The sequence below is a fragment of the Theropithecus gelada genome, chromosome 19 (genome assembly GCF_003255815.1).
Source record: "Theropithecus gelada isolate Dixy chromosome 19, Tgel_1.0, whole genome shotgun sequence".
NCBI lineage: Eukaryota > Metazoa > Chordata > Mammalia > Primates > Cercopithecidae > Theropithecus > Theropithecus gelada.
In genome coordinates, this window is record NC_037687.1 from 21,686,022 (window position 1) to 21,756,915 (window position 70,894).

The following is a 70,894-nucleotide window of genomic DNA, read 5'->3' on the forward strand; positions in this document are numbered from 1 at the left end:
TCCATTTGTTAGTTTTTGTTGCTGTTTCTGTTGGTGTTCATTTATGTTATTGTTTCCATAACATCACCATGGGTCCTCACGTTTATTTGCCTTTCTCCTTTGATAAAGAAGTCATTTAAAGCTATCACCTTTCTATTTTATTCTGAGAACTGCTTTTTCTGTATCCCACAGGTTTGGGCATTAAGTGTTCTGATGTAGTACTTCCAAGGCGGTGTTAAAGTTCAGTTTTGATTTACTCTTTTAAAAAACTGGTTTAAGGAAAGCATTTCTTACCATCCAGGTATTGAAAACATTTTGGCACCTTTTATTTACAATTTTTCTGCAATAGGGTTAAATCTGGCCTATACAATCTCTATAAATTTTTCTATGGTATAGTTTGATTTTCGTGAATTTTACACAGCAAAAAATGTTTAGTCATAAAATGTTATGTATATATTCATGTGTCATATGTAACTAAAATCTAGTTATTGATCCTTTTTAACCCTAAACTTTAGGCCCAAGAGTTTAATTACAAATTTTTGGCCTGTTGATGCCCTATTTTTCATTCACCACTTTTTAATTATAATATCTTTTCTGCAAAGCAAAATTATTGAGCAAATGATAGAAATTACTCTGACATTTTTAATTATTGAAACTGTCTTGGCCACCATAAATCACCATCCACTTATCCCTCAGTATATTTGGGGAATTGGTGCCAGAACCCCCTGTACACCTAAATCCATGCATACTCAAGTCCCACAGTTGGCCCTGTGTAAGCATGTATATAAAAAGTTGGCCCTCCATAGGCCGGGTGCAGTGGCTCACGCCTATAATCCTAGCACTTTGGGAGGCCAAGGCAGGCAGATCATCTGAGGTTGGGAGTTCGAGACCAGCCTGACCATCATGGAGAAACCCCGTCTCTACTAAAAATACAAAATTAGCCAGGAATGGTGGCGCATGCCTGTAATCCCAGCTACTCGGGAGTCTGAAGCAGGAGAATTGCTTGAAACTGGAGGTGGAGACTGTGCTGAGCCGAGACCGTACCATTGCACTCCAGCCTGGGCAAGAAGAGTGAAACTCTGTCTCAAAAAAAAAAAAAAAAAAAAGTTGGCCCTTCATATACTTGAGTTTTGGATCCTGCAAAAACTGTATTTTTGATCAGTGTTTGATTGAAAACCAATCCCCATATAAGAGAATCCACACACTTCAAATACGTATTTGGTTTTATCTATAACTTGTATTTTATATTATAAATTATAGAAAATATAATTTGTATTATATATAACTATATATAATATATAAATTATAATTTATCTATACATCATAGGAAAGAAGCCAATATAGGTCCCTAGCCTATTAGGGCTTTTTACAATTTTATGTGCCCTTTCCAGGAGCCAATGTATGAATACTTGCTGTTCCCCTACATGCACATTCATGAACTGACTAGAAATTCTCCTGGGATCGGGAGGCAGTTTTCTAGACATCAGCAACTGTTTTTCCAGACCTGGCACTGCCAGGTGTGCAACAATCTCTGGATTAATCCTCATAGAGATGGCTCCACTTAGGGTCATCTCGTAGGGACAGAATTTTACTAAAGGTAACCCCATCAGTTACCCTTTAAGTTTTCCTTCCTGTCCCAAGGGTATCAACCTCTATTATCTGATCTCTCAGTTCAACTTTGAGCTTATTACCTTTCTGGGATCAGAGGCTTCAATATATGGTAATCCACAGGATTCAAGTTCATGATTCAGGGAAAAGGTCAGAAAGATATGTTAATCAAATCTTAAATATCAAAGAGTAACTAAAACCTTGCCTCATTAAAGCATTCTTGCAAGCATAATTTAGATGGTCAGCACTGAGTCAGGGAAGCACCCTTCTATTCAGAGTACTCTCACATCAGGGAACATACCCCAGAGGAAAGAGACAATACTACACGAGAAGAACAAAAACATGAAAACAGAGCTCCTTAATATTGCTTTGCATATATGAAAACAAGCCCACTTGCCCTCTATAGTTCCCACACATTCTCAATTCTTCATAGGAAACCATTTCTGGCCAAAATTTCTAGTTACCTATTTCCAGGGATCTATTTTATTTTCAGTGAGGAATGTTCCTAGGAATCTATGTCCTAAATAGTAATCTGCTCATGCTAATCCAAACATAAACCTCATTATCCTGAGGGATCTTTTGCTATTTGGTTGCTTAGTCTTTCCTAAATAGTCAAAGAAGGAAATCTTTGGATTTCATTTTTGTTTTTGAGTAAGTTTTACTCATATCATTTATCATAGCACAACAGCATATGTTCCAAAAAGGCCAAACATAAACCAAAAAACTGAATAGACATATCCATAATCCCTTTCTATTCTAATCCATACACAAATATTTTATCATAATGGTTATAGAAGTGAATATTATTTCTATATTATTTTTCCACATTTTTCACTACATATCGTAGACACATTCCTAAAATTTACAAAATCTTCACATGTAACAGCAAGTGCTGTAAGGAACAGATTACAAGCTATCTCATTGGAAGATCATGTAGTAAAATTAAGCACTAAAATATGGTTTTCCAGCCTAAGTTTAAATACTACAGCAACCTTTCAATCTTCTCAGTAAGTCCATTAGTGTTAGTATTCCATTTACTCTTTATGGAAAAAGGTCTAACACACTGGCAGCTGGCTTTGGCATATGATTTTCTCTGATTCAGGTCAGAGTGCTTTCTGCAAGGAAAAGTGCCAATATTTATTTTCATAGGAATATGTCATAAGAATCAAGTTTAATGTTGTATATGGAATTGCTAGGTTGAAAAGTCATTCATAGATTTTCCCCCTTTCTTTTCCAGAACAAATTTCAGACGCACAATTAACAGAGGACTGGAAGTTTTCCCACATATATTGTTTTTTACAGTAGTTCTTCCCACAACATGTACTACCTTAAAATAAACTTTTTAAAAGAATAAAAGGGAATAAATCCCAGCTGACTTAGAAACTAGTTACATTCATAGAGTTTCTCTTCAGTATGAGTTGCCTGATGCCTGATAAGTTTATAGCTATTAATGAAAGCTTTTCCACACTGAATACATGTAAAGGGTTTCTCTCCAGTGTGAGTTCTTTGATGCACAATAAGTCGAGCACTCAAGCTAAATGTTTTTCCACACTGATTACATTCAAACGGTTTCTCTCCAGTATGAGTCCTCTGATGTTGAGTAAGGCATGAACTCTGTCTGAAGGACTTCCCACATTGACTGCATTCATAGGGCTTTTCTCCAGTATGAGTTCTCTGATGTACAACAAGAACATAACTCTGGCTGAAGGATTTCCCACACTGATTACATTCATATGGTTTTTCCCCAGTGTGAATTCTCTGATGCATAACGAGGTGAGAACTGCGGTTAAAAGATTTTCCACATTCACTACATTCATACGGTTTCTCTCCAGTGTGAGTTCTTTGATGTGCAACAAGCTGAGAGCTCCAGCTGAAGGATTTCCCACACTGATTACATTCAAAGGGTTTTTCTCCTGTGTGAGTTCTCTGATGAGCAACAAGTTTATAACTTTGACTGAAGGATTTCCCACACTGATTGCATTCATAGGGCTTTTCTCCAGTATGAATTCTTTGATGTGCAATAAGTTTATAGCTCTGGATAAATGATTTCCCACACTGATTACATTCATAGGGCTTCTCTCCGGTATGTGTTCTTTGATGTGCAATAAGTTTATAGCTCTGCCTGAATGACTTTCCACATTGATTGCATTCATAAGGCTTCTCTCCAGTATGAGTTCTTTGATGCACAACAAGGACATAACTCTGGCTAAAGGATTTCCCACATTGATTACACCTGTAAGGCTTCTCTCCAGTATGAGTTCTCTGATGGGAAACAAGGTGTGAACTCCGGCCGAAGGATTTTCCACATTCACTACATTCATAAGGTTTCTCCCCTGTATGAGTTCTCTGATGTGCAACAAGATGAGAGCTCCAGCTGAAGGATTTCCCACACTGATTACATTCAAAAGGTTTCTCTTCAGAATTATTTCTCATGTTTTGAGTAACGGAGGAACTCTGAGAGGTTTTACTACACTTATATTGACTCTCTTCAAAAGGAATTCTCTGTTGTTCATTATGGGATATGTTGGGGTTCAAAACTTGCCCACATTCTTTAAAATCAAAGGTTTTTCCTCCTCCATGAATTTTTTCATGTATATGTAGGGGTGTACCATGGCAAAAAGATTGAATACTGTCACTAAATCCATAGGATTTGTCTTTTGTTTGAGTTCTTGTAAACTGAATAAGGTGAATGCTCTGAGGGGGTTTTCCACATTCATTATTTTCATATAGAGTCTCATTCTCATTAATCTTCTGATGACTGTTTACAGCAGAATTAAGATGCCATTTTTTAGCATGTGATACATGTTTATGAAAATGGTTTCTTATGGATATAACTGGGGACGAAAATAGACTGGAATTCAGACCACTCTTCTCCCCAGGTTCATCACTTTTGCAGACTCTCTCATGAATAACTGCATTCCTTTGAGTGAATGCCACTTCCTGCAAAAGTATCTCTTGTTTTTCCTGTTGCTTCTCCAACTGGTCTTTATAATCACCAACTTCTTCACATGAAGATAACCAAGGATCATCCCTTGTAAGCCTTTCTATCTTCACTCCATTAGCTGGTTCTTCATCAAAAATGCTCTGCTTTGAAGTTGGATCTTTTTTTCCAACTGCAGTTGTCAAGTCTGAAAGAAAGCAATATAAGATATCTTAGCCAAAAAATATCAGAGCTTGAAAAATGGAATAAAGCTAACAAGAAAGTATGAAAAATATATATGGATTTGTTTTCAAATACTGACCAATAACCTAGGTTGAAAAACCAAAAGGGTGAGATAAAGCATTAAGTACAGAACTACCACAGCCCAATATTACAATAGAGCATTAAAATGGAACATTGTAATCTTGGTTTAATCTTAGTCCAAATAAATAAGACTCTGGATGTCAAATACCTGCATATTCCAAAATAAGATCATCTACGTAGAACCTACAGAATTGCAACCCAGTTTTGCAATATGTAAAGAATAGAGTCTTTTCCACTCTTTAGTGCTACAGAGGTGGTCACTAAGAGATTAGTGTCTACCTATCTAGGAATTTCTGAAGGCATAAAACTTGCTAAATACTCTACTCTGTGTCAGTGAGACATGAGGACACTACGTTTGTGAACAAAAGAAAAGGAATGGGGCATTATTATCCAGTTCCCTAAATACCTTAGGAGCTAATATAGCCCCATGAATTTCTGTGATTCCAACTGAAAGAGACTAGAAGTTTGCTCCCAGTAGCCTGGGTGGCTACTAAGTCAAGCAATAGAGAGTATATATGGAAAAAGTGGTCATATATACAGTCCATCAGGAGGTAGGAAATGAAGAAAAATGTGGCATCTTCTATGGGGATTTTTTCAAATGAACCTTCTACACCTGTAATGACCCCTATGTGTCTGGTTCTCACTTGAACACATGTATTGGAAAATTCTTTTTATATTCTTTCCCTTGCTCCAACTAGGAGACTGTACCTGGTTCAAAAAGCTGATAAGGAAATATATAGGAATTTGAGTGTTCAAAACTGGGAACAAAAGAAAATTACTGCAGAATCTGGTCCCAGCCTTTGGTCTTTAGGAACATGAAGACTGAAAATCTCAAGCCCAAGAATCTGCACTGTTTCTACCCTACAAACTAAAATTAATCTTCACTGAGGAATAAAAAGCACAAACACAATCTATATGCAGCCAAAATCATTCTTGCTGCTGAATTTCACAGTTCTTAATCAATCAGAATGTGAAATCATTTCAGTATATGGATCTTCATTAAAGAGGAATGTATTCTTACCCCAAGAGACTAGGTCCCTGTGGTTCTCCAGGATCACATCTCTGTCCAGGGTCCTCTGAGCAGGGTTCCAAGTACCCTGTTCCTCCTGTGTGAAGTCCACAGTCACAATTTTGAAGTTCACTCCTTCCTAAAAAAGGACACAAATTCCCGCTCAGCTGAGCGTCATTTCCTTCCAAAGTTTATGGAGGAAGAAAAGTCTGACAGACGGAAAAAGGAAAATCTGGTGACCTGGGAGTTGTCCTGAGATTGTCAGTTAAGATTCCAGTTAAGATTCCAGTTAAGATGTACAGGTGCCTTCTGGGTGAGCTCTTTGGGTTTTGGATGCTGGACCTGTTTTTACAACTCCAAAGAGGAACACCAGATAAGAACTGATATAAACTATTTTATCTTGTCTGCCTTATAAAAAGATGCTTATTCTGACTTTTGCACGGTGAATATAGAATTCCCACTTAGGAATTCCCTCGAAATTCCCAAGAAACTAATGAAACAAGGGTGGTTAATTTTTTTTCTGTCAAAGGCCAGATAGTAAATATTACACTTTGCCAGTCACACAGTCTCTGTCACACTACTCAATTCTGCTGCTATAGCAAGAAATTAGCCACAGAAAATATATAAACAAATGGGTGTGGCTACATTACAATAGATCTTTATTTACAAAAACAGCCACAGGCTGTACTTTGCTAATGCATGAGACAGAAAATGAAATGTGGACCTTGATGAAAAGCAGTATGTATAGGTGAAGAACACTGGATGTAGAAGATAAAAAGACTTGGCTTTCTTACCTATAAAGGGCATATATCTGGCTTAAAAAATATATCTAACAATTTGTCTTTTTTTTTTTTCTTTTGAGACAGAGCCTCACTCTGTTGCCCAGGATGGAGTACAGTGGCATAATCATGGCCCACTGCAGCCTCCATCTTCTGGGTTCAAGTGATCCTCCCACCTACTCTCCCAAGTAGCTGGGACTACAGGTGTGTACCACCATGCCTGGCTAATTTTTAAATTTTTTGTAGAGACAGACCCTCATTATATTGCTTAGGCTGGTCTCAGACTCCTGTGTTCAAGGAATCCTCCCATCTCAGACTCCTACAGTGCTGGAATTACAGGAATCAGGGATGAGCCACCACACCTGACCCAATCTGTCTTTTAGTGGTGAGTTTATTCCCTTTCTATATATTAGGCCTAATAATACCTAACTCATTGGGTTGAATGAATAATTACAACGATCTATGAAAAGCCACTAGCAGGGTTTACTGATGAAACAACAAAGGCCAGCAATTACAGGATGAGTATCCCTTAGCCAAAATAATTACAACTAGAAGCATTTTAGAAGCATTTTGGATTTCAGAGTTTGAAATATTTGCATTTACATGATGAGATGCCTTGAAGATGGGATCCAAGTCTAAACACAAATTCATTTATGTTTCATATACACCTTAAACATATAGACTAAAGGTAATTGTATGCAATTTTTAAAAATTTTTGTGTATGAAACAAAGTTTTGACTGTGACTGGTCACATGAAGTTAGGTGTAGAATTTTCCACTTGTGGCATCATGTCGGGGCTCCAAAACCTTCAAATTTTGGACAATTTCAGATTTTTGGATTGGGGTGCTTAGCCTATACTGTTACACGAGTAGGTCTCAGGATCCTGAAAGATTGACTGAGAGTCAAGGTGACCTTTATTCTGAACGCTCAGCCTTCAAATAACAGTTCTTTTCTATCCATATCCAGCTGCATGGCAGAGCCTTTTAGGAGACATTCGCTGTTATTACTGCCATATAAATGGGGTCTCTTGGGCTGCCTCCTCTAAGCAGGAAAGGGCCTGTTCTTAAGATAACTGGGCAGGAATTTTAATCCAAAAAAGAAGTGCGAAGGGTGATCTGTCCTTATCCAGGAGCAGCAAAGGCAAGGGGAAGTTGAATGCCTCTTGCCACTAAAGGCTCTTTAAATAGACCAGGCATTCTTGAGCTGCAGTTCATGAATAGGATACAGGGTCCTGAATGTCATGAAAACACATGCAAAATACTGCTGTATATGCCTCTTTCTAAGTTTGAGCCTAAAAATTTCACTGAAACCTCAAATGTTTTCATGATTAGCCCAACGTGAAATTCAAAAAATAACTTGCCAACTGCCACCTGTATTTAACATTAATCTTTAAGGTGTTGTCTTTCAATCTGTAATGCATGCTTCTTTTTAATAAACACTCCCCCTTTCTGTTTAATATAGGTCTCTTTAGTATAAAGCTTGTTCAAATGTCAAACAGATAATACTCAACTAGATTAGCACCCCCACTCCACTCCCAACTATATACTCTCAAAGCTCCATGGACTTCTATCATCACACTTTCCTATTTGCATAATAGTCATCTCTGTCACTAGGCCATGATCCATGAAGGCAGAGACAAGGTATTTACAGCTTGCAAATGTAACTCCAATGCTTAACATAGTATTTATATATAGTAGATATTACATTTATATTTAGTAAATTATTTCAGTAAGTGAATCAACAGTATCAATAAACCTTCTAATATATTAAAATAACCCTCACCCAGATTGATTTAACTCATCCTCCCTCACCTGAATCTCACAAGCTATACCACATACCCATTTGAAAAGGCTCCTCAATGTGCAGATACTAGCTTTTCTGGACTTCTATCCCACTTATTTTATTCTTTTCACTTGTCCCAAACTCCCCATGCCTGAAAACTCCTTCCTAAAACCTTCAACCGTGCCCTCGAAACTCATCTTTTGTAACAATAAAATAGGCCAGGTGTGGTGGCTCATGCCCATAATCCCAGCACTTTGGGAGACCAAGGTGGGTGGATCATTTCAGCCCAGGAATTCAAGACCAGCGTGGGCAACATGGTGAAACCCAGTCTCTACTAAAAACACAAAAACTTAGCTTGGTGTGCTGGTGCGTGCCTATAGTCCCAACTACTCAGCAGGCTGAGGTTTGGAGAATCACCTGAGCCTGGGAAGTCAAGGCTGCAGTGAGCCATGATCACACCACTGCACTCCAGCCTGCAGTTTCAATATCCTTCACCAAACATTCCCTATACATCCCTGTGTTAATGGAGACTTATACTTCCCACTGACAACTTCCCTCCTCCTCAGTCCTCAGAGGCTAAGAATGCTCATACTCTCCAATCCTAGGGATTTCAGCATCGAAGAAGGAGTGCATGCCCTCCCAGTTACTCTGAAACTCAAGCCATTTACCTCACTTCTTGGAGCTGTGTGCTACCCACCTCCTGAACACCACCCCCACCCCCATTCACTGAAGATTCATACTTGGGATTTACCCTCTACTATAAGAACTTGTACTGTCTTGTCTCATATTGTCTATAGCATCCACTTGTACACTCAGCTGATGAGAATATAAAAATAACTGACTTTAATGAGTTTGCATGAAGCACCACCACAGTGTCAGGCATTGTGCTAACATGTCGCATAGATTATCATTCATTTAATTCTCATAGGGCTCCTGTGAGAAAACACTATTAGCAGTACTACTTTTTTCTTATGAAGACCAAGGGAGTCAGAGAAATTAAGACATATGCCTAAGGTTAGTAGTTGGGATGTAACCTCAAGCTTGTACATTTCAGAGACCGTGTTCTCAGTCATCAATTCATACGGCTAACCCAAGTCTCATATCCTGAAGCCGCTCTTCATCAGCTCACTCTTAGGGGGACACCCCAGACCTTGAAATTATCATAAAACACTCCACCTTTTGAGTCACAAATACAAAACTGCCCATGTTTCACTACAATGTCAGATTGCTCCACTGTATTGGCTCAACTGTCTCCCTTTACTCTTGTTCCTTGATGGTTTAGGGCCATTACGCTACTGAAATGTCTACTATTACCACTACCAGCCTATATTCTTGTCATTTCTACTTAGTGGACTCTTTATCACTTCCATATTAATTACTCAATTTAAGGTCCATGGATCATTCTTTTTAATCTTTCTACTTGAGATATTTTTAAATTCCCTTTCAAATATTCCCTTGATCTTTGGAGTGTCCACTCCATAGGAAGTGGACCTGGCAAATTACAAAAACTAAATTAATTTGAATGTCAATCTGCTGTCTGTGGAAAGTGGGCTACAAATTGCCACTGCAGGGAAAAAATCCACAAAAGCAGCAGGATAGAGTATTATAAATTAATGGCCAATATCTCTGAATGAATCTTTCAGATTGACCAGCAATCCTATTACATTTACTGGAGCAGCCTGTTTCCTCTCATAATCCAAAATTGCTATTTTAAGCCTTCTCTACCTTGTCATACATCTCTCCATTCCAGTTCCCACCATCATGCTCATCTGATTTTTCACAGTGAAAGATCAAGCTTTCAAATAATTCCCTCAACCTCACTGTTCCTATATAAATCCTTCTCCTCATATACAGCTAATTTATTCAAGATGTTCTGAATTAGTTTCTCTGATGCTAACCAAGGACTCTGCTTTACAGTTGCTCTCTTGTCTCCTCATCAATAACTTTTTTTCCTCTACTAACTCCTTCCTGTAATCATTTAAACTGAATTCAATCTTTTCAATCCCTTTAAAAAGAAAAAACCCTCAATCTCAAAAGTCCTTGAAGTTTTCACTTTCTTCTACCTTTCACACAATAACCAAACTTCTTGAAAAAGTTGTCCACTCTTATCTTCATTTCCTCACTTTCTACTCACTTCCCAGCCATGCACGTTTCTCAGTGCAAAGACAGAGGCCTTGCCCAACCTACCTGAGATGGGATGGTCAGTGACCCAGTGTCTTCTCCCTCGACTTTGAGGATAATCTCTTGAGGAAGGAAAGAATCCTGAGAAGGCAAAACAGATGAGAAAAAGGAAGACAATCAGGGAGCTAAGTGGCAGCTCAAATCTCCTCCTGTCAGTGGGCTAAGATTTGACATACCACCTACTTTAACACCTCCCTCCCACCATATTTCTGCTCCCTCCTCCCAGTGGTAAGCTCAGCTAACCATGTGGAGAGAGACAGGAGATACCTGGAGGAGCATCAAGGCCTACAGAGACTTGGGCATGAGGTTTTTCTGGGTCTTCTGGCCCAGCCCAGTTGCAGCTAAATGCAGCTGACTGAGTGATCCAAGACACTAAGGAGCAAAGAGCTGTCCAGCGGGCCCTGCCAAAATTCCTGGGTCACAAAATTATAAGCAAGTAAAATGGAATACAGCATGACCAATGCCAGAATCATAAAGAAAAAGATCAACAAATTAATTTCATAAGATGTTTAGCAGGCCAGGTGTGGTGGCTCACACCTGTAATCCCAACACTTTGGAAGGCTGAGGCAGGCAGATCACTTGAGGTCAGGAGTTTGAGACCAGCCTGGCCAACATGGTGAAACCCCATCTCTACTAAAAATACAAAAACTAGCCAGGCATGGTGATGTGCACCTGTAGTCCCAGCTACTTGGGAGGCTGAGGCAGGACAATCACCTGAACACAGGAGGCGGAGGTGGCAGTGAGCCAACATCACACCAATGTACTCTAGCCTAGGCAACAGAGCAAGACTCTATCTCAAAAAAAAAAAAAAAAAAAAAAGTGTTTAGCATAAAGTGCCACATGATCAGTTAGAATCTATACTATTAAGACTTTTTCCAAATCAGTAAAAGGTAGCCTCAACAGAGAAACAGACAAAGAAAAATGCACACGCAACCTTGAAGAAACTGCCGTGAATATACAAACAGATGCTCACCTCTTTACGTCAAAATCAAACATCTATTTCTGTATCTGTATACATTAGAGACCATAAACTCACTGGGATACCTCCAATTACAATTCAATAACACATTTTGTTCTATCTAGCTTTTCTCCTTTCTTTATGTATACCTTCTTTCTCTCACTCCCATTTTCCTCTTTATATTTACTTATTTGCTTAAGCCCTGTACATAACCACCATCCTGACCACATAGGGTGTTTTTGTGACAGTCACAGTCATTAGTCTGTTGCTAACGACTCCAGCTCTGGCGATCCACTGGCCAAGAGCTTCATATATTCTTAGAAGAAGTATAAATTGACAGAACCATCCTGTATTGGCTATATATTAAATATTTGTATTTATAAATAATGCTTTATTTTGAAAATCCTTAAAGATTCACAAGAAGTGGCAAAAATAGAGCCACACTCAGCTTTCCCTGGTAATATCATATATAACCACAGTACATTGTCAAAACCGGGAAATTGACATTTTGGTCCGATATTATTAATTCATATACAGAGTTGATTCCATTTTTATATACATTCTTTTATTTTTTTTTAAAAGGCAATATTTTTTAAAGTATAATGTAACATCCAGTAAGTCTACTTGTAAGTACTTATCCTTAGGAAATAACATAAAGTACATCAGGATGCATGTACAAGAAATCTCACTAGCAAGTTATATTATCATAGCAAGCTGGGAAGGGAGATTAAATGTCCATTAGGAAGTGCCTGGTTAAATAAATTATGCTTTATTCAGATGACTGAATACTATTTAGCAGCCAAGAGAAGAAGACATAAATTTGCACGTACTAACACACACAAATAATAGAAAGATGTAATATATTGAGTGAAAAAATTAAGAACATTATACAGAAGATGAACAGATTTCTATAAAATATAAATATGCACGGAAAAGTCTGGAAGGATGTTCTTAGAAGCATTAAAAGGAGTTATTCTTTGAAGGGGTAGAACTGAGGAGCAGGTTCACTGTCTCTCTTTTTATACTGCATCTATGTTTTTCAAAAGCGCTTATTTTAATTAAATATTTGGAAACCAGAAAAGGTGTTTCCCTCTTTAAAAACAACACAATTCCTTTGTAGTGTCCTCAGGTTTTTTCCTACAGGATACAATAATTCAGTCTGTTAAATGAGAGTCCATTCAAGTACACTTTGCTCCTTCTCAAATCAAACACTGAAAAGCAACTACTGCTAATTTTTGATAACTCATTTATTTAGAAGCCATTGGATCAAAAACTAAAAGAAAATAAAAGTGGCCAGGTGCAGCAGCTCATACCTGTAACCACAGTGCTTTGGGAGGCTGAGGTGGGAGGATCACTTGAGCCCAGGAGTTTGAGACCAGCCTCGGCAACATAGCGAGGCTCCCCTGTCTATATAAAATAGGCCGAGCATGATGGCTCACATCTGTAATTCTAGCACTTTGGGAGGCCGAGGTGGGCAGATTGCCTGAGATCAGGAGTTCGAGACCAGCCTGGTCATGACGAAACCCCACCTCAACTAAAAATACAACTAAAAATACAAAAAAAAAAAAAAAAATTAGTTAGGTGTGGTGGCACACACCTGCAGTCCCAGCTACTAGGGAGGCTAAGGCATGCGAATCACCTGAATCTGGGAGTTGGAGTTTGCAGTGAGCTAAGACTACGCCATTTAACTGGGCGACAGAGTGAGACTCCATCTCAAAAAATAATAATAATGAATCAATCAATAAATAAATAACCTAGGCATGGTGGTACGTGCCTACAGTCCCAGCTACTTGGGAGGCAAAGGTGGGAGGATCACTTGATGCTGAGTGTGTCCATTTTTTCTTCTTATCTATCTAGAAAATATTTTACTATTACAGTAGGAATGGTTTTAAAAATGGCTAGCATTAATGTATTTAAAGGTAGGAAAGGATTCTCCAAACCTAAAAACACCACTGTATATTTACTGGGTAGGTTGTGAGGGTCACAAGAAGTATCAAAGAGCCAGAGCTACCGCAATGTAAAGAAGGCCCAATGTGAAAGCCAAGAGGTGGTGTTGCTTGCATCACTACCACACATACTACAACAGTTAAACTGCCTTTTTATTTTTTGTAGAAGACAGGGTCTCATCATATTGCCCAGACTGGTCTCAAACTGCTGGTATCAGCGCCATGACAGTTTACAAATGCCATGGCAATGTCAGGAAGTTACCCTATGTGGTCTAAAAAGGGGAGGAACCCTCAGTTCTGGGAATTGTCCACCCCATTCCTGGAAAACTCATGAATAATCCACCCCTTGTTTAGCATAAAATCAAGAAATAACCATGAAAATGGGCAACCAGAAGCCCTTGGGGCTTGCTCTGCCTATGGAGTAGCCATTCCTTATTCCTTTATTTTTTTGTTTGTTTTTGTTTTTGTTTTGAGACGGAGTCTAGCTCTGTCCCCAGGCTGGAGTGCAGTGACGCGTTCTCACCTCACTGCAACCTACACCTCCTGGGTTCAAGTGACTCTCCTACCTCAGCCTCCTGAGTAGCTGGGACTACAGGCACACGCTACCACGCCCAGCTAATTTTTGTATTTTTAGCAGAGATGGGGTTTCACCATGTTGGCCAGGATGTCTTGATCTCTTGACCTCATGATCTGCCCACCTTGGCCTCCCAAAATGCTGAGATTACAGGCATGAGCTACTGCGCCCGGCCTACTTTTTAAAAGAAACTTGCCTGAAAGAAAAGAAAAGAAAACAAAAGAGAGAAGAACAAGAAGGGAAGGGGAGGAAAGGGGAGGGGAGGGAAGGTAAGGGAAAGGGAGAGACAAGAAAGAGAAAAAAAGAAAGAAAGAAAGAAAGAAAGAAAGAAAGAAAGAAAGAAAGAAAGAAAGAAAGAAAGAAAGAAAGAAAGAGAGAGAGAGAGAGAAAGGAAGGAAGGAAGGAAGGAAAGAAAGAAAGAGGAAGAAAAGAAAAGAAAGAAAGAAAAAGGAAGGAAGGAGAGAGGAGGACAGACAGGAAAGAAAGAGGGGAAAGAAAGAACAGAAAAGAAAAAGAAAGAAAAGAAAGAGAGAAAGAAAGAAAGAGAAGGACAGACAGGAAAGAAAGAGGGAAAAGAAAGAACAGGAAAGAAAGGAAAGGAAAAGAAGAGAAAGACAGGAAAGAAAGAGGGAAAGGAAGGGAAAGAAAGAGGGAAGGGAAAGAAAGAGGGAAGGAAAGGGAAGGGAAAAAGGAAAGAAAGAGGAGAAGGAAGGAAGGAGGGAAGGAAGGAAGGAAGGAAGGAAAAAGAGAAAACAAAGAGAAAAGAAAAAACAATACAAAAAAACTACTGGTCTTAAGCGATCCTCTGGCCTCAGCCTCCCAAAGTGGGATTACAGGCATGAGCCACCACAACTGGCCTAAACTGCCTTGAAATTGCTGCATGAACATTACAAAATAGCCCCAAATGCCAGAAAACAAAAATAAAACTCACAACGCCAAAAAATAGCCACAACCAAACTACAGACGGTACAAGGGAGCCACAAGTTTTGACCCCAAACTGTTAATGGATTCAATCTTATCTGGTCTGAAAGAAAAATTCCATTCCTGATACACACCCGTGACAAACACATCTTTTCTTGAAAAATGCCTGGGAAATGAGAAAAACTACTCAAGAAAGGAAAATTTGTAAACATTAACCTGTATTTTAAGTTATTACAGACTCCTTCAGATAACATCACACTCTGTCAGTTAATTAAAAAAAAAAAAACAACTAGTATCAGTTAAGAAATAATACCAAGAATGGGACAACTTAATGTTTTTCTCAGCAGGTACTTGGCAGAAACAAAATTCCAAAATGTTACTATCTGCCATAACTGCTAAAACTATTTTACTTGGAGAATATGGTTATACCTCCTCTTGAATGAAAACTGTTTTCAGCACCTTTTTGTTTAAAAAGTTTTCACAAGACAACAAAAGAAAGCTCATCTTTCCTCAAGGCAGACTCTGGATGAAATGTCCTTCCTTGCCCCAACCCCAGCAGTCAACTCCATCATTTCACCCTGCTTTCACATCTTCACATCACATATATTCTTCTACCTTTGGCTTTTCATTTAACTCTGCCACTAGAGGGAGCTTCATAAGAGCTGAGATCTTGTCTGTCCTGTTTACCGTGGCTCCACTGTGCTTAGATCGCTACTGACACACAGTAGGCTCTTCATAAATGTGTGCTGACTATAAACAGCCACTAGGAGAAGGGACATGGAATGTGCTACCTGTACCTTTGCATTTGTCCCTGGGGTCCCTGGAGGCACTAAAGCAGAGCTGAGCTCAAACCCCTCCCTTGGTTAGAGGAAACCTGTGTTGGGTGCCCTTTCTTCTCAGAAAATTCCAAGTGTCAGCATCCAGAACCTGCTCCCAAGTTACCCTTACAAACTAAATGCTCAGAAATAAGCTTGTGACAAATGCACGTGAGCCCATGAATGCATGCACACCCACACACCCTCACTTTTTCCCTAGGTTCTACTCACTTTGGATTACTGACCATTTTAGGAATATCTCCTGAATTTACATCTTAGCTTTCTCAGTTTCCTTCAGATAACGTCAATGTAGTCTATCATTTGCCTAGTATTTTTAGTAATACATAGAGTACTTCAACTCAGAATTTCCATCTCACAAAATCATCTAAACTTTTTTTTTTTTTAAGAGCTAGGGTCTCATTTGGTTGCCCAGGCTGGAGTGCAGCGGCACCATCATAGCCTACTATAGTCTTGAACTCCTGGGCTCAAGCTATCCTACTGCCTCAGCCTTCCAAGCAGCTGGGACTACAGAGGCACGCCACCACAGCTGGCTAATTTTTTTCTTTTTATTTTTTGTAGAGGTGGGAGTCTCACTATGTTGCTCAGGCTGGTCTTGAACTCCTGGCCTCAAGTGATCCTCCCACGTTGGCCTCCCAAAGTGCTGGGATTACAGGTGTGAGCCACTTTAATCAGCCTAAACTTTTTTGAAGGAAAGAGTAATATGTCTATTTCACCAATGCAGACATTAATGGTAATAAAGTTTAGTAAGCTCATTTAAGTCCACTGATTGCCTGACACGAACTCTTCTGCTTTCCATTGTCTTACCAAGGTCTGTCTAATCACCCAAGTCCCAGATCAAATGCTACCTCCTCCATGAAGCATTCCCAGATAGCGGAAAGCTGCATCTCTTCTTCTCTCAGGACTTCTTAGCTTTGCTGGCCCTTTACTATAGCAGTAAAATTATTCTTTTCATATGACTTCCATTTCTATATACCTCTCCCCTGGGTCCTGGGTTCTATATTAGAAAGCACTGTATATTTTTTCTTTACATCTCCTCAGTATTGAGTAGGAGCACAATAAAAGCTCTCTGCATTTGACAAGACTGGAGACACGTGCAGAGTTTGGCACATAGGAATAGAATTGAAAACCTTTACTTTCTGTATGCTCTGGAGCATTTTTAAATTATCTTCTTGCTCAACGGCCACCTTTCTAGGTCATAAAGGAGCATTTCCCTTTTTCTTTGCAGACTTTACAAAATGGGAACAGGAATTAGGCTGTTGACTTCCACAGAGAAAAGGGTTGTGGGCAGGAGATAATAACTGTTCCTTCTGTAACGTAGGTGGGACCCCAATGGACCCAAAGCAGGGGAAAAGAGACAAGCAGAGCTATCACGGAGTGACCTGTCCACTTCATAGTGACACAGTGGTCAAGTCAGACCTAGGGCTAGGGCTGCTTGCTCACCTATAAATAGAGACGACCAAATATTCCTTTCCCAATGTGAGGCATTCTTGGGGCAATAAATGAAGTTTCTAATCAAATCACAGAAGTATTACTGGACTCAATTCTCAGAGCTCTGCTTTGGGGATGTACTGGCAGGAAACCTTCTCTATCTGTGAGGACATTTAGAAAACACAGGCGTCGGCCGGGCGCGGTGGCTCAAGCCTGTAATCCCAGCACTTTGGGAGGCCGAGGCGGGTGGATCACGAGGTCAGGAGATCGAGACTATCCTGGCTAACATGCTGAAACCCCGTCTCTACTAAAAATACAAAAAAAAAAAAAAAAAAAGAAAACACAGGTGCCACACAGGCAGACTTCTTGGTATGTTTCCATCTCTTCCTGCCCTGGGAGCTGGAAGATGGAGCTCACATTTCAGCTCAAGGGATGTGGCATCCACAGAGCCCATGTGGCAGGTCCTGAGGTTTCTTAATCACCAAGTCTAGAAGGCATAAAACCAACCTTCGCAAACTACAGCACTGGAAAGAAGGTTCCCCTCTCTGATTTTCTCAGAAATCATCCTGACAAGAGGATCCCTTCAGTCCTTATGCACAAGAAAATTCCCTCTCTGGCCCCACCTTATCATCCATGAATAATTCTCACTGTCCTCAAATATACAGAATAGACCATCCACATGGGGCCACCAACAACCTGCACGACTTCGAATGTTGAGAATGACAGTGGATGGGTGAGATTCCACCACCTACTTGGCAGCAGTTTTGGTCTCAGTCCCTGAAGGCAGGTAGGGCTCAGAGTTGGCTCAAGGCCTTCCCTGGACCAGCTGCTACTTCCCCGTGTATAAGCCACTAAAATCTCTACGGTGATGCTCCAATATCCAGATGGTTTCTTCCTAGATCGGCTCACTGGACTCATGGCCTTCATTCAAAGCAAAGGCTTGGGTTACCTTGATTTTTCTCTCCTTTCCAGGGTTCTAATATTCTTCAGGTCCAAATCAAGTACTTGTTCATCTTCTGATAATAATTAAAATTAACTAGAGGACATTCAGAGTTGAGAAGTGTGGTAGCCAGACTCTGAGATGGCTCCCAAAGACCCTTACTACCTAGTATTCATGCCTTTGTGTAGTCCTTGTCCAATGGTACCAAGGTGGGTCTGTGTGACCAACAGAATATGGAAGAAGTGATGGTGTGTCACTTCTGAAATCAGATGATAAAAGACATTGTGGCTTCATCTTGATTGTGTGCAACTAACTGTTCTTGCTCTCTCTTGCTCTCTGTCTCTCTCTCTCTCTCTCACTGGGATAATTTGCTCTGGCAGAAATCCACTGCTACGCTGTGAACAGTCCTGGAGAGAGGCCTCTCTGGTGTAGAGCACCTCTTACCAAGAGCCATCTAGTGAGTTTGCAACAATATCCTCCCACCCAGTCAAGCCTTCAGAAGTCAGCAACCCAGACAACAACTTGCCTGCAACCTCATCAGGGACCCTGAACACCAGAAATAACCAGTTAAGCTGACCTGGATTCCTGACCCTCAGAAATTGTGTGACAAAATAAACATTGGCTATTTTAAGCTGCAAAATTTTGGGGTACGTAATAACAGAAAACTAATACAAGAAAGAGGATGTTTCTGCTTTTCCTATGTAGCCTTGGAAAGTATAAGAAGCACATTTCTGGTTGTGAGAACTACATCATGCAGAGCAGTGTTGTCTGCCTCATCTTTCCCCACAGTGCTTCGCACTGGGCCTTACACTGGCTAGGCAGTCAATAAATATGTGACGAAAGTCATATAATGAACAGACTTCTAACTCAGCTCACAAAAAAGAAAATGGCAAAAGGACCATTACGAGTCCCAGAAAACACCTAGTGCCTCACTTAAATTAGAACACCAATGGCCACATCAAAACACATTCTACCAGCCAGGCACTGAGGCTCACCCTGTAATCCCGGCACTTTGGAAGGCCAAGGTGGGAGGACGGTGTGATCCCAGGAGTTCGAGACCAGCCTGAGCAACAGAGCGAGACCCTGTCTCTACAAAAAATAAAAAATTAAAAAAAATTGCTGTGTGCACCTGTAGTCTCAGCTTCTCAGGAGATTGAGCTGGGAGGATCACTTGAGCCCAGGAATTCCAGGCTGCAGTGATCTATGTTGGTGTGCCATGTACTCCATACTGGCTGACAGAGTGAGACCCTGTCTCTTAAAAAACAAGATAACAAAAACCCACACATTTTACCTGTAGTTTTGATAAAGATATAAATGTAAACTTATATTTGCTTAACTCTTTCTAAAACAATTGCACATGTATACAAGGAATCACATACAAAACATTTACATCAATGCTATTTGTAACAGCAAAAAAAAAATTACCACTGAAGAGCCATTAACAATAAACCCATAAAACCTGTAACATATTTAGAAGGTGAAGTATGGGCGCTAGGTATGTATAGTGGTATTGGGATGTCACTGCTCCCGGCCCTCCACGGACAGACAGGGAGTCTGTGTGCACACATACGCACACAGACACAGGCACACATCTCTATATATTTCTAGATTAATGTGTACTGAAAGCCATGAGCCCACATTAAAACCTCCAATTTCCACTGCACACCAGAGTCCACTCAAATGTTCTTTCTTGCCATATCTGTACCTTCCTGATTTGATGGCAAAGCGCCCGGCTCCAGTCCCTTATTACACACTTACTTATCTGATCTGGCCCCCTGGAGGTAGCTCCACTCCCGTTTCCACAATGATGCCCTCTCCCCATGGATGCTTTCCCCAGACTCCCTGGGCTCTGCCATTGCACACTAGGCCACCCTCTGCCAAGGGGAGCTCCTCACCCTGCTTAGGCTTTGACTCCCCGGGCTAGGCTGCCCCAACTCTCAGACTCACTCCTCTGCCACTTGGACTTGGACAGCCCACACGAGGCCACCCCACTGTGTCCGTACCCTCCACATGCTGCTGGGCTCTGACACCCCTGCAGGCCACCCTCATGCATGATGCCCCCAACATGCTCATGCTCTGACATGCCACACCAGGCTGCACCTGACCCCCAACGCAGGTGCACATCTCACCCCACTCTGGCTCCAACACCCTATCAACCATGGACACCTGCTCACCGCACTTGGGCTCCAACTGCCCCCAGTGAAGCACCCCATCTCTGGAGGCCTTGCTCACCTGCTCTGACCCCGTCACCCCACACCAGATCTCCATATATGGACACTGGCCTCACCCACTTGGGCTCTGACACCCACATTGGGCTGCCTCACTTGCACAAGCGTGGGCTCTGACTATGCTGGGATGTCATCCTGTGCAGATGCACTCCTCACCCTGCTTGGTCACTGACCCTGCACAGGGACACTCTCTTCACAGCAGGCAGCCCCGACAACTGCAGGTGCCACCTAGCACTGCCCCCACCTCATGGCTTCAGGGCTGAATTGTTCAGGAAGAGAAAGGAGAAGCTCTAATTTAACAGTTTTAAGAAATTAAGAGTTTTCAAAGAATATTTGCAGTAGGAAATGTTCTAAATTGGGAACTTGTTTTTTAGAGACAGAGTCTTACTCTGTTGTCCAGGCTGGAGTGCAGTGACACAATCATAGCTTACTACATCCTAGACCTCCTGGGCTCAGGCAATCCTCCCACCTCACCCACTCAAGTGTCTGGGACTATAGGTGGGCACCACTATCCTGGCTAATTTTTAAAAATTTTTATAGAGACAGGGTCTCACTATGTTGCCCAGGCTGGTCCTGTACTCCTGGCCTCAAGCAATCCTCCCACCTCGGACTCCCAAAGTACTGGGATTATAGGTGTGAACCACTGTGCTTGGCCAGTTGTTAATGTTTTTACCTTAAAGTGCACTGTACAAAAATATGAAAATACAGGCCAGGTGTGGTAGCTTATATCTGTAATCCTAGCACTTTGGAAGGCTGAGGTGGGAGGATGGCTTGAAGACCTTCAAGACCAGCCTGGAAAACATAGTGAGATATCGTTTCTACAAAAAAATTTTAAAATACACACACACACAAAAATATTAGCCAGGCTTGGTGGTGCCCAACTGTAGTCCCAGCTATTCAGGAGGCTGAGGCAGGAGGATGGCTTGAGCCCAGGAGTTTGAGGCTGCAGTGAGCTAGGACTGTGTCACTGCACTCCAACCTGGATGACAGAGCAAGACCCTGTCTCAAAAAAAAAAAATGAGAAAGAAAGAAAGAAGAAAGAAAGAAAGAAAGAAAGAAAGAAAGAGAGAGAGAAAGAAAGAAAGAAAGAAAGAAAGAAAGAAAGAAAGAAAAGATACGAGAAGAAAAGGAAAAAGAAAATACAGATAAATGTAAAACAAAGTCACTTATAAAGTAACTACAGATAATGTTTAACTGACTGCTATATTTATAGTCTTCTAACATATTTTCTATATACACAAAAACTATATCCCTTTTTAAAAGGTGATGATTTCTAAGTGCAGTTTACTTAACATGGGTAATAAATAACTTTTTCTGTCATTTAATTTGCATTATTCTATGAGTTTCAATGGCTACAGTGTATTCTATTTCACAGTCTTACCACAATTCATTCGGCTATCCTCTTGCATCGCACATTTAGTATATTTCCAATTGTTCATTCTCAAACAAAGCTGTGAACTGCTGGCCAAAAGGGAATCAGTATTCTAAGGGCTTTTGATTCAGGATGCCAAATTCCTTCCAGAAAGAGTTACCTAGGCTAAAAACGTGAGGCAACCAGCAGGGAGATTCATAAAATATATAGTGTGTAAGTGTTGGAAGCCTGAGAGCCATGAGGGTCCCAAACCCCCTAAAAGGCTGCAAAGTGAGTCAGGGAGGAGCCACAGCCTCCCAAGCCCAGAGGGTCAGGCTGCAGACAGACCCCAAGCTCTGGGTCTCTCTGGGAAAGGTGGCTCCACTTACCTGTGCACAGGCCTTTGGGGGCTCTGGGGGCTTCTCATCCTGCTCTTCCATGCTCTCCTCCAGGCACAGCAGGGTGCTGACGTCTTGAGCTGCACTGAGAGAAGCCCCAAGTACAGCATTTAGATGCAGGTCTGCCAGAACTGCTGGGCCCCCACCCCCATTAGTCCCTGCTCCCAGGATGCAGGATGCATTCCCATAGCAAATGCACTTCTAGAGGTTCCTGCCAGCTTCCTGCCCAAATACCTGTGTATGTACTGAGAGTCCCTCAGTCCCTCTCCCCGGCCAAGTTTCTGCAGCTCCAACCTGGTTCCTCCACTATCTTGGGCCCCTGGACCATCTACCTGTAAGCCCAGCTTATGCCCAACATGGCCTTCTGCCCACCACCAAAGTCTGCAGCACCGGTCCGTCCCTCTCCTATCCCACTGGGCCCTGGGATCCCCACAAATATCAGGCATATCGGGGACCCCCTGGTATTCACCCCATCCTACCCCTACCAACCTCAATCTACAGCCCCAAACCAGCACTTCTTCCTAGGGCCAGAATCACACTCACTGCATGAAGCTGGTGACACAGCTCCACTGACTGCTCCCAGGAACTGATTCAACAACTAAGACTGATCCTACCCTTCCTAAATCAGCCAGGCCTGTCCCTCCAGCAACCCAGCGCAGAGGGCCACCCACTTCCTGCTCAGACAGCCAAGCGTATATGCACAGAGCTCAGCTGTACTCACATCCTGTTCCCTCCACACTTCTGGGGTCCACTGGCTCCTACTCCAACAGCACCAGCCAGATTCCCACCCCAACACCCTCCCAGGCCCTGAATTTGCAGCTCTAAACCAGTCCCTCCACCAACTTGGGTACACTCAGGCCTGAAACTGTAACAAGGCCTGCATAGGACTGGGGGCCTCCAACAGACACCAGCACAAGTCAGACAAAAGCAGCCCTACCTGCTACCTACAGCTCTAAATCCATGTCTCAGAAGCTCAGGTGTCTCTGTACCAACTAGGTGTTTTGGGATCCAAGGCTAGAGCAGCCCCTGGCAAATCCTACCCTAGGCAACCCATCCCCTGCACCCCATCTCTCCTACTTACTCTCTCTCCTGCTCCCACCATATTCTCACACGGCATAGTGTAGGTTCACAATGGAGCTGTTTCCTGAACTTGCACCCAAACTGTTTCCTCCGCCTTACTCCACAGCCCCCTGCTTGAGCCACACCTGCCCAGATTCTGGCCAAACACCTTTCGGGGCACCTGTGGCTCAGGAAGATCCTGTCTTTCCACCAACCTGGGCACCATCAGGCTGTGATCAGCGTTCCAATCACGCAAAGACCCCAGCACCCTCTGTCTAAAACTCATCTCCGGCCTCCTGTTTTCCAACCAAACACCTGTGTGTGTGCACAAGGGGTGCCTGACACAGTCCCGCCCCTCTGCAGCTGCTCCCTCCACACACCTGGGCATCCTCAGGCAGAACCAGGGTCCTAGGACTGCCCATGCCTCCCCAATCTGCCCAAACGCCAGCATATGTGCAGAGTGCTGCTGGAGCAGCCCCTTGTCTCCTAAGACCAGATCCAAACTGGAGCCCCCAGACCTCTATTCCGCAGCCACTGCACACGGGCCACCCACCTAGGCTCCCTCCTCCTACTGACACAGCCACAGAGCAGGCTCATGCTCACAATCTGCATCCAGGATCTGGCTCCTCTGCCAGTCTGGGGGCACACCCTGCTCCTGAGACAAGAAGCTACATCCCTCACCCTGTGTCTCAACCTGCCTGGGACATCTCAGGCACCCACAGCCTCTGTGTGGGTTCGGGGGTCACCTGCCCCACTATTTGCCTGCAGCCAGAACACTACAACAACTAAACAGTAGCTTGAGCATACAGCTCCACAGTCAGCCCCGGGATTTGGGCACTCGCCAGCGTGGGGGTTCTCAAGCCCATGATACAGCAGCTCAGTAGGAACTGGGCCCTTTGGACTTCTCTTGCCCAAACACGAGGGCCTGGGTATCATGCGGTCAGCTCTTCCCAGCACCAAATCTGCAGCCCAGACTCTGTCCCTCTACTAACCTGCACATTCTCATGCCTGCAAGTAGCATAGCCCAAGTAAAGGTCTCAGCAACACCTGCTTCATAACGATGCTGGCAACATACTGCTTCCTCCCCAGCTACCAATTTGATGGCAGCTGTTGCAGCTCTGTCCTTCCTGGACTCAAATTCTGTATCTCCAACCCGGAGTCTCTGCCCATCTTGAATGCCCTAGAGCTCTGCACTATCCTACATAGGTCCCTACTATCCGTTCCAGTTTCTGTTTTCCATTCAGACACCCCCAGGACGTGCAGGGTGCCCTCTGCCCACAACCTGTTCCTAGGCCCTGATACCCTCCTTCAGCCTGCAACTCCAACCTGGTCTCTCCACCAACCACAGCGCCCCCCAGACCTTGGAGAAGCGCGCTGTCTGCTCCAGGGGCCCAGGGGCCCAGGGTCACCTGCTCGGAATCTTACCTACCACCTCTTGCTTCCTACCCAAATACTTGCTCAAGAATAAAGGGACAGTGGCACAGCCCTTCTTCTCCAGAAACCACAATCTGCAATGGAGTACTCCATCAACCCGGACATCCTCAGGCCTCCACTAAATATGCCCGGCATTGGAGGAGGGGAGTTCTCAAGATGTCCCCTTACATCAATTCATGTGCCCTGTGTTCCACCCACCTGGGCATCCTCAGGCCCCAGACAAGAGCACCACCTGACCAAGCACCTGCGCATGCACGCAGAGGACAGTCGCAGAATACACAGCTGCCTCGGTAACTCCATCAATCCCGGTGACCCCAGGCTAACGCGCCACCCGCACAGATACCAGGTCTCCCCGCTACACTCACCACCTCTTCCAGCTTCCCGCCTAGACCCTGCGCATGCGCGCATCGGACACCAAGAGCTGCCCCACGCCCCACCAACCTGGGCGTCCGCTGGCCCGCAGCCCAGGCTGGGCCTGTCACCGCCTCAGTGCCTGGCACGGCTCTGCGGCAGGACGAACTCGGGTTAAGCAACCCCCTGCCCCGATTCTGCCACACGGTCGACTCGGGTTAAGCTAGTTCGGTCCCCTCCCCTAGTCAGCATCCGCAAGGTCGCTGGGGGTTAACTCTGAAGGGCCGAGCTGCTCGGCCACAGCAACCGTCCGCGCGCGGGACAATGGCTGCGCTTGTGGCCGAACCCGGAAGTGCACTGAGGCTCGGCGAGCTAGAACTACAATTCCCAGAAGCCTCCGCGGCGCGGGCGGTGAGTGGGCGGGGTTCCGGCTCCTCCAAGGAAGTGGGGCGGTGGACCCGGTCAGAAGCTGAGCGGGCGTCGGCGTCCGGTGCCTGGAGGGGTGCTGCACCTGTGCTTGTGCAGGTAGGTCTAGGGGAGCCCTAAGACCAGCCGCGGGACCGGGAGGCCGAAGCCAGTGCATCGACGCGTAGGGAGTCGCTCTGGCATGACTTCAGAACGAATAGAAAAGGCGGGGACCCTTCCTGGGTGCCCCTTCCTGTGAGACGCTGCGCGCGACCCACTGTCTCCTCTAGTCCTGGGGGAAACCTGTGAGACAGTTGCGACATCCCCATTTTACACTGGAGGGAGCGTCTACCGAACCCTCAGGAATCTATGTTTTTACATTTAATAATAGTAAAATATGAAGAATCATTTTATTTTTAAATTTTAAGTTCTTTGTCTGCCTATAAAGCCTGAATGATCAGTTCCCCCACCTCTCCCCTTTTCTCTGTTTTTTTTGTTTGTTTTTGTTTTGTTTTTGTTTTGAGACGAAATTTCGCTCTTGTCGCCCAGGCTGGAGTGTAATAGCGCGATCTCGGCTCACAGCAACCTTCACCTCACGGATTCAAGCGATTCTCATGCCTCAGCCTCCTGAGTAGCTGGGATTACAGGCGCCCAGCTAATTTTTGTATTTTTAGTAGAGACAGGTTTTCACCACGTTGGCCAGGTTGGTCTCCAACTCCTGACCTCAGGTGATCCGCCCGCCTCGGCCTCCCAAAGTGCTGGGATTACAGGCGTGAGCCACCGCGCCCGGCCCCCTTTTCTTTTTGCCCTCATTTCTTGCCCATTTGCTTTGCACATTTTCCCCATTCTCCAACAGATCCAGCAGACTCCAGCCCCCGGGCGTTTGCATGTGCTGTTTGCACTCCTTGGCAGCCTGTCCTGAGGGATTCATTTGGTTCTCACCGTCTGCTCATTAGGGGAACATCATCTTCTCATTAGGGATTACCCCACTACCCGTTGTGAACTTGCAAGCAAACCCTTCCCTCCCCATATGCTCCCTGCCTCCTCCTTCATCTTTTATTTTTTTCTCTAAAGAACTTTTCACTATCTAGCACACTATATATTTTAAGTATTTATTTGGTCTACTGTCTGCCTTCACCACTACAATGTCAATTCCATAAGGAAAAGCATTTGTATCGATGTTGATCACTGCTGCATCACCAACACCTAAAAAAATAAAACAGAGAGCTTGCACATGATAGATGCTCAATAAATATTTGTTGACTAAATAAAGCTTCCTGTCTCTGTATTAAACACTTTGATATCTCATTATCCAGCCCAATCACCCTATGAGGTAGTTGTGTTAATTTTCGTCCTACCAGGGAGGTAGCTGAAAATTGGAGCCCTGCTGTATGAAAATACATAATCTTAGTTTTTAAAAAATGCTTGTCAAAGCATTCCTGTAGTTTTCTTCACGTAAATTCTGACCTTTAACAACAACGAATTACTACTATTTGAAATGTAATCTATTCCCAAAGCTGTTTTGTTTTGTTTTGTTTTTGAGACGGAGTCTCGCTCTGTCCCCCAGGCTGGAGTGCAGTGGCGTGATCTTGGCTCACTGCAAGCTCCGCCTCGCAGGTTCACGCCATTCTCCGGCCTCAGCCTCCCCAGTAGCTGGGGCTACAGGCGCCCGCCACCACGTCCAGCTAATTTTTACTTTTTTATTTTATTTTTGTATTTTTAGTAGAGACGAGGTTTCACCGTGTTAGCCAGGATGGTCTCGATCTCCTGACCTTGTGATCCACCCGTCTCGGTCTCCCAAAGTGCTGTGGTTACAGGTGTGAGCCACCGGCCTGGCACCAACTTTCTTATTATTAGTTATTGTGGTTGATCTTTTAAAAAAATACTTATTTTGTATCTGGTTAACCTACTGCAATGTTATTAATTCTTATAATACTCCAGTTGTCTTGGCTTTTCTATTGAGACAGTTATCTACAATTTCATTTTTTCCTTACCAGTATTTTAAATTAGACTTTCTCTTTCATGTTGGATTATATTGGCTACCATTTCAAAACAGTATTACTAAAAGAGGCATTCTTGTTTGTGTTCTTTTAATGGGCATATCTCCGAGGTTTGAGGGTTAAATGTGACGTTGGTTTCTAAATTGAAGTAAGTAGCTTATTTTTTTTAACCTTTTATTTTGTAAATTTCTTTTTTTTTTTTTTTTTTTTTTTTTTTGAGGCGGAGTCTCGCTCTGTCGCCCCCAGGCTGGAGTGCAGTGGCGCGATCTCGGCTCACTGCAAGCTCCGCCTCCCGGGTTTACGCCATTCTCCTGCCTCAGCCTCCCGAGTAGCTGGGACTACAGGCGCCGCCACTACGCCCGGCTAATTTTTTGTATTTTTAGTAGAGACGGGGTTTCACTGTGTTAGCCAGGATGGTCTCGATCTCCTGACCTCGTGATCCGCCCGTCTCGGCCTCCCAAAGTGCTGGAATTACAGGCTTGAGCCACCGCGCCCGGCCTATTTTGTAAATTTCAAAACAAAAGTAGGGACTCAATGAATGACCCCCTATGACCTATGTCATCCAACTTAACTATTTTCACTCAGTCTTGTTTCATCTGTATTTCCACCTATATTGTGCTTTCCACTCTCTTCATCTCTCAGGGATTTTAAAGCAAATTCTACATATTATTTTATTTTGTCTGTGAAATGCTACATTTCAGCGTATGTCTAACGAGAACTGGTTTTAAAAAGAAAACTTCAATACAAAATAGATATATGTTATAACTACTGGGTACAAACAATACAAAATTATTTCCAGATGTTATTAGCAGAAGACCCAAGAGAGTTAACTAAAAGCAATTAACATCGAGGAGAGTTTAAAAGTAATTAAATGTGATACAAGTAATAATAAACATTTATGTTACACTCTATGCTAATAATAATAAACCTTTATGTGAAACTCCGTGCTAAGCAGTCTTGTAAGATCCATATTTTATATACAATATATTAAATATATAATATGTATTACATATATACATATATATTACATATAATACATATTATATATTTAATATATTATATATAGCATATATTATTTTTTCTCATTTAGTCCTCACCACAACTCTTGTGAAATGAGACTGTTATTTACATTTTACAGAAGACAAAACTGAAGCCTAGAGATAAGTAACTTACCCTAGACTGTATTAGGATAGAGTTGGAATTTGAGACCAAGAAGTTGAACTCTAGAGTCCACACTCTTAACTTTTACATTATGTTGCCCCTTGTCTACACGTCAATATCTTTCCTCTACATGCAAGTAATACTAAGTTTGCAAACAAGACAGAAAAAGCAAAAAAAAAAAAAAGCCTTATAAATAAATTTAGTAAGATAAATATAGGTCATCTGAAGAAACCCTCAAAACCTTACTGAAAGAGAAAATGGACACATAGAAATGCCTTGTTGCTAGCTGTGTTGTAAAGATGAATCTTGCAGATTGATCTGCAAATGCAAATATGACAAAATCAGAATGGGATGCCTTGAGTGTTAGCTCATCTTCCTTTTTTCACTTCATTTATTTTTCTGCTAATTGTTTAAGATATTCAGAAAATAGGCCAGGCGCAGTGGCTTACACCTGTAATCCCAGTACTTTGGGAGGCTAAGGCGGACCAATCATGAGGTCAAGAGTTCGAGACCAGTCTGTCTAACATGGCGAAACCCTGTGTCTACTTTAAAAATACAAAAATTAGACAGGCATGGTGATGGATGCCTGTAATCCCAGCTACTCAGGAGTCTGAGGCAGAAGAATCGCTTGAACCTGGGAGGCAGAGGCTGCAATGAGCCGAGATCGTACCACTGCACTCTATCCTGGGCAACAGAGCGAGACTCTGTCTCAAAAAAAATTCAGAAAATAGAGCATTAGTACTATAAAATGTAAAACTGACTTTGTTTATCTGTCTTTTGTTTAGTCTTTTTTATTTTCTTTCAAAATAAACAAAGTGGTAGTGTTTACTTCCAGGAACCTATAAATCCTAACTTAACCTAATATTACAGGACTTTAGAAGAATTACCACTGCTGGGGGCAGTGGCTTATGCCTGTAATCCCAGCACTTTGGGAAGCCGGAGCAGGAGGATCACTTGAGCCCAGGAGTTTGAGACCAGCCTGGGCAACATGGCAAAACCCCATCTCTACAAAAAATACAAAAATTAGCCAGGCCTGGTGGCACAATTCTGTAGTCCCAGCTATTCAGGAGGCTGAGGTAGGAAGGATTGCTTGAGCCAAGGAGTTAGAGGTTGCAATGAACCAAGATCACACTACTACACTCCAGCCTCAGTGACAGAGCCAGACCCTGTCTCAAAATAAATAAATAAATGAATAAATAAATAAAAATTAAAAAAAAAAAAAAGAGTTACCACTCAGGAACATTCTAGAAAGGATTCTAGAAAGATGCCCATCTAATCTAGAGATTTATCTATCAACTGTCTGGGGAAGAGCTGACACCAAAGTTCCATATTAAGGTTCTGTTTATTGGCCAGGAATTGGGTAAGGGCTCAACATACAGGGAAGAGCAAGAAAATTATGAATCCATTTACTATAAATAATAGAAGACAAAAGTAAGAGTCACTAGAGGGTAGAAGGGCATGATCTGTCTCTAGGATGTCGGGGGAGGGGGACATTTCTTGGCAGGGAAGAGGAAAGTTCCCAGCATTCAAATAGGGTGGTGTTTCTGGCACTACTGAGTGCAACCCTTAGGATCCTAACTCTAGTCTCTTGTATCACATCTAATGATTAATTTTTAAAATCTGAATTAATGTTATCATCATCATGATAGCCATTCAGCTCCGAGGATAGCAACAACCCATTCTGAAAACTCTTTCTTCATTTCCAGGAGTTTTCAGTATTGGTTTCCCCCGTGTTAACAGTCCTTTTCTGTCTCCTTTGCTTGATGTCTCCTGTAAACATCGGAGGGACCCAGGAATCAGCTGTCAGCCTGTCCCTTGCCTTGTCTTCATCCACTCTGCTTGGGGTTGACATACAGGCCTATTGCTCAAACCCTGTAAGTTCCCAAGAAAAGTCCTGTTTTCCTGACTAGCCTTTGGGCAGCTCTGGGAACTGAGCTCTCATAATGTCCTATCTGGTAAGAGTCCTTTTGTTTGCCTGAGGCCTCGAGCCGTGCTGTACCAGTTTGTCCAGATGGTTTATACTAACAGTGTGATTTATGGAGGAACATCTGGAGTCTGGAGCGTCAGTGACTGACCCTTTACAAAAAACCATGGACACCCAGGTTTAGGTGAGTTTCCCTCGATGTCAATGCTTCACACACGTCATCACACATCATTGCTGGGGGATTTCCCATGTGCTATGGTTTGGATATTTGTCTCCTCCAAAACTCATGTTTTGAAACTTAATCCCCAGTATGGCAATATTGAAAGATGGGGGCTTTTAAGAGGTGATTGGCTCACGAGGGCTTTGCCTTCATGAATGGATTAATCCATTCATGGACTAACGGATTAACGGGTTATCATGGGAGTGGAACTGGTTGCTTCATAAGAAAAGGAAGAGAAACCTGAGCTAACATGTTACCACACTCACTCCCCTTGGCATGTGAACCCCTGCACCCCTTCAGGACTCTACAGAGTCCCCACCAGCAAGAAGGCTCTTACCAGATGCAACCCCTTGACCTTAGACTTCTAAGCCTCCATAACTGTATGAAATAAATTTCCTTTTTAAAACAAATTACCCAGATTCAGATATTCTGTTATAGGCAACAGAAAGCAGACTAATACACCATGTGACTCCACTGAAAGAGAACACTTGGAAGCTGGTGCAGGGTATCCTCCAGACTTCACCCCATGCACCTTTTCCCTTTGCCAATTTTATTCTCCATCCTTTTGCTGTAATAAACTATAACCATGAGGTTAACAATTGGGTCCTGTGAATTCCTCTAGAAAATCTTTGAGCATGAGGTGCTCTTGGGGACCATCCTGACAGAGGAGTTCATCCAGCCCCATAACTTTAAATCCCACTGACAACTCTCAAATGTGTATCTCCAGCCATGATCTATCTAGACTTTTATGAACAATTGCCTACTTGATTCTCCAACTGATTCTTGACATGTCTAAATTCTTGACATGAAGCAAATTCTTCATTTCTCTCCTTATCCCAGAGTTGCTCAGAAAGTGACCTGTCAGTCATCCAGTTGCCCTGGCAAGAAACCATGGAGATATCCTTGTCTCCTCACTCTCTTTACCTTCAGCAAATCTCATTCCGACTCTCTCCACCCCTGCAATTCCCAGGATTCTAAGCATTTCATGCCTACCTCTCCTAAGGAGCCTCAATCCCTCACTTCACTATGTGTTTTCTCCTTTTATTAAGAGCTCTTAATTTCTTAAGAGCTCCTTGTTCCTTATCTTCTGCCATGATTTGAAAAGCCACTTCTTCTCTGACCCCTGCCTTTGTCACCTGCTCCTCTCTGGCTGACTCAGACTTACTCTTCTCCCTGGAGTCTATGTCCACCAACGGTGTTTGCTCAACCTCAGCCTGCAACTATGATATCCTATGCTGTTCAGTCTCAAACCTCGGCCCTCTAACTCTAGATCCACGGGCTGTCATTTTTACCGTTACCATTGCTTTGAAAAAAAAAATATGAGTCAAAATCTAAGATTCTGTGGGAGCTAGGGCCTGACCAACCCATTGCAATAGAACATCACAAGGTATACAGAGATGACAGAGAATGACTGGCTTATAATATGCACTTAATAAATATCATTAAATACATGATCGAGCATGGTTTCTCTAGGACTCCTGGAGAAAAAGAGCTCTGCTTCCGTTAAACCGAGGAGTTGATTTGGACGTAAGTGTTGGGCTCTGGATTCACAAGCTCCTGTTAAACAAAAAGAAATGTGAGCTCCATTTGCTAGGTGGACCCTCCCAGTCTACTCACTGTAGTCTGTGGCCCAAACAGCCTGGTACTTTCCTTTCTTTGGAAATTCCAGAAATCTTCCTCCATTCTTATCACACTTTAGTAACACTGACACCTCTCTGTTCCTGGAATGGCCCATGTACTTCCCCACTGTGGTAAACAGACTCTAAAATGGTCCCCATAATCCCTGCTTCCTGGTATTCATTCCTCTATGTAATCTCCTCACCTTGAGGGCAAGACCTGCATCTAACCTTGCATCTAACCAATAGAATACGGCAAAGGTGGTAGGATATGCATGAATGCATGTATGTGATTCTGTTACACAAGATTATGACTTCTGTCTTGGCTTTGAAGAAACAAGATGCAATGTTGTGAACTGCCTATGGAGAGGGCCACATGGCAAAGAACTGAGGATGACCTCCAGCTGACAGTAAGCAACTGAGGCCCTCATTATGACAGCCTGCAAGGAACTGAATGCTGCTAATAACCACGTGAACTTGGAAGTGGATCCATCCCCAGTTGAGCCTCAGATGAGACCAGGCTTTGACTGACACCTTGATTATATAGCCTTGCAGAAGAGCTGTCTAAGCAATGCCTGAACTCCTGACCCACGGAAACTGTGAGATAACAAATTCATGTTATTTTAAGCTGCAAAGTCTGTGGTAATTCATTATACAGCAACGGATAACTCTACACCCACTTCTGGGCCTTTTCTCCTGATGCCTCTCAAGTTGGACTGTTTCTCTCCACACTGTTTGCATGGTTTGCTCCTTCTAATCCCTTCAGAATGTAGCAGACACTGAGTTGACTGACCTAGCATTCTTCCCCACACCACCTCCCTCGCTTGCTTCTATTGAAGAGACTGGGAGTGTTAATGTATCACTTTCTCAGCCTCTGTTGCTGCAAGGAGCACCATATGACCTTACTCTGGCTGAGATATAAGAGGAAGCTTACTGAGTGGGATTTCTGGGAAGACCTTTTGCCCTACTAATAATAGGAAACAAACATGGCTCCCCTACACAGACACTGGTGAAGAGAGGGACTCAGGTGGCTAAGGTTTTACCAGTTCAAAGCTGATTACAGAGCTGACAAACCTAAACATGATACCGTGGCCTGAACCAATCTGATTCTCCTATGGAGAATTTGAACCTAGAAATGCTTGAAGGGCAGCAGAAGATGTTATTATATATACTCTGAAGTTATAGAGAAGCAATGACTAGTGACTTACATAGAAATTCAATCTGAATTGAGAGAATGAAATGAATTCATAGATTAGTGAAAATGAGAAACTGAGTAATAAGAGAGAAACAGCTTCTTTGTGGCATTCGAGTTGCCAAGAGGCCCAGGAGTAATTTCTGAAATTGAGTTATCTGATATTTCTCAGTGTTCTCTCAATTAATCCCCATTCAAACTATATTCAAAGGGTTTAATGTTCTTAACATTAAAAATTCTTGACTAAGGTATTAATATATGAAACATTCAGCCAGGTGCAGTGGCTTGCATCTTAATCCCAACACTCTGGGAGGCCAAGGTGGAATGATCGCTTGAGCCCAGGAATCTGAGGCTGCAGTTGGCCATGATTGCACTACTGCACACAAGCTGAGCGAAAGAGCAATACCTTGTCTCAAAAAAATACAAAGGTATATAGGATATTCACATTTTTCTTTTTTCTTTCTTTTTTTTTTTTAGACGGAGTCTCGCTCTGTCGCCCGGGCTGGAGTGCAGTGGCCGGATCTCAGCTCACTGCAAGCTCCACCTCCCGGGTTTACGCCATTCTCCTGCCTCAGCCTCCCGAGTAGCTGGGACTACAGGCGCCCGCCACCTCTCCCGGCTAGTTTTTTGTATTTTTTAGTAGAGAGGGGGTTTCACCATGTTAGCCAGGATGCTCTCGATCTCCTGACCTCGTGATCCCCCCGTCTTGGCCTCCCAAAGTGCTGGGATTACAGGCTTGAGCCACCGCGCCCGGCAGGATATTCACATTTTTCAAGAATAGTTCATTTGTTAGGCTAAAATCTACCCCTCTTTTACTTATCCTCCATGGTAATTTATCTGCCCTCTGGAACAACAAGGAACACATTTATCCCTCTACTTGAAGCCTGTCAGACACTAAAATAATGGAGTCCTCTGTCCCTAAATTTTCTCTTTTCCAAACCCAATAAAACCCTGTCAGTAAGGACATGGATTTGAGCCCGTGTTCCGGCCTCTCACTTATTCCTCCTCTGGATAAATTCTGACTGGTCACTGACTTGTTCAGAATATAGAATCTAAAGTCCATTCTTGGAAATGGAGTAATCTGGCTGTCCTGATGACAGGGTTAAGATCACTTGCATTCTCTAAAGTAATTCTACTAGTCCTTAGAACTATGGAGCCATCACTTGACTGCTCTAAACTTGTTATTGGAACTTTTGCTTATGCCTGGATGAACTAATAGTTTTCTTCTTTTTAATTTTTTTCTGAGACAAGGTCTTGTTGCGTTGCCCAGGCTGGAGTACAGTGGCTGGACCTCAGCTCACTGCAACCTCTGCCTCCCAGGTTCAAGTGATTATCCTGCCTCAGCCTCCCAAGTAGCTGGGATTACAGGTGCCTGCCACCATGCCCAGCTAATTTTTGTATTTTCAGTAGAGACAGGGTTTCACCATGTTGGCCAGGCTGGTCTCGAACTCCCGACCTCAAGTGATCTGCTCACCTCCACCTCCCAAAGTGCTGAGATTACAGGCATGAGTCACCATGCCTGGCCCAGTTTTCTTCTTTTTGAATAATGTAACTAATCATACCTCTCTGTTTTATTGTTACCAGGAAGCTTAGAGACACATAAGAGATATAGGGGCAGATATCATGTAGGCCCAGCATATATTTTTTACTTTTTACCCATATCTTGACCTCTTGCTATTGTTAAAAATATTTTTTTCTGATTGTAATTTCTATTTCTAATTTAACACCATTTTGTAATGTTGTATATAAACTGCTTCAAATCTTCCACAGGAAAAACTGCTTCAAATCTCCCATGAGAAAAATGTGGGGAAGTAAATATCATGAATGAAATGAAAGATTGGAAAGGAAAGGAAGGGAATGAAAAGGAATAGACTGTTTAGGAATGTAACTGAAAGAGATGGCAAAAGCATAAATGAAATGGAGGGAAACTGAATAGGACAGAAAGGAATACAATATAAATTAAAGGCAGAGAATGGAGTGAAATAAAATGGCATGATGTCCAAAGAAGTGCAAATGAAAGAAATTAAATGAAAAGGAAAATTGTAGTGGAAAGAAAGAAACAAAGGAAAATCAAATGGAGCAGAAAAGAGAGTAATAAAATAAGATAATGAGGGGGAGAGAAATGGAGAGGAAATGGGAGAAAAGTAATATAGTGGAAGAAAAGTCTAACATTAAAGAACAAAAATTAAGCAACAAAATTAAAAAAAAACAGAAAAGGGATGAAATGGAATGCCATGGAATATAAAATAATGAGATGAAATGAAACTGAAATCAATGGTGTAAAGAGTAGGAAATGCAAAGGACTGCAAAGAAATGGAAAGAGCTTAAATGAAGTGAAAAGGAGTGGAATGGAATGACTTGAAAAGAAGAAATTAAATGGAAAGCTTCAAAAGGAAAGTAATAAAGACAAGGGAATGAAGTGCCATAAAGGGCATAAAGGGACAGGATGAAGTGAGAAAACATGGAGTAGAATGGAATGGAATAGAATAGAGTGGGATGGATTGGAGAGAAATGAAAAGGGAAAGGAATTGAAGAGAACAGAGGGAGAGGAATGGAAAACAGTGAAATAGAATTGAATGAAAGGGGAGGGGATGGAGAAGAGAAAGTGAATGGAAAAGAAAGAAGGGAATGGGAAAAAAGAAAAAGTGAATGGGAAAGGAATATAAAGAATAAGAACTGGAATGCAGTGGAATGAAATGAAAACCAATCAAATGGAAATGAATGTAAATAGGGACATTGACTAGGAAGGAATGGAGAAGTAGAAAACAGAACGGATGAAATGGATTAAATATATGGATGGAAATAAGAGGACTGAAATGGGATGGGAAGAGTAAGAATGGAAATGAAATAAAGTCGTGGGATGGGAATTGAGTGGGCTGGAATAAAATAGAGTGTAATGGAATGTAAAATAAATGAATTGAAATGAATTAAAAGAAAAAATAAAAATGGATAAAATGTAATAGAAAGAAAGGAAAAGAATGAAAAGGAATGAAATAAGAAAGAGATGGAAAGGAGTGTAAAGGGATCAAACAGAGCTGAGTGGGATGGAATGAAAAGGCATGGAATGAGCCAGACATGATGGCTCATTCCTGTAATCTCAGCACTTTGGGAGGCCAAGGCGGGCAGATCAATCGAGGTCAGGAGTTCAAGACCAGCCTGGCCAACATGGTGAAACCCCATCTTTACCAAAAAATAAAAAAATAAGCTGGGTGTGATGGCTCAAGACTGTAGTCCTAGCTACTCGGGAAGCTGAAGTGGGAGAATCCCTTGAACCTGGGAGGCGGGGGTTGCAGTGATCAGAGATTGAGTCACTGCACTCCAGTCTGGGTGATGGAGCAAGACCCTGTCTCAGGCCGGGCGCAGTGGCTCAAGCCTGTAATCCCAGCACTTTGGGAGGCCGAGATGGGCGGATCACGAGGTCAGGAGATCGAGACCATCCTGGCGAACACAGTGAAAACCCGTCTCTACTAAGAAATACAAAAAAAAAAAAATAGCCGGGCGAGATGGCGGGCGCCTGTAGTCCCAGCTACTCGGGAGGCTGAGGCCGGAGAATGGCGTGAACCCGGGAGGCGGAGCTTGCAGTGAGCTGAGATCCGGCCACTGCACTCCAGCCTGGGCGACAGAGCGAGACTCCGTCTCAAAAAAAAAAAAAAAAAAAAAAAAAAAAAAAAAACCCGGCCCCCAAAAAAAAAAAAAAAAAGAAAAAGAAAAAGAAAAAAAAAGAAAGAAAAGAAAAGGCATGGAATAGAGTAGAGTGAATGGGAAGAGATAGGATGGGGGGAAATAGAGTGAAAGGAAATAAACCAAATGGGATGGAAAGAAAATGGCAGAGTGAAGTGATATGGAAATACAGAAAATGAATAAAGCTAAATGGATAGAAAGGAAATGGGTGGAGTGAAACATGGAATGCAATAAAATGGAGTGCATTGGAAAGGAATGAAGGAAAACTAACTAGAAAATGACACGATGGAAATGGGTAGGATGGAATTGAGAAGATTTTTAAAGGGAAATTTTCTTTATAGTTCATCCTACAGACTCTTTAGTAGGGAAGAAAAACCAGATTGGTGACAGATTTCCACCTGTCCAAAGACTCAGTGTGGCATAAACATACCTCATAGATTGACTCCGTGTTTTTTGGCACGGTGGAGAGCAATCTGAGTGGGGGCATCAGAGGTTTGGGTGGTGGCTTCCACGGGCTGAAGGAATTGCCTCCAGGGCTTGCTGAAGGCAGCTTTGTCTGCAAGTAAGCAGAGAAATCAGGCAGGGCCTACAGTCATAGATTGCCAGGAATGTACCAACTTACACTCTTCAGAGACCCAGAGAGTGGAAGGAATCTGTTCAGATTCTTGCAGAGAATCAGAGGTGGAAGCAGGGTTAGAACCCAAGCCCTTGCCCTGGCCCCGAACTCTCCTTTTTCCTGCTGGCTCTGCAACCTTTACTCCCAGCCTCCTTTTCACCCCAGCATGTGCTGGTCCAGTACCACCTCACTGGCAGTCCAATTCCAAGCCCTGGAGGTGGAAGGAACAAAAGAGGATCCAGGGTCTTGGCATCTGACCCAGCTCCCTGTGAGGCCTTAGGCTACTCTCTTCCCATCCCCGGCCCTGTGCTGTGCCATGAAAGCTTTAGACAAGATCATCTCTCAGGCTTATCACACATAAAATTCTCAAACTGTCTTTCCTCCACAGATTCTTTAACCAAACCCAGCAGGGCCAATGTACCTCATAGGTCTCCTCTGGAAGGTCTGGTGGTTGCATCTGGGGAAAAACAAAGTTGCAGAGAGGTCATAGGGCTTGGAACAGGGGCACCCCAAGAGATTCTCAGAAATAGCTTTGGCCTCAGAGGCAGTTATAGCTCTTCTGATTCCCAGAGGGCTCAAAGCTAGGAACTGTCATGTCAAGGAGTAAGAAGACGAGGAGAAGAGATGAAAAAACTCGGAAGGGTCTTAAGATCCTCAGAGAAGTCAGAGGAGGAGATGCAGAGAGACTCAACCTGGCACTGGGTTTTCTCAAAATATCATGCCAGTCCCCACCCTAAGAAGTAAGACTACAGCAGCCTGGTCGGCGGATCAAGGAGGGTCCCTCTGCAGCATCACTCACCTTTTCGACTCTGATCCGTCCCTGAAGCTGGGATATGTTGCAATACTCAGGACTCAGGCTTTCTAGAAAAAGTGAATCTCAGTCAGGAGCTGGAGTTAGAAAGAGATATGGGGCAAGGGGCTGTTTTTCCAGGACCCCTGTCCCCAGAAAGGAAGTGCAGAAGTCGTCCTTCCCAGGACTCCCTGTCGCATTTCCAATGAGCTTGACCTGGGAATGTCCTGGAAGTCAAGTTCTGGGTTAGGTAAGGCTGTCTGGTGACACAAATGAGGAGAGAACTCTAAGTTCTAGCCCCAGTTTTGACAGTGGGTCCTCTGTAGCCTGGGTTTAGCCCTTTATCCCTCACGGCCTTGGTTTTCCTCTCTGTAAAATGGGGCTGGATTGGACAGTTTCTAGAAAGCCTTCCATATCAAAAGGCCTGTCCTTCCAGAATCCCAGACCTAGAGATGGCAAATATGTTTCATTTTGTCTTTGGTTAACTCTAACCCATCAGTAGAGGGCACTCGAGGCACTCTATTGAGATAGGAGGCTGGATTTGGATTCAGCAGGAAAGAGTGTTGTGATTGATTCATTCTGTCTACAACAATCAATTAACAAAGTTTTCTGAGATTGAGAAAGGAGAGCATTCCAGCATGTTGTCCTGCTTTTGCCATGACTGCAGCAGGAAAGAGTGTTGTGATTGATTCATTCTGTCTACAACAATCAATTAACAAAGTTTTCTGAGATTGAGAAAGGAGAGCATTCCAGCATGTTGTCCTGCTTTTGCCATGACTGTTGGAACAGGCAGAACCCGTCAGAGGGCTTGACTCCAATCTCATCCATATTCCAGATGGGAACACAGAGGCTCAGAGTGGGCAGGGTTTGCCCTGATCATACAGTCACCTGGAGGCAAAGCTGGGAGCCCCCAGCACCAGCCTCTTCTCCAGCCCTCACTCCTGCCCCAGGCATCATCCATAGAGTCACTCACCGGAACTGGGCTCTGTGGGGTGCTCCTCCTTTGGAGTGGGTTGTGAGGTCTCATGACTGGGGTCCTCTGTTGTTTTCCTTGAGGGCCTGAAACCCCAAAACCCTCATTCTTCTGTGCCTCTAGTCCTTGCCCATCTCCACAGGTTCTGTCCGTATACCATGTCCATTCTTGGACAGTGTCCCCAACCCTCTGAATTCCCCAGGTGCCAGACACGACTCAGCACCATGGTCAGCAACACGCCAGGCAGGCGCGCCCCCTGCTGGCCACACCCCCATCCCCCACCCTGTATCGCTGTATTACCGTCTGGCATTTCTGATGTAGAGAAAATAGCCCAGTTCTGAGGCCACAGCAATGACAGCCAGGATCCCGATGACAATACCAGCAATGGCCCCTGAGGACAGGGAGGAGGACTGGGGACCTGGGCAAGGAGAGAGAATCAAGACCCAGGCCTGACACACCCTCATCCCTGCCCCCAGCCCATTCCCAAGCTTGCAGCTTTTTCTCTACTGACATTTTGTGAGCACTGGTTTTCCAGTCGTTGGGAGGCATCAGATTGTGGTTCTTGGTTTTTGGTTTTGCTTTTTTTTTTTTTCCAGACAGAGTCTCGCTGTGTCACCCAGACTGGAGTGGAGCAGCACGACCTCAGCTCACTGCAACCTCCAGGTTCAAGTGATCCTCCCACCTCAGCCTCCCCGAGTAGCTGGGACTACAGGTACCTGCCACCATGCCAGGCTAATTTGTTTTATTCTTTGGTAGAGAGGGGGTTTCACCATGTTGCCCAGGCTGGTCTGGAACTCCTGACCTCAAGTGATCCATCCGCCTCAGCCTCCCAAAGTGCTGGGATTACAGACATAAGCCACTGCACCTGGCCTTAGTCTGTGGTATTAACAGCATCATTTCTAAAATAAATACCCAGTTTCTGGGTCCAAATTTTAGCAGTGACTTTGGGCATGCTACTTAACCTCTCTATGCTTCAGTTGTCTCTTTTGTAAAATGAGAACAACAGGGTTTATAGGACTTCCGGAAAGATTAAACATATATGTATTCATGTTCTATATATATAGTGTTTGTTTGGAACCATAGAAAGTGATCAGTAAATGTTGGCCATGATGACAACGCCAATAAGCATAATGGATCAAATATGGCTTTGCCTTTCTTTCCTCCCAGAAAAGAGGCACACACCAGAGAAAAGACATTTGGCAACCAGAAACCCGGCTTTGACTTAGAACCCCTTGACTCGCTGGGGCCGTGTGACCGTGGACAAGTGAATTCATTTCTGAGTCTCATTTCTTCATCTGTAAATAGCACAGGATGTTTGCAAAGATGAGATGAAATCATGAATGTTGACACCTGGCACATAGTAGGTGATTAATAAATGGCAATTGTTTTCATTAATCAGGTCTGCCGATTGCCCATCTCACTTCTGCCTGAACCTTTCTCAAAAGGGTGAAATCGAGCCACTGGAATTAAGAACACAGCCACAAGGGTCAGAAGTGTGAGGAAGGAGCTCTGCTTTGGAGGGGCAGGAGGGAACTTCCTGGGGTGCCTCAGGGATTCTTAGTTTCATTCTCTGCACCTCCATTTTTCTTTCCCCGCCCCCCCCCCCCCGCTTTTTTTTTTTTTTTTAGATGGAGTCTTGCTTTGTTGCCCAGGCTGGAGTGCAGTGGCACAATCTCAGCTCACTGCAACCTCCACCTCCCAGGTTCAAGCAATTCTCCTACTTCACCCTCCCAAGTAGCTGGAATTACAGGTGTGCACTGCCATGCCTGGCCATTTTTATGTGTGTGTATTTTTAGCAGAGATGGGGTTTCACCATGTTGGCCAGGCTGGTCTCAAACTCCTGACTTCAGGTGATCCACCCACCTCAACTTCCCAAACTGCTGGGATTACAGGTGTGAGCCACCGTACCTGGCTGCATCACCATTTCTTTCTTTCTTTCTTTCTTTTTTTTTTTTTGAGACAGAGTCTCGCTCTGTTCCCCAGGCTGGAGTGCAGTGGTACGATCTCGGCTCACTGCAAGCTCAGCCTCCTGGGTTCACGACATTTTCCTGCCTCAGCCTCCCAAGTAGCTGGGACTACAGGCACCCGCCACCACGCCCGGCTAATTTTTTGTATTTTTAGTAGAGACGGGGTTTCACCGTGTTAGCCAGGATGGTCTCGATCTCCTGACCTCGTGATCTGCCTGCCTCAGCCTCCCAAAGTGCTGGGATTACAGGCATGAGCCACCAGGCCCGGCCTCCGTTTCTTTGTATCTCTAGCAAGAATAAGAATTCCAAACCCTATAGACTCTTTAAAATTTTTTTTTGAGACAGAGTCTTGCTCTATCACCCAGGCTGGAGTGCAGTGGCATGATCTTGGCTCACTGCAACCTCTGGCTCCTCTGCAACCACTGCAACCTGGCTGCCTCCCAAGTGATTCTCCTGTCTCAGCCTCCCGAGTAGTGTGATACAGGCGCCCACCACCATGCCCGGCTAATTTTTGTATTTTTTAGTAGAGATTGGGTTTCACCATATTGCCCAGGCTGGTCTTCAACTCCTGACAATATGTGATCCACCTGCCTCACCCTCTCAAAGTGTTGGGATTACAGGCGTGAGCCACTGTGCCCGGCCTCTATAGACTTTTGAAGGGATTAACAAGATCATGTATAAAACTACCAGCACAGTTCCTGATACATACCAGATGCTTGACAAATGGTGGTGGTGATGATGATGATAATGATGATGATGATGATAGAAGCAAGCTCTAAGCACCAAGAGCCCTTCATACATGATCTCATTCAAACCCTACAATATCCCCGTGAGCATCAACTGAACTCACCGCTTCCTTCCCTGAGCCTCTGTTGTTCCATCCATCAAATGGTCTTACCAAGACCACAAGATTGCTCTGAAGATTAAATGAGGTAATTTGGAAGTTGATATAAATGGTGTTCTAGGCTTAGTGAACACCTTGAGGAGGCCAGCCTGGTTTTAAACCTCGATGACAGGATTTGAGTCTACAGATCTCAGTTTCCCTTCCTGTACAATGAAGAAACCAACAGGCTCACCTCAAAACTGACTGATAGAAAGTACCCAAGAAGTGTCTGCTGATATTATATATGGGAAAGTTGGATTCAGACATGTGGCACAGGCTCAATAAACAATAATTTTAGGCTGAGCGTGGTGGCTCAAGTCTGTGATCTTCGCACTTTGGGAGGCCGAAACAGGAGGATCACTTGAGCCCAGGAGTTGTGCAACATAGGGAGGCCATCTCTACAAAAAATATATAAATAAAAAATTAGCTGGGGGTGGTGGTGCACACCTGTAGTCCCAGCTTCTCAGGAGGCTGAGGTGGGAAGATGGCTTGAGACTGGGAGGTTGAGCCTTCAGTGACCCATGATCTTGCCACTGCACTCCAGCCTGGGTGACAGAGTGAGACCCTGTCTCCAAAAAAAAAAAAAAAAAAAGAAAAAGAAAAAGGAATAATTTTATTTGTTTAACAAATACAATATGCCAATCACTGCCCTAAGAACTTTACAAATGTTAACAATCTTCAACAACCCTAAGAAATAGGCAGAATTATTATGTTTTTTAGATAATAAATCAGAGGCCCAGAGAGGGTAAGTAACTTGCCCAAGGTCACACAGCTAATAAGCATTGGAGAAGGATGTGAATCCCAGTGAACAGTAACACTGTTGCCTTCTCAAGAACTAAAGACAGAGATACAGGAACTCCCTGCCAGTCATGTCCAGTTGCTATTAACATCATTTCTGATTCCCCATATTGCTCACTCCTTCCCTCACTGGGTATGTCTCTGACTCATTGTCCTAAATGACTGAAAGATAGGCGTCACGATACGATTTGCCTGTGTCCCCGCCCAAATCTCATCTTGAATTGTAGCTCCCATAATTCCCAAGTGTTGTGAGAGGGATCTTCTGGGAGATAATTTCATCACGGGGGCGGTTTCCCCCATATTGTTCTTATGGTAGTGAATAAGTCTCACGAGATCTGATGGTTTCATAAAGGGTTTCCCCTTTTGCTTGGTTCTCATTCTCTTGTCTGCCATCATGTAAGACATGCCTTTCACCTTCCACCATGATTGTGAGGCTTCCCTAGCCACGCGGAACTGTGAGTCCATTAAACCTTTTTTTCCTTATAAATTACCCAGTCTTGGGCATGTCTTTATCAGCAGCGTGAAAACGGACTAATACATGTCACAAACCCAATTTACAGGCAAACAATCTGAGGCTCAGAACAGCTTGGAGAGTTTTCCAGGGAACATAGCAGGAAGTAGAGTTCCTATGTTCCCCTGAGCATTAGGGGTTAGGATTCAACAGCTGTGGACTGAGAACCTGCTCAGGCAGTGTAGAGACTGCCACACTCCAGCCCTCGGTAGGGGTAGACTAGGTGGCTGGGACCAGCATCAGGAAAGGCCCCTTGGGTCCTAGGGGAAGGCAACCCTGAGAGACTCACCTACCACCTTGACCAGGACTGAAGCGGAGCGGGCCAGGCCGGTGAGAGGGTTGGAGGCTGTGCAGTTGTAGATCCCGTTGTGTTCCCAGGTCAGAGCCCTGATGAGCAGTTGCTCTCCCAGGTGCTCCCAGGTGGAGTGTTCAAGAGTCCAGCGATACTCAGCGCCTGGCTTGGACTCGGCACAACACTGCAGGGTCAGGCTGGAGTTGAGCTCTGCCTCGATGGTGCTGACCATCTTCGATGCCGACTCCCTGGTGATGTTCACTTTGTCAGGACCATCTGTGTGTAAAACCAAACGTGATGCACCCTGGCCCCATCAGCGAGCCATTCACTTTCAACTTGGAATTTCATTAAAATAAACAGAACATGCTCCCTTTTGCTCCTTAGCTGTCTGACAAGCACAGTGTGGTCCACAACACTGTGGGTGGGGGAGATCAAAACAAAAACAAGGGCCGGGCGCAGTGGCTCACGCCTGTAATCCCAGCACTTTGGGAGGCCAAGGTGGGTGGATCGCGAGGTCAGGAGATTGAGACCATCCTGGCTAACACGGTGAAACCCCATCTCTACTAAAAATACAAAAAATTAGCCAGGTGTGGTGGCGGGCACCTGTAGTCCCAGCTACTTGGGAGGCTGAGGCAGAAGAATCGCTTGAAACTGTGAGGTGGAGGTTGCAGTGAGCTGAGATCGTGCCATTGCAGTTCAGCCTGGGTGAGACAGCAAGATTCCATCTCAGAAAAAAAAAACAAAAAACAAAACAAAGAAAACCCCTGCCTTTGCAAAAGTTAATTCAAAGAAGAGTTTTAGGTCACTTGGGCATCAGAAATTGTTGCTAGGCCAAGCGCAGTGGCTCACACCTGTAATCCCAGCACTCTGGGAAGCCGAGGTAGGTGGATGTCAGTGGAACTCCTGAGACCAGGAGTTCAAAACCAGCCTGACTAACGTGGCGAATCATGTCACTACTGAAAAATAAAAATAAAAACCAGCTAGATGTGGTAGCACATGACTGTAATTGCAGCTACTAGAGTGGCTAAGAATCGCTTGAACCTGGGAGGCCGAAGTTGCAGCAAGCCAGCAAGCCAAGGTTGCGCCACTGCACTCCGGCCTAGGAGACAGAGTGAGAAGGAAGAAAGAAGGAGAGAAAGAGAGAAAGAGAGGGAGAGGGACGGAGGGAGGGAGAGAGGGAGGGAGGAAGAGAGGAAAGGAAGAAGGGAGGGAGGGAAATTGTGGCTGTGTCCTGTGCATATAATTCCTAAGGGAGGAAGGGAGAAAGGGAGGAAGGGAGGAAGGAAGGGAGGGAGGGAGGGAGAAGGAAGTGGGGGAGTGAGGGAAATTGTGGCTGTGTCCTGTGCATATAATTCCTAACTTCTAGTCCTGTGTATTCTCAATGGTATAAACACGTGCAAATTTTCTTTGTAATGTCAGAGGGGATCATTGTCACTTTTCTCTTCTACCACATACCACAAGGAAACAAATGAAAGTAGTTGTTGGATTTCTCATATAAATTAAAAGAGTTTGGGCCTGGAGCCATGGCTCATGCCTATAATCCCAGCACTTTGGGAGGCTGAGGCAGGGAGATCGCTTGAGCTCAGGGGTTCAAGACCAGCCAAGGCAACATAGTAAGACCCTGTCTCTATTTTGTAAAAAACCTAAAAGAGTTTAAGAGTCAAACTTTATTTAAATTAATGTAAAACACTAGAAGGGATGCAAAACATTGCTAATTGAGACATTCCAGGAGGGAAGGAATACCCCTTCTCTGCTCTCTCCCAAACATCCTTTGAACCTGTTCATTTCTCCCCATCCTGACCCCATGGCCACTTGGATCCCTCACCTGCATCCCAGCTCCTCCTGGTCTCCCCATCCCAGTCTCATCCTCCACACAGTAGCCAGAGAAGTCTTCCTAAGTACTAAATTGTCACTGTCCCTCCTGTGTTCAGAACCCTCTGTGGCTCCCCAGTGCCCTTGGGACAAAGCCTGTGGCTGATGAGGCCATTTACAATTTGATCCTTACAGATCCCCTCCGATCCCACCTTTCCACACCTCTTGCTCTCATTCAGGAATCAAATCCCACTCGGAGATTCCATCCTTGTTACACTCTCTCTTGCCTCAAAGCCGTCGCACACTCTCTTCCCTCTGCCTGGAATGCTCTTCCCTGCCTCTGCTCTAACCAGCCTACTCCAACTCATCCTTCAGCTCTCACGGTGGACATCCCCATTCATGATGAGCCTTCGCAACATGCCTCAGATGGAGGCTTCCTTTGGGCTCCCCATACCTTCCCTTTTTCCCCCAAGTTCCCATTTATCATGCTGTGTTTTATTTGCCTACTTAATGACCTCGCCATCTCCAGTAGGCTGTGAAAGCTGAAAATCATGGCAAGTATCAAACGCTCAACATGTTGCTTACCACAGAGAGAGCACAAAATATATATTTTTGGTTTAACGACTGAATTGAGAAGAAAAGAGGAGAGAGCAACAGAGAAGTGTAAAGAGGAGCAAAGACATGTACTTAACCCCTACCTCTGCGTTCCCTGCTACTTCGCATGTACAAAAGTGCACCCCTCCTTTCTCTCCCAGCAGAAACCTCTTCTCCCCCAGTCTTCTCCATCTTGGTTCATGACTCCTACATCCTTTCAGTGGCTCAGGCAATAAACCTTAGAGTCATTCTTGACTCCTTTCTTTCTCTTTCACCTAATATCAGTCAGCAGCATATTCAAAATACATCCACAGTACAACCACTTCTCAACACCCGACAGTGGCCATTCTGGACAGTTGCAACACTGGACAGTTGCCATTGTGGCCACCAGGAGAAGCTCTTCAAAGACCTCCAACAGCAGAAATGTAATTGACCAAGGGCCCAATTGCTGTGCCCCCAAATCTACTCCCAGCCCTCCCACAGGCTGCACCCTGCCAGTACCTGAGTGCATCCAGGAAACTAAGGCAGGCCCCTTCCTGGGAGACATAGTAGGTCCCAACAGCCTTGATGGGTGTTCCTTCAACTGCATGGTTATCCAGGTGCTTCTATTCAAGTCTCTGTCCCTCTCCCTGTCACTCGGGGTCACACTCGCATCTCAGTCTCTCAGTCTGATGGCTTTCCCCAACCTTCCTGCAGCTGCCTCCCTAGTTATCCTCACAGGAGCATTTCCCCTAATAAAACCCTTGCATGAATAATCCCGTTAATCCCACCTTGGGGTCTGCTTCTCCAAGGATCCAGACAAATACAGCTCCTCTTACTCCCCCTTTCCCTGGCTTCTATGTTTGCCTCCCCGTAGACAAGGGCCAGTGAGACCCTGGGAAAGCTTAAATCTGGTGGTGTCCCTAAGCCTTATCACATGCTTCTCTGTTTATGGTCTGGTTTCTCCACTAGAACATAAGCCCCCTGAGGGCAGGCGCTTGGCCTTGTCCAGTGCCCAGATTCATGCCTGGCACAGAGCAGGAGCTCAATAATCATAGCATGAATGATTGGAAGGAAGAACTTAAAGAGAAGGAGGGAAGCAGGGAGAAGGGGAAGGTCCAGGCCCCGGCTGACTCACAGTTGATGGTCAGCTCAAGGGGCTCACTCCGGGCCCGGCTGCCCCAGTTCCAGACCTCACAGGCATAGGGCCCCGTGTCATTCCGCTGGAGGCCGTGGATGATCAGGGTCCTGTTTCCAGCTGACAGCTGCAGGTGCTCACTGGGCAGGAGGGGCTGGCCACTCACGAACCACTGGACATTCACAGTCTCATTGACGGTTTGGCAGGTCAGGTCCACGGACCTGGCATTTTCCACAAGGTTCAGGCTTGAAGGCACGACTCTTGGCGTGGTCAGTTTTTCTGGAAACACGTGGAGGTACAGGGTCAGGTTCAGGAAGATTTCCCCCATCTCTTGCCCTTGTGGGGCCCACAAGTTTTTCCAGGAGTGTGTGTGTGTGTGTGTGTGTGTGTTGTGGGTGGTGTGTATGTGTATATGATTTGCATATGACTGGTGTGCGGGGTACATGTATGTCTTTTGTGGATGAATGTGTGTTGTGTGATTTTTCATGTGAATATGTAATGAGTTTTGTGTATACGGAGAGTGTGTGGTGCGCGTGTGTTTTGCATTTCTTGTGTGTGTTGGGTGTATGTGTTGAATATGAAGTATGTGTGCGGTACACATGTGCACTTTGTACGTGAGTATATGTTATGTGTATTTTTTTGTATATGAGTGTGTGTTCTGTGTCTGTGGTATTGTTTGTGTTATGTGTTTGTGTTGTGTGATGTGTGCATATGCACTGAGTATGTGCTACATGTGGTATGTGTATGTATTTTGTGTGTGCATTGTGTGTCTGTTGTATGTATGTGTTGAGGGTGTTGACTGTATGGTATGTGGTGTGTTTTCTATGTTGTCCATCTTGAGTGTCTGATGTTGAATGGCTGTAATGTTTAACGGGTGCTGAATGTCAATGATATATGTTGTGTGTGTCCATTAGTGCATATTAGGTGTATATATGTTTTATGTGAGTGTGTCATGTATATGTGATCTTGTTTGTTGTGTAGATGTATGTGAGATATGTGTGTCTGTGTTTTGCATGTCATGTGTGTTGTATATGTGTTGTATGTGTGACCATTTTGCATGTGTGTTGTGAGTTTGTGTGTATGTGTTATGGATTTGTATGCATATGCTGTGTGGATGTATGTGCTGTGGGTTTGTGTGTATGTGCTGTGGATTTGTATGTGTTGTGGGTTTGTGTGTATGTGTTGTATGTCTGATGTGTTATATGCTTTGTGATGAGTAAGTTGTACACCTCTGTTGTGTGCATGCTATATGTGTGTATGTTTTGTGTGAGTGTGTGTTGTATGTCTGTGGTATTGCACAGTATGTGTACGTGTTATATATGAGTTGTGTTTACTGTGTGTATTGTACATGTGCGTGAGTGTGCTGTGCATGTGGGGTTATTATCTGTGTGTGTATGGAGTATGTGAGTGTTGTGTTAGTGTTTTTAAATGTAGACAGTTAACCTCCCTCTATCTTCAGAGAATCAAATCATGGGCACCCCCTAGAGAGCCACCAGGGTCTCCTGCAGGATGTGCCAGGCCAGGCAAAGGAGCCAGTGTGCCCAGCCTTCCCTGCGGTCGGAGCCCTGCTCAGTCACCAGCTGCATTGGATATCCCCCTGGGTCCTCCTCAAACTCTGGGGTATTGATGCAGCTCAGTGGCTCTTAAGATTTTTTTGTTTTTTAGACAGAGTCTTGCTCTGTCGCCCAGGCTGAAGTGCAGCGGCCCGATCTCAGCTCACTGCAAGCTCCGCCTCCCGGGTTCACGCCATTCTCCTGCCTCAGCCTCCCGAGTAGCTGGGACTACAGGTGCCTGCCACCATGCCTGGCTAATTTTTTGTATTTTTAGTAGAGATGGGGTTTCACTGTGTTAGCCAGGGTGATCTCGATCTCCTGACCTCATAATCTGCCCGCCTCAGCCTCCCAAAGTGCTGGGATTACAGGCGCGAGCCACCGTGCCCGGCCTCTTAAGGTTTTTTTTTAGAGTTCAAGATCCCTCCAAAAATCTGATGACAATCCTGGACCCTTCCTGTAGAACACAGCGCAAACATTTTGCAAGCAACTCAATGTCATGCAGGGGTTTCTCCCTCACACAGTATCCAAAGGCCCCGGATTAAGAACTCTTGGTTCCTTCTGACATGGCCAGCATCTGACTCTCAGAAGAACAAAGGAGAGGAACCAGGAAAGGAGACTTACCGAGGACTTGAACCTTCAGAGTACCCAGGCGGGACAGGTGGGTGGCACTGTTGGACACCAAGCACTTGTACAGGCCCTCATGTTCTCTGGACACAGCATGGATGGTGAATGTGCTCGTGGTGTGAGACAGAATGGAGTCAAGGAGAAACCAGGTATAGGCAGAGGGTGGGTGAGACTTTGTTTCCGCCAAGAAGGTCACGTCAGAGCCCTCCATCACCTCAACCACCTCCCCACTGGCAACACCAGACATCAATTTGATTTCAACAGGATCAGGACCATCTGAGAGGAGAGGAACAATTACAGCAGTAACAATAGCATCAGCAACAGGTCTCTTATGGAGGTCTTTAACGGATCAATAAATACTTTATTTCCCTCCTCCCCACTCAAAGGCTAGATCAATTACAAACGAGGTGCAGTAGTCAGATGGAGATGAAATGTCAGCCTCATCCCTGGGTAAAGCAAGGTTGAAAGATACGTCTAAAGTATGCCAGCTGAATGGTTAAGGTAGCTCACACCTGTTATGTTTTGTGTGAGTGTGTGTTGTATGTCTGTGGTATTGCACGGTATGTATTCGTGTTATATATAAGTTGTATTTTGGAAGGCTGAGGCAAGAGGATTGATTGGAGCAAGGAGTTTAAGACCAGTCAGGGCAACCTATCAAGATCCCATCTCTACAAAAAATTTAAAAATTAGCCAGGTGCAATGGCTCATGCCTGTAGTCCCAGCTACTCAGGAGGCTGAGGCAGGAGGATTGCTTGAGCCCAGGAGGTTGAGGCTGCATTGAGCTATGATTGCACCACTGCACAACAGCCTGGACAACAGAGTGAGATCTTGTCTCAAATAAAATGAATGAATGAATGAATGAATAAATAAATAAATAAAGTGAGCCTGCTAATGCTCTTTGCTCACCCCTATCCAGGCAAGGTTTTGGATCAAAGGTCTGAGGTTTGGGAGCTCAATTTTAGACACATTAAGTTGGAGGTTTCCAGTAGAATCCAAGTAGAGATGTCAAACAGTTATACATCTGAAGTTCAAAGGTAGACAAGTCCACATCTGGATGGTATTTCAAGCTGTGAGACTGAACGAGGCACTAAGGAAGTGAGTGTTGGTGAGGGGTTGGAGAGAATGGAAAGGGACTCACACTTCACGTCCAGGAAGATGGGGTCGCTGCTCTGGCGCAGAAGGGCATCTCGAGCTTCACAATGGTAAGTCCCCGAGTCCTCCCGCTGGACAACGAGGATGGTGAGGTTCTTGCCATCCTTGGACAGCTGCATGCGCTCATGGAACACGAGGGAGAGGTTGTTGGAAACCCAGTGGATGGTAATGTTGACGTCCTTGGTGTTGCAGTAGAAGGTCACCATATCCTTCTGCTCAATGGCAGTGCCCGGGCTGACTGCAATGGTAGGCTTGGCCAGCTCTGAAAGCAAGCGAGGGAGACAGAGGCAGAGACACAGGTAGAGGAAGAACAAACAAGACATAGTCACAGGGGGACCCAGAGAAACAGGACTAGACTGGAATTGCCGGAAGACACTCTGGAGTTGGATGCCTGGGCTTGAATGCTGGATCTACTGCTCATTCTAGGCGTCATCTTGGGCAAGTTACTTCCCTTCTCCAAGTCCCATTCAAAGTGATTGTGCAAGTGAAGCAAAGGGTCTGGGACCTGACCAGGGGTCAATCAATGTCAACTGCAATGACAATCAAGCTTACGACACGGGTGCCAGCAAGGGCCCCCTACCCACTCTTTTTCTTTATTGATATAGGGTTTCGCTCTGTCACCCAGGCTGGAGTGCAATGGTGCAATCATAGTTACTGCAACCTTGACCTCATGGGCTCAAGCGATCCTCCCACCTCAGCTTCCCAAATAGCTGGGACTACAGGTGTACACTACCATACCTGGTGAATTTTTTTTTTTTTTTGTAGACATGGTGTCTCCCTATGTTGCCCAGGTGGGTCTCGAACTCCTGGGCTCAAGTAATCCACCCATCTCAGCCTCCCAAAGTGCTGGAAATGACAGGCGTAAGGAACTGCACCCAGCCCCCCCCCCCACTTTTTAGCCAACTTTGCCCACCCCAGCCATGACAGTCACAGCCCTCCCTCTTTACCCCGACCCCTGGCACAGATGACTGGACCGGTTATTGCCAGACTCTGGCTGAGCCAATCAGATTCGTCCTCTTGGGACTTTGGGTGTGAGGCCCGGATGGGGGATCTCCATGGAGGCAGAGATCAACATGACCATCTTGTTTTCTGGCTCCCACCTCTGGATCTGCCATGAATCTGGGGTGTCCTGGGGGTCCCAAACACAGACAGAACAACATCCTCACTTTGGGTGGCATCAAGTGGGTTGGCATCAAGGGTGAGCTGGGCTGCAGCTGGAGGATTCCATAGGGTCCAAAGCGAGGCTAGAAGGGGAGAGAGGAGGCATTCAGGGAGGGAGAGGTGTGTTGGGGGGTGCCTGACTAGGGTCTTCAGAAGCACAGGGAGCTCTGAGGTCATAGGGCTGGCATTCCACCCATGGAGACCTGAGTCCTACTCATGACTTACCAGCTATGTGACCTGCAGCATGTTTTTTGTTTGTTTGTTTGGTTTTTGTTTGTGTGTTTTTGTTTTCTGAGGCAGAGTCTGGCTCTGTCGCCCAGGCTGGCATGCAATGGCACAATCTCAGCTCGCTGCAACCTCCGCCTCCCGGGTTCAGGTGATTCTCCAGCCTCAGCCTCCTAAGTAGCTGGGATTACAGGCACAGGCCACCACGCCCAACTAATTTTTGTGTTTTTAGTAGAGACGGGGTTTTGCCATGTTGGCCAGACTGGTCTCGAACTCTTGACCTCATGTGATCTGCCTGCCTCAGCCTCCCAAAGTGCTGGAATTACAGGCGTGAGCCACTGTGCCCAGCTGCAGCATGTTTTTGTCCTCTCTGAGCCTCAGTCTCAACTGTAAAATTGGTGTACTATCACCTGCTTCCTAGGGTTGTTGTGGGGGTGGTAATGAATATTGGCAAACTTTAATTGGGCTGCCTGATAGTCACTGTGTTCTCTCCAATGATGTGCCCTCTACTGGAGCCACATGATGGTCCCTGTATTCCACATAGAGGAAAACCGATGCTCAGAGAAGTGATGTCACTCACCAAGACGGTATTATCAATGGCAGAAGCTAAAAACCTGGCCTGCCAGGCCCTGAAGACTGCGCTCTCAACACTGTAATTCCTCCTGTCAGCCCAGAGATGGCCACAGAGCCAGCCCTTGATTAACAGGTACTTCTACTGTGATCTTGGTGAAAAATATTGACTTTTGGTACTTCCTCTGATGTGCCCCTAGGCAAGATTTCACTTGCATGGGGAGGAAAGGAGAACAAGATAGCAGAAGTTCCCAGTTTTTGGCGGGGTATGGTGGCTCATGCCTGTTATCTCAGTACTTTGGGAGGCTGAAGTGGGACGATCACTTGAGCTAAGGAATTTGAGACCAGCCTGGGCAACATAGTGAAGCTTTGTCTGTACTAAAATTTTTTAAAATTAGCTGGGGGTGTTGGCGTACATCTGTAGTCCCAGCTACAGTCTGAAATGGGAGGATCACTTGAGCCTGGGTGTTTGAGGCTGCAGTGAGCTGTGATGGCACCATTGCACTCCAGCCTGGGTGACAGAGCAAGATCCTGTCTTAAAAAAAAATACAAACACACACACAAAAAATGAGTTCCCAGTTTTCCATTTGATCATTCTGCACACCACTACGGAGGCTGCAAGAGACTACGGGACCTGGCACGGTGGCTCATGCTTGTAATCCCAGCCCTTTGGGAGGTCGAGGCGAGCGGATCACTTGAGGCCAAGAGTTTGAGATCACCCTGGTCAACATGGTGAAACCCCGTCTCTACAAACAAACAAACAAAAAAATACAAAAACTAGTTGGGTGTGGTGACAAGCACCTGTAAACCCAGCTACTTGGGAGGCTGAGGCACGACAATCTCTTGAACCCAGGAGGCAGAGGTGGTGGTGAGCCGAGATAGTGCCATTGCACTCCAGCCTGGGTGACAGAGCTAGACTTTGTCTCAAAACAAAAACAAACAAACAAACAAACAAACAAAACATGAGACTTTGCTGGGGCCCAACTCCAGCAGCTGTGCTCACATGCAACTGACCTCATCTCTCCCAAGAGCCCCATTAACGCAGACCCTCTGCCCCTCTCAAAAGGGCCCCAATGTGGCCCTAACACTGCCCCATTCTCTGCCCAGTCAGTGAATAAGGGCACGAGCTCTTAGGAACAAATATGAGCTCTGTCACTTACTAGCCCTACTATCATGGGTAAGGGACTTTCTCTTTGTGCGGCTCAGTTTCTTCAACTGAAAAATGGAGATAATAGTAGAACTCAGCTTATCTGGTGGTTGTGAAGTCTGAGTGAGATTATCAAATGTGACATGCTTAACAGAGTTCATCGCAAATATTCAGCCACCATGATGGCAACGATGACGACGATGATGGTAGTCTTGATGACGGGTTCTCATGTCTGTGGTTTCTCTGCCTCAAATGCTATTAGAGGTTAGGCCCACAGTCTCAGAGCCTGACCACCTGGGTTTGAATCTCATTTTTGCCATTTATTTGGGCAAGTGATATCCCCTATCTGAGCCCCAGTTTCCCCATTTGAAAAATGGAGGTAGTAACAGTTCCAGCCTCACTTAACTGTCGTAAGGATAAGTGAAATGATGTGAGCGAAAGCATTGATAGGGGCCTCATCATATCCGCCCGAGACAGGAAGCCTCCCTCCATGGAAAGCCTGCCGTGGCCCCTTCCCTCTGGCTTTCTTCTCACATTGCCCTGCCTTTGTCCCATCAGGAAGAGGCAACACTCACAGAGACACCTGTGGATACGGCTGATAACTCTCAGCCTTCCAGGACTACGGAGCCCCTGCACCCTTCCAGGGTCAGCCAGGAAGCACTGGCCCAGAGAAGGAGAAGCTGGTCTCAGAGACACACAGCAAGGCTGGGCTGAGCCCTCACCTCTGCACATGACCTGTTGCAAAATAATGTCTTCACTTCCAAAATACTTTTTTCGTCAAAATATTCTAGTTTCTTCCTTTTGTCTCAGATGCCTTTTAGGCAGAAATTTCACATTCATCCCCATCCTGATCCGTGGACCTGGCCGCCCAGGGCTGGCACAGCCTCCCTCCGCCTATCTCTCATCTGCTTGTCTGAATCTCCGTGATACTCCCTCTCTTCCCGTGTCTCTGAATCTATTTCTGTGTCTTTACACAGTTCTCTCCCTGTCTCTTTGTTCTCTGTCTCCATCTCTCTCTGCTCCTCCCTGTTTTTCTCACTGGTCTTTCTTTTCTTTTCTTTTCTTTCTTTCTCTCTCTCTCTCTCTCTTTCTTTCTTTCTTTCCCTTTCTTTCTTTCGTGCCTCTACTTCTAAATACTCGAGAGTGAGACGGAGTCTCGCTCTGTCACCCAGGCTGGAGTGCAGTGGCCGGATCTCAGCTCACTGCAAGCTCCGCCTCCCGGGTTTACGCCATTCTCCTGCCTCAGCCTCCCGAGTAGCTGGGACTACAGGCGCCCGCCACTCGCCCGGCTAGTTTTTTGTATTTTTTAGTAGAGACGGGGTTTCACCATGTTCCCCAGGATGGTCTCGATCTCCTGACCTCGTGATCCGCCCGTCTCGGCCTCCCAAAGTGCTGGGATTACAGGCTTGAGCCACCGCGCCCGGCCGGGTTTTTCTTTTTTTTAATCTTCTTCAAACCATGGTCATGAGAGGTCTACTCAGCTGCTTACGTGGTCCCCTCCAGTGATGGCACAGGGGATGGTCTCTCCTAAGACAGCCCTAGGAGGATGGCCTCACAGGTGAAGGAACTGGGGAGAGTAGAGCATCTCCTAACTAGGGAACTCTGAGTCACGCAGCAAGCATCAACCATTTGCAACAAAAAAACATGAGAAACAGACGCTTATTCACAATGCTGGTAGGAATGCAAAATGGTATCTTTGCAATGCAGCAGGGGTGGGAGGCATCTAACAATTTATGTATGGCTCTGCTTTTGAAACCAGTTACCCTATTTCTAGGAAGTTCACCTGAAGAAACACCTCTGGCAATATGAAAACACATGTCCACAAAGTTATTCATCACAACACTGCTTGTCACTGAAAAATATTGGAAACCACNGGCTAGTTTTTTGTATTTTTTAGTAGAGACGGGGTTTCACCATGTTCGCCAGGATGGTCTCGATCTCCTGACCTCGTGATCCGCCCGTCTCGGCCTCCCAAAGTGCTGGGATTACAGGCTTGAGCCACCGCGCCCGGCCACTCTTTTTTTTTTTTTTTTGAGACAGACTCTTACTCTCACCCAGGCTGGAGTGTAATGGCACAATTGCGGCTCATTGCAACTTCTGCCTCCCGGGTTCAAGCAATTATCTGCCTCAGCCACCCAAGTAGCTGGGATTACAGGTGCCCACCACCACACCCAGTTAATTTTTGTATTTAGTAGAGACAGTGTTTCACCATCTTGGCCAGGCTGTTCTTGAACTCCTGACCATGTGATCCACCCACCTCGGCCCCCCGAAGTGCTGGGATTACAGTCATGAGCCACTGCGCCTGGCCTCCACTGGTAACATTTCTAAGGCTATTTTTTTACCTTTTGTCTCTGTCTCCCTGGGTATCTCTTCTTCCTGTATTTCCCTCTCTCTCTCTCTCTTTCTCCCTGGGTCTCTGGTTCTATGGCTCTGACTCCATCTTTCTCTCTCTCTCTCTGTCTCTGTACACACACACACACACACACACACACACACACACACACACACACACTTTGGCTTTCTCTCTTGTCTCTAGTCTCTGTTTATGTCTCCTTCTGTCAGTCTCTTGCATCTGTATTTGTTTCTGTCTCTGTCTCTGTGTCTGTTTCTCTCTGCCTCTGTCTCTCTTTCCTCAAGTGTGTACACACACACACACACCACTGACAAATATACATATATTTTTGTCTCTCTCTTTGTCTCTGGTCTCTGTTTAGGTCTCCTTCTGTCAATCTCTTTTGTGCCTGTCTTTATTTCTATCTTTCCCTTTCTTTCTTTCTCTCTCTCTATTTCTTTCTTTCTTTCTTTTTCTTTCTCTCTCTCTCTCTCTCTCTCTCTCTTTCTTTCTTTCTTTTTTGAGACAGGGTCTTGCTGTGTCACTCAGACTGGGGTGCTGTAGTGTGATCTCGGTTCACTGCAGCGTCCGCTGCCGAGTTCAAGGTTCAAGTGATTCTCCTACCTCAGCCCCCCAAATAGCTGGGACTATAGGCGCCCGCCACCACACCCAGCTAATTTTTGTATTTTTAGTAGAGACATGGGTTTTGCCATGTTTTCCAGGCTGGTCTCAAACTCCTGGCCTCAAGTGATCTGCCCACCTCAGCCTCCCAAAGTGCTGGGATTACAGATGTGAGCCACCACGCCCGGCCCTATCTTTATATCTGTATCTGTCTTTATTTCTGTCTCTGTCTCTGTGTCTCCATTTTTTTTTCTCTGCCTCCATCTCTTTCCTCGAGTGTGCGCGTGTGCACACACACACACACACACCACTGACAAATAGATGGATACAACCCCCCTCCACCCCCATCTGAAGGAAGCAGGGCACTCACCTGAGAGCAGGATTCCCATCCAGTGGTGTCCCCATAAGTCAGCAGGCCCCATGGGTCCCAGCACCTGACTTCAGTGTGCCAGGCCGTCTGTTGTCCCGGCTTGCACACACAGACACAGTCCTCACTCCAGCTGCAGCCCCTCCACCTCCCTTCTCTCCTCTCCCCCACTGCTACAAAGTCACACACACTGTAGTGACTGCCGCTCTCGGGACAGACAGGGGTGGTGGCAGGGAAGTAACTTTGACCCCACCTCTGCCCTCCACCCCCAGGGCTGACTTTCCTTCCCTGCCCAGCGTGGAGAGCGGAAAGTCCAGGAACCCTGGAGACCGGGAACTGAGATTACAATGGTCAATAGCAATGATAAGAAAAAAACAACAATGACCAGCTCCTTGTTTCTGAGAGCTTAATAACCAGGCCCAGTGCCAAGTTCATTATAAGCAGCCAATAAATATTAAATGAGCTGGAATCATGCTTGTGATATAGATCCCAGTCATAAACGAAAGCTCTGGAGTCAGACCGGCAGGAATCACAGACTGAGCAGGACTGGGGGAACTCCAGGAGGAGCTCAACGTGGTCTTGGGAGAAGGGGCAGGGAGGGCCTCCTGGAGGAGTGGACATCTGAGCTGAAACTTGGAGAACATAGTAAAGGTTCTATATATAAAAGTTGCTTTTAAAAAAATCTCTATGAGCAAGACAAGCTGTTGGTCTTTGAGAGTATATAGACCCAGACCCAGAAGATTTAACAGAACCAACCAGCTGAGGGAACTATCATTAATCCATGTATCATGTATCCATCCACTAATTTATTTAACAAATACTTCCTGAATTCTCTTCCTTTTTTTTTTAGATGGAGTCTTGCTCTGTTGCCCAGGCTGGAGTACAGTGGCATGATTTCAGCTTCCTGCAATCTCCACCTCCCAGGCTCAAGTGATTCTCCTGCCTCAGCCTGCCTAGTAGCTGGGACTACAGGCGTGTGCCTCCACACCCAGCTAATTTTTGTTTTTTTTCTTTTTTTTTTAAATTATATTTTATGTTCTAGGGTACATGTGCACAACATGCAGGTTTATTACATATATATACATGTGCCATGTTTGTGTGCTGCACCCATTAACTCATCATTTACATTAGGTATATCTCCTAATGCTATCCCTCCCCGCTCTCCCCACCCCACAACAGGCCCCGGTGTGTGATGTTCCCCTTCCTGAGTCCAAGTGATCTCATTGTTCAATTCCCACCTATGAGCGAGAACATGCGGTGTTTGGTTTTCTGTTCTTGCGATAGTTTGCTGAGAATGATGGCTTCCAGCTGCATCCATGTCCCTACAAAGGACAAGAACTCATCCTTTTTTATGGCTGCATAGTATTCCATGGTGTGTATGTGCCACATTTTCTTAATCCAGTCTGTCATTGATGGACATTTGGGTTGGTTCCAAGTCTTTGCTATTGTGAATAGTGCTGCAATAAACATACATGTGCATGTGTCTTTATAGCAGCATGATTTACAATCCTTTGGGTATCTCCCGAGTAATGGGATGACTGGGTCAAATGGTATTTCTAGTTCTAGATCCTTGAGGAATCACCACACTTGTCTTCCACAATGGTTGAACTAGTTTACAGTCCCACCAACAGTGTAAAAGTGTTCCTATTTCTCCACATCCTCTCCAGTACCTGTTGTTTCCTGACTTTATAATGATTGCCATTCTAACTGGTGTGAGACGGTATCTCACTGTGGTTTTGATTTGCATTTCTCTGATGGCTAGTGATGATGAGCATTATTTCATGTGTCTGTTGGCTATATAAATGTCTTCTTTTGAGAAGTGTCTGTTCGTTTCCTTTGCCCACTTTTTGATGGGGTTGTTTGTTTTTTTTGTAAATTTGTTTGAGTTCTTTGTAGGTTCTGGATATTAGTTAGCCCTTTGTCAGATGAGTAGATTGCAAAAATTTTCTCCCATTCTATAGGTTGGCTGTTCACTCTGACAGTAGTTTCTTTTGCTGTGCAGAAGCTCTTTAGTTTAATTAGATCCCATTTGTCAATTTTGGCTTTTGTTGCCATTGCTTTCGGTGTTTTAGATATGAAGTCCTTGTCTATGCCTATGTCCTGAATGGTATCGCCTAGGTTTTCTTCTAGGGTTTTTATGGTTTTAGGTCTAACATTTAAGTCTTTAATCCATCTTGAATTAATTTTTGTATAAGGAATAAGGAAGGGATCCAGTTTCAGCTTTCTACTTATGGCTAACCAGTATTCCCAGCACCATTTATTAAATAGGGAATCCTTTCCCCATTTCTTGTTTTTGTCAGGTTTGTCAAAGATCAGATGGTTGTAGATGTGTGGTATTATTTCTGAGGGCTCTGTTCTGTTCCATTGGTCTATATCTCTGTTTTGGTACCAGTACCATGCTGTTTTCGTTACTGTAGCCTTGTAGTATAGTTTGAAGTCAGGTAGCATGATGCCTCCAGCTTTGTTCTTTTGACTCAGGATTATCTTGGCAATGTGGGCTCTTTTTTGGTTCTACATGAGCTTTAAAGTAGTTTTTTCCAATTCTGTGAACAAAGTATTGGTAGCTTAATAGGGATGGCATTGAATCTATAAATAACCTTGGGCAGTATGGCCATTTTCACGATATTGATTCTTCCTATCCATGAGCATGGAATGTTCTTCCATTTGTTTGTGTCTTCTTTTATTTCATTGAGCAGTGGTTCGTAGTTCTCCTTGAAGAGGTCCTTCACATCCCTTGTAAGTTGGATTTCTAGGTATTTTATTCTCTTTGAAGCAATTGTGAATGGAAGTTCATTCACGATTTGGCTCTCTGTTTGTCTATTATTGGTGTATAAGAATGCTTGTGATTTTTGCACATTGATTTTGTATCCTGAGACTTTGCTGAAGTTGCTTATCAGCTTAAGGAGATTTTGGGCTGAGATGATGGGGTTTTCTAAATATACAATCATGTCATCTGCAAACAGGGACAATTTGACTTCTTCTTTTCCTAATTGAATACCCTTTATTTCTTTCTCTTGCCTGATTGCCCTGGCCAGAACTTCCAACACTATGTTGAATAGGAGTGGGGAGAGAGGGCATCCCTGTCTTGTTCCAGTTTTTGAGGGGAATGCTTCCAGTTTTTGCCCATTCAGTATGATATTGGCTGTGGGTTTGTCACAAATAGCTCTTATTATTTTGAGATACGTTCCATCAGTACCAAATTTATTGAGAGTTCAGCATGAAGCGCTGTTGAATTTTGTAAAAGGCCTTTCCTGCATCTCTTGAGATAATCATGTGGTTCTTGTCTTTGGTTCTGTTTATATGCTGGATTACGTTTATTGATTTGCATATGTTGAACCAGCCTTGCATCCCAGGGATGAAGCCCACTTGATCATGATGGATAAGCTTTTTGATGTGCTGCTGGATTCGGTTTGCCAGTATTTTATTGAGGATTTTTGCATCGATGTTCCTCAGGGATATCGGTCTAAAATTCTCTTTTTTTGTTGTGTCTCTGCCAGGCTTTGGTATCAGGATAATGTTGGCCTCATAAAATGAGTTAGGGAGGTTTCCCTTTTTTTCTATTGATTGGAATAGTTTCAGAAGGAATGGTACCAGCTCCTCCTTGTACCTCTGGTAGAATTTGACTGTGAATCCCTCTGGTCCTGGACTTTTTTTGGTTGGTAGGCTATTAATTATTGCCTCAATTTCAGAGCCTACTATTGGTCTATTCAGGAATTCAACTTCTTCCTGGTTGAGTCTTGGGAGAGTGTATGTGTCCAGGAATTTATCCATTTCTTCTAGGTTTTCTAGTTTATTTGCGTAGAGGTGTTTATAGTATTCTCTGATGGTAGTTTGTATTTCTGTGGGGTCGGTGGTGATATCCCCTTTATCATTTTTTATTGCGGCTATTTGATTCTTCTCTCCTTTCTTCTTTATTAGTCTTGCTAGTGGCCTATCAATTTTGTTGATCTTTTCAAAAAACCAGCTCCTGGATTCATTGATTTTTTGAAGGGTTTTTTGTGTCTCTATCTCCTTCAGTTCTGCTCTGATCTTAGTTATTTCTTGCCTTCTGCTAGCTTTTGGATGTGTTTGCTCTTGCTTCTCTAGTTCTTTTAATTGTGATGTTACAGTGTCGATTTTAGATCTTTCCTGCTTTCTCTTGTGGGCATTTAGTGCTATAAATTTCCCTCTACACACTGCTTTAAATGTGTCCCAGAGATTCTGGTATGTTGTATCTTTGTTCTCATTGGTTTCAAAGAACATCTTTATTTCTGCCTTCATTTCGTTATGCACCCAGTAGTCATTCAGGAGCAGGTTGTTCAGTTTCCATGTAGTTGAGCAGTTTTGATTGAGTTTCTTAGTCCTGAGTTCTAGTTTGATTGCACTGTGGTCTGAGAGACAGTTTGTTATAATTTCTGTTCTTTTACATTTGCTGAGGAGTGTTTTACTTCCAACTATGTGGTCAATTTTGGAATAAGTGCGATGTGGTGCTGAGAAGAATGTATATTCTGTTGATGTGGGGTGGAGAGTTCTGTAGATGTCTATTAGGTCTGCTTGGTGAAGAGCTGAGTTCAATTCCTGGATATCCTTGTTAGCTTTCTGTCTCGATCTGTCTAATGTTGACAGTGGGGTGTTAAAGTCTCTCATTATTATTGTGTGGGAGTCTAAGTCTCTTCGTAAGTCTCTAAGGACTTGCTTTATGAATCTAGGTGCTCCTGCATTGGGTGCATATATATTTAGGATAGTTAGCTCTTGTTGAATTGATCCCTTTACCATTATGTAATGGCCTTCTTTGTCTCTTTTGATCTTTGTTCGTTTAAAGTCTGTTTTATCAGAGACTAGGATTGCAACCCCTGCCTTTTTTTGTTTTCCATTTGCTTGGTAGATCTTCCTCCATCCCTTTATTTTGAGCCTATGTGTGTCTCTGCACGTGAGATGGGTCTCCTGAATACAGCAAACTGATGGGTATTGACTCTTTATCCAATTTGCCAGTCTGTGTCTTTTAATTGGAGCATTTAGCCCATTTACATTTAAGGTTAATATTGTTATGCGTGAACTTGATCCTGTCATTATGATGTTAGCTGGTTATTTTGCTCATTAGTTGATGCAGTTTCTTCCTAGCATCGATGGTCGTTACATTTTGGCATGTTTTTGCAGTGGCTGGTACTGGTTGTTCCTTTCCATGTTTAGTGCTTCCTTCAGGAACTCTTGTAGGGCAGGCCTGGTGGTGACAAAATCTCTCAGCATTTGCTTGTCTGTAAAGGACTTTATTTCTGCTTCACTTATGAAGTTTAGTTTGGCTGGATATGAAATTCTGGGTTGAAAATTCTTTTCTTTAAGAATGTTGAATATTGGCTCCCACTCTCTTCTGGCTTGTAGAGTTTCTGCCAAGAGATCTGCTGTTAGTCTGATGGGATTCCCTTTGTGGGTAACCCGACCTTTCTCTCTGGCTGCCCTTTACATTTTTTCCTTCATTTCAACTTTGGTGAATCTGACAATTATGTGTCTTGGAGTTGCTCTTCTCAAGGAGTATCTTTGTGGCATTCTATGTATTTCCTGAATTTGAATGTTGGCCTGCCTTGCTAGGTTGGGGAAGTTCTCCTGGATAATATCCTGCAGAGTGTTTTCCAACTTGGTTCCATTCTCCCCGTCACTTTCAGGTACACCAATCAGATGTAGATTTGGTCTTTTCACATAATCCCATATTTCCTGGAGGCTTTGTTCATTTCTTTTTACTCTTTTTTCTCTAAACTTCTCTTCTCACTTCATTTCATTCCATTTGATCTTCAGTCACTGATATTCTTTCTTCCAGTTGATCGAGTCAGCTACTGAAGCTTGTGCATTTGTCACATAGTTCTTGTGTCATGGTTTTCATCTGTATCAGGTCGTTTATGGACTTCTCTGCATTGGTTATTCTAGTTATCCATTCATCAAATCTTTTTTCAAGGTTTTTAGTTTCTTTGTGCTGGGTTTGTAGTTCCTCCTTTAGCTTTGAGAAGTTTGATCGACTGAAGCCACCTTCTCTCAACTTGTCAAAGTCATTCTCCATCCAGCTTTGTTCCGTTGCTGGTGAGGAGCTGCATTCCTTTGGAGAGGGAGAAGTGCTCTGATTTTTTGAGTTTTCAGGTTTTCTGCACTGCTTTTTCCCCATCTTTGTGGTTTTATCTACCTTTGGTCTTTGATGATGGTGACGTACAGATGGGGTTTTGGTTTGGATGTCCTTTCTGTTTGTTAGTTTTCCTTCTAACAGTCAGGACCCTCAGCTGCAAGTCTGTTGGAGTTTGCTTGAGGTCCAGTCCAGACCCTGTTTGCCTGGGTATCAGCAGCGGAGGCTGCAGAAGAGAGAATATTGCTCAACAGCAAGTGTTGCTGTCTGATTGTTCCTCTGGAAGCTTCGTCTCAGAGGTGTACCCTCGGAGACCGTGTGAGGTGTGAGGTGTCAGTCTGCCCCTAGTGGGGGATGTCTCCCAGTTAGGCTACTTGGGGGTCAGGGACCCACTTAAGCAGGCAGTCTGTCCGTTCTCAGATCTCAACCTCCATGCTAGGAGAATCACTACTCTCTTCAAAGCTGTCAGACAGGGACGTTTACATCTTCAGAGGTTTCTGCTTCTTTTCATTTAGCTATGCCCTGTCCCCAGAGGTGGAGTCTACAGAGGCAGGCGGGCCTCCATGAGCTGCAGTGGGCTCCTCCCAGATCGAGCTTCCAGGCAGCTTTATTTACCTACGTAAGCCTCAGCAATGGCAGGCGCCCCTCCCCCAGCCTCGCGGCCACCTTGCAGTTAGATCTCAGACTGCTGTGCTAGCAATGAGGGAGGCTCCGTGGGTGTGGGACCCTCTGAGTCAGGCACGGGATATAATCTCCTGGTGTGCTGTTTGCTAAGACCCTTGGTAAAGCGCAGTATTAGGGTGGAAGTGACCCGATTTTCCAGGTGTTGTGTCACGGTTTCCCTTGGCTAGGAAAAGGAATTCCCTTCTCCCTTGCACTTCCAGGTGAGGCGATGCCTCACCCTGCTTCGGCTCTCGCTGGTTGGGCTGCACCCACTGTCCTGCACTGACTGTCTCACACGCCCCAGTGAGATGAACCTGGTACCTCAGTTGGAAATGCAGAAATCACCCGTCTTCTGTGTCGCTCATGCTGGGAACTGGAGGCTGGAGCTGTTCCTATTCAGCCGTCTTGGCACCCAATCCCCTAATTTTTGTATTTTTAGTAGAAATGGAATTTCACCATGTAGCCCAGGCTCGTCTTGAACTCATGAGCTCAAGCGATCCGCCCGCCTCAGCCTCCCGAAGTGCTGGGATTACAGGCGTGAGCCATCGCGCCCATTCCTGAATTCTCTTCTGGGCTGACCCCTGCTCCTGGTGGTACTGGGGACACAGCACTAAGACAGCCCCAACCCTGTTCTCACAGAGGCTCACAGTCCAGTGGGGGAGACAGACCTGTCCCCAGACGATAACAACCCAGAGTAGTCAGGGCTGGGATGGAGGAATTCAAAGGGGGCACCTGGCTCAGCTTCAGGATCAGGGAAAGCTTCCTGGAGGAGGGGACATGGTAGCTGAGACCTGAAGGGCATAGGGGTGAGCCAGGGGGAGCAGCACGTGAAAAGTTTTTGAAATTGAGGCACAAAAGGAAGGTCAGGTGGGTCTAGAATAGAGGAAGTGAGAGAGGATGGGTGATTCAACAGGAGGCTTAGAAAACTCTGGAACTGTTACTTAGGGTATAAGGGGCAGCTTGGCATTGCAAGAAAGAGATCGTGACTCACTCAGCTGCCTCATTTTGCTGCCCTGTTTGTGTCTTACTGCTGCTACACGCAGTCACAAAGTATCTGCCCTGATAAAGCATCAGGCTGAGCCAGCTGGCTCTGGAGCCAGAGTGCATGGGTTCAAATCCTGACCCCCACTTGCTAACTGGGTGGCCTCAGTAGGTGGTCAGCTCCCTTCTCTAGGGACCACTTTTCTCAGCTCTAAAATGGAGATGATGCCCAGGCATGGTGGCTTACACCTGTAATCCCAGCACTTCGGGAGGCTAAGGTGGGAGAATCACTTGAGCCCAGGATTTCAAGACCAGCCTGGGCAACATAGTAAGACCCCATCTCAATTAAAATAAAATAATAAAGCAAAGTAGATGATGATGCTTTTGCCTCCTAGGAAGCTCTGTGGTTATGAACACTTGACTTCAGTGTGCCAGGCCATCTGTCACCCTGGCTTGTGGCACCAGTTATGAGCACAAGGCTATCTGACTGCCTGGGCCGGCAGGACAGTCCTTTACATCCCAGCCATGGTTCATTGGGAAAAATTTGTCACCCTTGCATGCGTCCATGTGCCCCATCTGCAGACTAGGAGAAATCACAGTCTCTCCACACAAGACAGTTGTGAGGATCGAATGAGTCAGTGCCAGGAAAGTGCTCAGAACAATGCCTGACACAGCATAAGCCATCAACAAATGCGAATTCCCACTGGATGTCATGACTGCCCTGCATCGTAATCTCACTGCCGCCCTGTGAGGGGGTACGCATTCACTCACTCTGTCACTGCTGTGGACTGAATGTTTGTCTCTCTGTCATTCAGATGTTGAAATCCTGACCCTTCATGTGATGGTTTTAGGAGGCAGAAACTTTGGGAGGTAATCAGGTCCCTCCCAAAGGGGTTAGTGCCCTTATAAAAGGGACCTCAGAGAGCGTTCTTGTTCACTTTCCACTATGTGGGGAATGCAACAAGAAGATGGCAGTCTGTCACCCGAGAAGAGAGGCCCCATCAGAATCTGACAATGTTAGCACCCTCATATAGGCCTTCCAGCCTCCAGAACTGCATGAAATAGCTTTCTGTTCTTTACAAATCATCCAATCTGCGGTATGTTCTAGCAGCCCGAACTGACCGAGAGCCACTCAACATATATTTCCTGAGTGCTTACCATGCCTATTCTAGGTGCTAGGGACATAGCAGGTAACAAGACCATCAGACGAGGCCAGGTGCAGTGACTCACGCCCATAAATCCAACACTTTGGGAGGCCAAGGTGGGGTGATTGCTTGAGCCCAGGAGTTTGAGACCAGCCTGGGCCCCCATCTCTACAAAAAAATAAAAATAAAAAAATAGCAAGCATGGTGGTGCATATCTGTGGTTGCTGCTACTCAGGAGGCTGAAGTGGGAGGATTGCTTTGGTCTGGGAGTTTGAGGCTGCAGTGAACCATGATCGCACCACTGCACTCCAGCCTGGGTGATGGAGCAAGACTCTGGAAAGAAAGGAAGAAAGAAAAGAAAAGAAAAGAAAAGAAAGAAAAAGAAAAGAAAAGAAAAGAAAGAGAAAGAAAAAGAAAGAAAGAAAGAAAGAAAGAAAGAAAGAAAGAAAGAAAGAAAGAAAGAAAGAAAGAAAGAAAGAAAGAGAAAGGAAGGAGGGAGGGAAGGAAGAGGAAAGGGAAAGAAAGAGAAGAAAGAATGAAAGAAAGGAGGGAGGGAGGGAAGGAAGGAAGGAAAGGAGGAAGGAAGAAAGAAAGAGGAAAGGGAAAGAAAGAAGAAAGAATGAAAGAAAGGAGGGAGGGAAGGAAGGAAGGAGGGGAAGAAGGAAAGAAGGAAGAAAGAAAGAGGAAAGGGAAAGAAAGAGAAGAAAGAAAGGGGTGAGGGAGGGAGGGAAGGAAGGAAGGAAGGAAAGAAGGAAGGAAGGAAAGAAGGAAGGAAGGAAGGAAGAAAGGAAAAAAAAGAGTAGGGTAAGGAATATGATTATTCCATCCCATAGTTAAAAACACTGAAGCTCACAGAGGTGAGATGATTGGGTAAAGTCACAGGGCATCTCAGACCCTGACTCTCAACCTCCGTGTGTGTGTGCCTTTTTCCAAGGGCCCTTTGCTACCCCCAGTCCCACCTTTCTGTACACCCAGATCAATGAACACCAATGTGGCCACATCACCCCGCCACGCCTTCAGACTCTATGGGTCCCTGTACTGAAGACGCCTGACCCAGACCAGCCCAGCATTCAAGACCTCTGCCACCCACCTTGTTCTTCCCAGAATGTCTGAACCTTCTGACCACCCACCTTCTCCTAAGCCAGCTTCCCTCCCCACCACCTCTGCCCTGAGGCACTCTCCCCTCTTCCCCTCCTCCCCACCCAAGACGACAGAGCTGCTGCTGGAATGGACTTCCCAAATCTGCTCCTTCATGCAAAGGGAGGGTTTTCTCTCCTGAAATCCCCACCAACTCACCCACTCAGCCCCCAGGGCAGATTCCATCTTTTGCTGTCCCAAGGAGAGAAAGGGACTTTCTGGGCCCCTCCCTGTAACACAATTTCCAATTTATTTCCAACAGGTGAAAATAAACCAGGGCCTCTCCACTTCCCACCCTTACCTACGAGGTATGGTACCTTACCTACCATACAGGCTGGTTCAAAATGGAGTCTTCCCAGGCGGGACTGACCTCCCAGCCCAGGCTGCTGCCCTACGACTGTGCCCTCACTGAGTCCATTCACTCAGCAAAGATTTGTGTGGCCCTACTCTGTGCCAGGCACTGTTTCAGGTATCAGGGCATGCCAGCAAATGAAACAAATAGAGATCTCTGCCTTTATAGAAATGACATGTTATGAGTGCTGGGAGGGGACGGGGGAAACAGATAATAATTGAGATACATAAGAAATAACTGGCTGGGCACGGTGGCTCAAGCCTGTAATCTCAACATTTTGGGAGGCTGAGGCAGGAGGATCACTTGAACCCAGGAGTTTAAGACCAGCCTGGGCAATGAAGCAAGATCCCGTCTCAAAGTAAATAAATAAATGTGCTTTTTTAAACATTTAAAAATGTGAAAATATTAAAAATAAATTTTAAAAAAATTAGAAAACGTGGCCAGTCACAGTGGCTCATGCCTGTAATCCCAGCATTTTGGGAGGCTGAGGCGGAAGAATCACTTGAGCCCAGGAGTTCAAGACCAGCCCGGACAACATAGGGAGACCCCCATCTCTACATAAGATCAAAAAGTTAGCTGGGTATGGTGGTATGTGCCTGTATTCCCAGCTACTCAGGAGGCTGAGGCAGGAGGATCACTAGAGTCTGGGAGTTTAAGACCAACCTGGGCAACATAGCAGGATCCCACCTCAAAGTAAATAAATAAATGCTTTTAAAAAATGTAAGAATGCAAAAACATTAAAAATAAAAAATAATAATTAGGAAATGTGGCCAGGCACAGTGGCTCATGACTGTAATCCCAGCATTTTGGGAGGCTGAGGTGGGAGAATTGCTTGAACCCAGGAGTTCAAGACCAGCCTGGACAACATAGGGAGACCCCATCTCAGCACAAGAGCAAAAAGTTAGCTGGGTGTGGTGATGTGTGGCTGTACTCCCAGCTACTCGGGAGGATCACTTGAGCCCAGGAGTTTGAGGCTGCAGTGAGCTATGATCATGCCACTGCACTCCAGCCTGGCTGACAGAGTAGCTAGGACTTTGTCTCTAATATAAATAAATGAATAAATAAGTGGAAAATTACTAAACTATCTATGACATTGGAAAGTGATGTGTGCCATGGGGGATGAGGGCAGGCAGCGTCAGAGTGCCAGAGTGGGCACGCAGAATTCAATGCTAAAGCAGGCAGTCTGGGTAGACCCCATGGAGTTTTAAGCAACGACCTGAAGGAGGTGAGAGGGCAAAATATACATACATTTGGAGGTTTCTCAGAATTAATTCACTTCTGAAAAAATTTAAAAATGCAGGCAGAGGCCCAAGGAGCCATTCCCTGCTTCCTGCATTTAAATAACCGAGTTTCCTATTGCTGCCACAATAAATTCCCCCAGACTTGGCAGCTTAAAACAACGTAAGTTTATCCTCTTGCAGTTCTGTAGATAGAAGTCCAGGTTGGCTAAATGGCTTCTCTGCTCTTGGCTTTATGAAGCTAAAATCAAGGTGTTGGCAGCTGAGCTCTTAACTGGGGGGCTTTGGGAAGAATCTGCTTCCAAGCTGTCATTCAGGTTTGGGTTGGCAGAATCCAACTCCTTGGTATTATGAGGCTGGAAACCTGTTACTGCGCTGGTTGTCAGCTGAGGGCTGCCCTTAGCTCTGGAGGCCTCTCTCCTGTCCTTGCCTTTGAGCCTATACATCTCAGAGCCAGCAACACAACAAATCCTTCTCCGGCTTGGAATCTCTCTGGCTTCCCTGTCTGACGCATCTCTTCATAGTTTTTTTTTTTCTTTCTTTCTTTCTTTTAAGACATAGGGTCTCCCTCTGTCGCCCAGGCACTGGTGCAATCATAGCTCACTGCAGCCTTGAACTCCTGGGCTGAATAAATCTTCCTACCTTCGCCTCCCAAAGCACTGGGATTACAGGCATGAGCCACTGCACGAGGCCCTCTGCTGCAGCTCGCTTCTGCTTCCAGCTGGGGAAAGTTATCTGCTTTGAAGGGCTTGGGTGATTAAACTGGACGCACCTGGATAATACAGCATACTCTCCTTATTTTGACGTTTGTAACTGTATCAGTCCGTTTTCACGCTGCTGATAAAGACATACCCGAGACTGGGCAGGTTACCAAAGAAAGAGGTTTAATGGACTTACAGTTCCACATGACGGGGGAGGCCTCACAATCGTGGCAGAAGACAAGGAGGAGCAAGTCACATCTTACATGGATGGCGGCAGGCAAAGAGAGAGCTTATACAGGGAAACTCCCCCTTATAAAACCATCAGATCTCATGAGACTTATTCACTATCATGAGAACAGAAAGGGAAAGACCTGCCCCCATGATTCAATCACCTCCCACCAGATCCCCCCCACAACACATGGGAATTCAAGATGAGATTTGGGTGGGGATGACAAAGCCTAAACATATCAGTAACCTTAATTACATCTGCAAAGTCACTTTTGTTTTTGTAATGTAACACATTCACAGGTTCATTCATTTTTTATGACTAAGTAGTAGTCCATGGTAAATATATATCACAGGTTTGAGGAACTAGGATGTGGTACCTGTGGTGTGGAGGATCATTATTCTGCCTACCATAATGACATGATTTGAAGGCAGGAATATCTAGAGTTCAGGCAGCCATCTTGATACCATGAAGTAGCAATGCAACGCACTGAGGGTGGAGGCATGGATGAGAGGATATCACTGAGCCATGGAATAAACCTAGGGCATCTTGTAAAATGACAATTATGATTTTTGCCACTGTGATCCAGGTTATCTTTTGTTTGCAGCTGAATGCATTCTACCTGGCTCCTTTCCAGGTCACCATTGGAAGTGCTTATTGGAAGACATCGCATCAAAACCCTGATCTTTCAGAAGCGTAGAGTTTGTAGTAATGTTCTTTGTCTTAAAGGGTGCTAAAACTTGTAAAATTGACTTTAAGAAAGAGCCTACTCAAAATTACTCCTCTGTTTAAACAGAGATTCCAGTCTAAGCTCCCTTTTATCCCATATGGGGAAACTGGGGCCCAGAGGGTACAGTGAAGTTTTTCTCCAGGGTCATAGAACTGAGTCTTCTTGGAGCATCTCTCTCCCCTCTAAAAAGAGAGGCTTGAAGACCCCCAGCTGACCCTACAAGAAGTCTGGCATGCTGCCGTTCTTTCCTGGTAAATCCCCTCCCATGATCCCTTACTGTCCATGGGGTGAACATGTAATTCCTCAGTCTGGCATCTGAAGCTTAC

At 44.7% G+C, this 70,894-nt stretch overlaps 2 protein-coding genes across 12 annotated transcripts; both read right to left on the reverse strand.

Annotated features, from left to right (window-relative positions):
* Positions 1-2,233: 2,233 nt before the first annotated feature.
* On the reverse strand, positions 2,234-25,345 carry ZNF180 (zinc finger protein 180). Of its 7 annotated transcripts, none has more exons than XM_025367259.1 (5): positions 25,097-25,345; positions 22,154-22,242; positions 10,589-10,663; positions 5,853-5,979; positions 2,234-4,715 (listed from the first exon to the last, which is right to left on the reverse strand). In XM_025367259.1, exons 2-5 carry the CDS (start codon positions 22,202-22,204, stop codon positions 2,971-2,973), a joined length of 1,998 nt encoding a protein of 665 aa, XP_025223044.1. In that variant the 5' UTR covers positions 22,205-22,242; positions 25,097-25,345; the 3' UTR covers positions 2,234-2,970. The 7 variants fall into 7 exon arrangements, with proteins under 7 accessions (XP_025223044.1, XP_025223043.1, XP_025223040.1 ...); XM_025367258.1 differs by having other exon boundaries at positions 22,154-22,247; XM_025367255.1 differs by having other exon boundaries at positions 25,021-25,345.
* A 1,167-nt stretch (positions 25,346-26,512) lies between these two features.
* CEACAM20 (carcinoembryonic antigen related cell adhesion molecule 20) lies at positions 26,513-57,642 on the reverse strand. Of its 5 annotated transcripts, none has more exons than XM_025368159.1 (12): positions 57,314-57,642; positions 51,988-52,131; positions 50,874-51,149; positions 49,733-50,011; positions 47,559-47,837; positions 44,033-44,311; positions 39,885-40,002; positions 39,585-39,670; positions 38,621-38,682; positions 38,243-38,278; positions 37,636-37,761; positions 26,513-26,617 (listed from the first exon to the last, which is right to left on the reverse strand). In XM_025368159.1, the coding sequence occupies exons 1-12, from the start codon at positions 57,363-57,365 to the stop codon at positions 26,597-26,599; spliced, it is 1,758 nt and encodes a 585-aa protein (XP_025223944.1). In that variant the 5' UTR covers positions 57,366-57,642; the 3' UTR covers positions 26,513-26,596. The 5 variants fall into 5 exon arrangements, with proteins under 5 accessions (XP_025223944.1, XP_025223942.1, XP_025223946.1 ...); XM_025368157.1 differs by lacking the exon at positions 26,513-26,617 and adding an exon at positions 32,220-32,273 and having other exon boundaries at positions 57,314-57,375; XM_025368161.1 differs by lacking the exons at positions 26,513-26,617; positions 44,033-44,311 and adding an exon at positions 32,220-32,273 and having other exon boundaries at positions 57,314-57,375.
* Between the last annotated feature and the right edge of the window lie 13,252 nt (positions 57,643-70,894).

Bases quoted from the DNA above. Each gene is read 5' to 3' on its own strand.
- ZNF180 (XM_025367255.1), bottom strand. From the start codon at position 25,063: ATGCGCGCATGCGCAGGGTCTAGGCGGGAAGCTGGAAGAGGTG. The intron at 22,243-25,020 runs GTGAGTGTAGCG...CTCTCAGTGCAG, and splicing joins GCGGGAAGCTGGAAGAGGTG to CTCAAGACGTCAGCACCCTG. The intron at 10,664-22,153 runs GTAAGTGGAGCC...TTGCCTTCTCAG, and splicing joins CCCCAAAGGCCTGTGCACAG to GATTCTTTCCTTCCTCAAGA.
- CEACAM20 (XM_025368157.1), bottom strand. From the start codon at position 57,365: ATGGGGCCTGCTGACTTATGGGGACACCACTGGATGGGAATCCTGCTC. The intron at 51,150-51,987 runs GTGGGAGCCAGA...GCTTGCTTTCAG, and splicing joins GATTCATGGCAGATCCAGAG to AGCTGGCCAAGCCTACCATT. The intron at 44,312-47,558 runs GTGAGTCAGCCG...TTTTACACACAG, and splicing joins CCTTGAGCTGACCATCAACT to ATGGTCCTGACAAAGTGAAC.